Raw genomic sequence first — 72,089 nt, forward strand, 5'->3', positions numbered from 1 at the left:
AAAGTTAATGGGAAAATGACAGCAAAAAAAGGAAAAAAAGTACAGAATGCTTGAGGACTTAGAATCTTAGGAGGGAGGGTTTAGGCCCTTCTATCAGGTAAAGAACCTGGAGCAGTGATTCCCAAAGTGGGCGCTACCGCTCCCCGGTGGGCGCTGCAGTAATCCAGGGGGGGCGGTGATGGCCACAGGTGCATTTGGGGGTGATGAGTAACTGCTATTAAAATAAAAAAAAATTAATTTCCATGGGCTGAGTAATATTTTTTCTGGAAAGGGGGCGGTAGGCCAAATAAGTTTGGGAACCACTGACCTAGAGTATATGAGCCTATCACTGAGGGTGAAGTGGAAATAATGGAATGGGTTATTGAAGAAGAAAGCCTTAGATAGCAACTATGATCTCACATCCTATTATAGAGATGAGGCCTCTAATAGCTTTGCAGGTTTTCTCTTTCTCTTGTTATATATGTTTATCTGTATATACTAACCACATTTTTTTTCTTTCTCATCATTTTTACTTCATATGCAAGTTGTTGGAAGTTAACTTAACAATTTATTCATTTTTTTTAAAATATATTTTATTGATTTTTTACAGAGAGGAAGGGAGAGAGATAGAGAGTTAGAAACATCGATGAGAGAGAAACATCGATCAGCTGCCTCCTGCACATCTCCTACTGGGGATGTGCCCGCAACCCAGGTACATGCCCTTGACCGGAATCGAACCTGGGACCTTTCAGTCTGCAGGCCGACGCTCTATCCACTGAGCCAAACCGGTTTCGGCAACAATTTATTCTTTAGGTAGCAGAATATTCAGTGGGACTGTATAAGAGTTCTTTGGGGGGAGAGGACAAAATGGAGGCAGAATAGTTGGACGTGTCCTGAGCTTTGTCCCAGAGCAGACAGAACAAGCAACTAAATTGAATAACATCCACCTTGAATTGGAGAAGTAGACACAGCTGGTGAGATAATTCACAGCCAGGACAGTCAGAGGATGCCTGGAGAATGGTAAAATTAGGGATCTGGCTGGAGAGAACTGAGAGACCTCCAAGCCCAGAGGGTCAGAAGGAAGCTGCATGGCACCAAGGCCCCATCTTTTAGGATGGGTGTAGTGCCTGACTGTGGATAGAAGGTCCGCAGGACTGCTGGCAGCAGGGTATTCTAGATCTAAGTCCACAGCCACGAGAGACTGAGCCCAGACAGGGCAGTCTTTGCTTTTATTTGCTAAGCCTAATTCATAGGACCTTTCAAATACACTCACTGGTGGCTGAGGTGCAGGTGGAGGTGCGGACTTGTGGAGGTTGGGGAGAGGAAAAGGTCAGGGAGAGGTGGCCGTGAGTCTGGCGCTGAGTCATACCTGATATGAGGGACCTAGGCAGCCATTTTCTCCTGAAGGGATAGTCCCTCCCTGCAGTCTCCAGGCACCAAAACAGCCACACCGAGACTACACCTGAGTGATACAAAGGATACAAAAAAAATCTGAATAGTCCCTGAGAGACCCTCTGTGGGCTCTTCCACAGAGGCCACACCTTTTTGAAGGGGAGAGCTGCTGTAACTGGAAGCCTAGCCTCACCTCCACCCAGGGTGCCCTCAGACTCTACTCCCACCCCCGCTAGGGACCTGCTGCCCAGGCTGCTGTTCCATGGTCACTGAGACTCCAGCCATCCCAGGCGCAGTCTCCTGTGAGTTCCAAAGCATGCTCCCCTCTGGCCGGCCCAATGCTTTAGCCTAGGGCACTGCGACCACTTGAGCAGCAGCCACATGGCAGCCTGCCCCCATCCAAGGAGCAGCAGCCCTGTGAGCAGCCTGCCCATGTCCAAGGAGCCGCAGCCACATGAGCAGCCCACCTTCATCCGAGGAGTGGCAGCCCCGCGCATCCTGCCCCCGTCCAAGGAGCAGCAGCTGCACGCAGCCCACACCCATCTGAGCAGCAGCCCCATGAGCAGCCCACCCCCATCGAAGAAGTAGCAGCCCTGCGAGCAGCCCGTCCCTGTCTGAGAAACAGCAGCTGCACAAGCAGCCCACCGCAGTCCGAGGAGCAGCAGCTGCACAAACTGCCTGTCCCCATATGAGGAGCAGTAGCCCTGCAAGCAACCTGCCCCTGTAAGAGGAGCAGCAGCCATGCGAGCAGCCATCCCCCGTCCAAGAAGCAGCAGCTGCACACAGTCTACACCCATCCAAGGGGCAGCAGCCTCGTAAGCAGCCTGCCCCCATCGGAGGAGCAGCAGCCGCGCAAGCAGCCTGTCCCCATCGGAGAAGCAACAGTCATGTCAGAAGCCCGCCCCCATACAAGGAGCAGCAGACCTGCGAGCAACCTGACCTTGTCCGAGGAGCAGCAGCTACATGAGCAGCTCAACACCACCTGAGGAGCAGCAGCCACACAAGAAGCCCACACCTGTACGAGAAGGAGCAGCCATGTAGACCAATGGAATAAAACAGAGAACCCAGAAATCAACCCAAACCACTATGCTCAATTAATATTTGACAAAGGAGGCAAGAAAATACAATGAAGTCAAGAGAGTCTCTTCAATAAATGGTGTTGGGAAAACTGGACAGATGCAAACAAAAAAATGAAACCAGAACACCAACTTACACCATACACAAAAATAAACTCGAAATGGTAAAGAACTTAAATGTAAGACAGGATACCATAAAAATATTAGAGGAATCCACAGGCAGCAAAATCTCAGACATATGCTGAAGCAATATCTTCACCGATACAGCTACTAGGGCAGCGGTTCTCAACCTGTGGGTCGCGACCCCTTTGGGGGAGTCGAACGACCCTTTCACAAGGGTCGCCTAAGACCAACGGAACACACATATATAATTACATATTGTTTTTGTGATAAATCACTATGCTTTAATTATGTTCAATTTGTAACAATAAAAATACATCCTGCATATCAGATATTTACATTATGATTCATAACAGTAGCAAAATTACAGTTATAAAGTAGCAATGAAAATAATTTTATGGTTGGGGGTCACCACTGCTGGGGTCCAATCCCAGCGGGTCCAGGGGTCCCCAAGGGTGTGGACGGAGTCGGCGAAGAAGGAATGACACGGAGACAGCCTTCAGTTGATCAGCAGCCTAGTCAGGACCTCTAGCCAGGATCTCCAGCCAAAGTTCTGGTTAGGAACTCCAGCCAAGCTCTGGTTAGGATCTGATCAGGATCTGATGACGATCTGATGTTTATTGTCTTGTTACATCCGTATTTATATGCCGGGAGCCTGTCCATCCTTGCTGCTTGACACAGTCACTGCAGAGAAGAAACATCTGCACAGCATATGTTTCAAGGTACCTGACGTATATGGCATACTGTTCTTAATATGCTTGCTCACCTTCTTGGCTCTATGTGTTTTAACCAAGGTCACCTCTCCGAGAAAGGTTGTCTCCCCAGGTAGGAATTTTTCCCTAAAGTTAGGGAGGGAATAAAACCCCTTAACTAAGTGCCAGGTGGGTAGTTAATCACTTTAACTAAGAACAATCACACTTAAGCTACATAATCTTTACTCCCTGGAATAAGAACTGTCCTACCTTTGGAATAGAAATTGACAGGATTAAAATCAACTGGTATAAATACAGATGTAAGAAGACAGAACCTAGTCTCAGAACCTAGAGAGAGAACCTAGGGAGAGAACATGGCAAAAGATCCTGGACAGAACCTGGCTACAGAACTTGGCTGGAGAACCTGGATAGAACCTGGCTAGAGAACCTGGCTGGAGAACCTAGCGAGAGAACATGGCACCAGAACTTGGCTGGAGCTCCTGGCTAGAGGTCCTGACTAGGCTGCTGATCAACTGAAGGCTGTCTCCGTGTCATTCCTTCTTCGCCGACTCTGTCCACACCTTTGGGGACCCCTGGATCTGCTGGGGTTGGACCCCAGCATTTATACCAGCCAATTTTAATCCTGTCGATTTCTATTACAAAGGTTAGGGCTTTTCTTATCTCCATTCCAGGGAGTAAAGATTATATAGCTTAACTACCCTCCTGGCACTTAATTAAGGGGTTGTATCTCCTCCCTAACCTCAGGGAAAAATCCCCACCTGGGGAAACAACCTTTCTCGGAGAGGTGACCTTGGTTAAAACACATGGCGCTAAAGGAGAGCAAGCATATTAAGAACAATATGCTATATATGCCAGGTCCCTTGAAACATATGCTGTGCAGATGTTTCTTTCCTGCAGCAACTGTGTCAAGCAGCAAGGATGGACCGGCTTCCGGCACACCACAACATGAGGAACTGTATTAAAGGGTCGCAGCATTAGGAAGGTTGAGAACCACTGTCTTAGGGCAATGGAAACTAAAGGGAAAATAAACAAATGGGACTACATCAAAATAAAAAACTTCTGTACAGCAAAGGAAACCATCAACAAAACAACAAGAAAGCCCACTGCATGGGAGAACATATTTGCCAATGTTATCTCTGATAAGGGTTTAATCTCCAACATTTATAGGGAACTCATACAACTTAACAAAAGAAAGATAAACAACCCAATCAAAAAATGGGCAATGATCCTAAATAGGTACTTTTCGAAAGAGGACATAAGGAAGGCCAAGAGACATATAAAAACATGCTCAAAGTCACTAATCATCTGAGAGATGCAAATCAAAACAACAATGAGGTACCATCTCACACCTGTCAGACTGGCTATCATCAACAAATCAACAAAAGACAAGTGCTGGAGAGGATGTGGAGAAAAAGGAACACTCGTGCACTGCTGGTGGGAATGCAGACTGGTGTAGCCACTGTGGAGAACAGTATGGAGTTTCCTAAAAAAACTGAAAATGGAACTCCCATTTGATCCAGTGACCCCACTTCTAGGAACATATCCCAAGAAACTAGAAACACCAATCAGAAAGGATATATGCACCCCTATGCTCATAGAGGCACAATTCACCATAGCTAAGATTTGGAAACAGCCTAAGTGCCCATCAGCAGATGAGTGGTTTAAAAAACTGTGGTACATCTACACAATGGAATACTATGCTGCGGTAAAAAAGAAGGAATCCTTACCATTTGTAACAGCATGGATGGAACTGGAGAGCATTATGCTAAGTGAAATAAGCCTGTCAGAGAAAGATAAATACCACATAATCTCACTCATTTCTGGAATATAATGAACAACATAAACTTATGAACAAAAATAGATCCAGAGACAGAGAAGCATCAATCAGACTGTCAAACCTCAGAGGGAAGGTAGGGGAGGGGAGGGGTAAGGGGGAGAAAGCAACCAAAGGACTTGTATGCATGCATATAAGCCCAACCAATGGACACAGACAACAGGGGGTGAGGGCATGAGTGGAGGTTTGAGGGGGCAATGGGGCAATAAGGACACATATGTAATACCTTAATTAATAAAGAAAAATAAATAAAGACCTTAAAAAGAGTTCTTTGTACTATTCTTTTAATGCCTCTGAAGATTTAAAATTTTTCAAAATAAACAATTAAAGAAAATTTGCCTATTAGGTAACTGTATTATATGGAAGAAATAAATATGGGAAGGCACTGAGCTGCCTGAGGATGTACCAAAAGATCCCACTGGAACAGAAGAACTAGGGAGCTAGAAATAGTTTCTCAATTTGTTTCTATAAGAAAATTTTGCAGAGGGAGGAATACAGAATATCTTGGTTGGGGTGGGGGGAACCAGTATTTCAGGAAGTAAGGCAGCAGAACTAACTTATTAAGAACATGACTTTCTGATGAATGACAGGTCATTCCATTCTCTTCCTGCTCTGAGGGAAGATTTCCTCCTCCAGAGATTGGGGTCAGAAGTCTGAAATGCCTCTTATGGGTTAAAATCAAGGCATTGGCAGAAGTGCGTTCCTTCTGGAGGCTCTAGGGTAGAATCTATTTCCTTACTTTTTCCAGCTTCTAGAACAGTGATGGCGAAACTTTTGAGCTCAGCATGTCAAAATTTTGAAAAACCCTAACTTAACTCTGGTGCCATGTCACATATAGAAATATTCATAATTTTTTTTTGATATTTGCAACCATAGTAAAAAAAAAAGATTTATATTTTTGACATTTATTTTGGTATATTTAAATGCCATTTAACAAAGAAAAATCAACCAAAAATATGTATAAAATAAACAAAAACAGAAAAACAATGTACATTTAGGAAAAAAAATAATAAAAACAATGATAATCAAATGGCACAAAAACTAGAAATTAGTGACTTTTTTGGTGCTGAAGTTTGTCTGATAATTTTTCGATTGCAGGTTCATACTTGGTGCACTTCAAGGCTAAGCAAGCGCCACTAACTTCATCTGTTAGCTGGTTTCTTTTGTTCATTTTCATATTATTTAATGCTGAGAACAAAGTCTCACAAAAATATGTTGATGAAAAAATTGTTAGCAAAGCCATCGCTAGATTTTTTATGTTGCTAAAAGTGTCAGGTACTCTGTCCAAGAACTCAAAATTTCTTGTTCATAGTTGCACTCTTCTTCATTATTCAAACGATTTCGTTCCAGATTTTCAAGTCTCGACCTTAAGTCGACAAACACATGAGTTCAAATGCTACCTTGAAAATCTGCAAGTTGTATCTCTAAATCGTCAATTTGCATCCATTGGAAATCCTTTAATTCCAAAGTACTGTAAACAACTACATCCGGATAATTAATTATTTTAATGTTCTGTTCTAGGCTTCTAAATTGGTTGAATCTTTCGCTGAACTGTTCAAATAACGAGTTTACTATATTATACTAAATTATACGGGCGAAAAGCTATTCACCAGAGGACGAAAAGTAATTTTAAGAAAATTACTTAAAATACCTATAAGTTTTAGTTTCAATATCTCGCTTAAAAATTTTAAGTTTACTTTCAAAAGATTTGATGTATCCAAACATAATGTCAATACTTTTGCCAAAACCTTGTAATTTTAAGTTCAGTTCATTCATATGAACAGAAAGATCTGTATAAAACATTAAATTGCTGACCCACTTATGATCATTGATCTGAGGAAAGTTTGACAGATTCTTATTCTCAATAAATACCATAATTTCTTCAAAGCACTCCACAAATCACTCAAGTACTTTACCCCGACTCAGCCATCTCACATTATTGAACATCAGTAGTCCACTGCAGCTAAAATCAACCTCCTGTAAAAGTGCAGAAAATTCTCGCTTGTGAAGGGGTTGAGAAGCTATAAAATTCACAATTTTTGTTACGACTGACATTAAATCATTCAATTCTGAGAATCTTGATTTGGCACACAACACCTCCTGATGGATAATGCAATGAAAAGGTACAAGTGGATGTCTAATAGCTTCCAGAAACAATTTCAGGAATCCCACATTTTTTCCCACCATATTTGGTGCCCCATCTGTCATGACTGACACAATTTAAGAGATAGCAATGTTTAGGTCACTGAATGTTTTTATAACAACCTTACATATTTCATTTCCTGATGTACTTATTGGCACTGATTCTAACTTTATCAACTCTTCTTTCATTGTGAGACCATCAGAATATCTAGCAATAATGGCCAACTGAGCATTTGATGTGACATCAGTAGTTTCATCAAAAGAAATCAAAAAATATTTACAACTATTTAAGTCTTTTTTAAATTGATGTTGTACGTTTTTGTTAAATCTATTATTCTGTCTTTGATAGTATTTCTACTGAGTGGTAACTCAGAAATTCTTTTAATAACATCATCTTCATTTTTCATATCGTGAAATAGAGCTGGTGCACATCTTAGAATTGTTTCCTTAATAAATTCTCCGTCACTAGGGCTTTTCCATGCTGAGCTATGGAGTGAGCAATACAGTAACTTGCTGATGTTAAATTTGTAGAGTATCTTACAAATTTAATGATGGAATTTGATTGACTTTTATAGAGGTGTAGCTGCCTAGAAATGTATTCCTTCCTTTCATCGATACTTTTTTTCAAGAGCTGACAATGATTAGTTTCAAAATGTCTCTTTAATTCCACATTCTGCTTACTACCGTCTCATTACACAGTATGCACAATGACCTGTTGTTTCTGTCGACCATCCCGTACATCTTGGTCCATATGTCTTGAAAGGGTCAGCTTCTGCTACTTCCACTTCCTTTATCATTCAATCTTGCCTTTTTTTCTTGATTCTCCATCACAAGGCTGCAAAAATAAATAAATATAAATCGCAGCGTTTTTTATAAAAGGTTGATAGGTTTCTTACCTATTAACTTTTTGCAGTGTTGTTGCACTGACTCCTGGTGCAAAACAATTCAAAGATAGTATGTATAACCAACAAATATATGGTGCTGTAATCAATTATCTGACAAGCAGAATGTCTCGTCGAACACTGTTGCACTGTATATCCTTTTCTTCTAACCCTCCCACTCCTGTCTCCTAATGAACATGGCAATCAAGTGCGTCCGCTTGCCGAATGCACCCGAACGCACAGGAAGCTTACCAGAGGCACATGTTGACAATAATGAGGCCATTTCCAGAATTGGGCATTTTGTCACTCGAGTAAAAATAAAATGTCATGAGTAAAGATTAATCTCTTTATAGTGCAATTCTTAACCTTTTTATATTAATGTCAATATTGGAACAATGTATCTTGGATGTTTTCACTATGTATTTTTGCTACGCAACACCATGTACATGTTTACATCCAGTTTTAGAATTGCATTATTGATCATGAGTAACGTGAGTAATATTATACTCAAGTGATGCTCAACTCTGGCCGTTGCGAGAGACAAATATTTGAATTATGCAATTTTTTGTCTCTTTCAATGTGTGTCACCCAAAATGAGTTCGCATGTCACCACCTCGCACTACCCAGACCTGTAGATTCGCCATCACTGTTCTAGAAGCTACTTACATTCCTTGGCTCATGGCATCTTATTCCATCTTTAAAGCCCAACCTCTCTGCCTCTGATGCTCCTACCTTTCTCTTATAAGGACCTTTGTGATTACATTAGGCCATTCAGATATTCCAGGATAATCTTCTCATCTCTAATGCGCCTTAATTTAATGCATGCTCCTGCAAAGTCTCTTTCTGTCATGTAAAATAACATAGTCATTTACAGGTTCTTGGGATTAGGACTTGGACATCTTGAAGTGTTCTATCTACCACATTATTATTCTATATACCACATTATTCTATCTACCACATTATCTTATTGGCATCATTTAATATATATATTTCTTTTTCTTTAATTTGTTCGTACAATGCATTTTGTCACTGGATTGCTTACGGTTCTTCCAATGTTATGAAATATTTTTATGAAATCCATTCTACAAATTTTAAACTACATTGTTGAAGTCAGCCTCTTATTTGGAATTTTTGCATCAGTAATTAATTACAAATGTTAAAGTTATTAAACAAGGACATCATTAGATTTAGGTAGCTATGCTGCCTTCAGTCCCTACATAAACAAACAAAAAACTAATCCAGAGTGAATGACTCAATTTGGAGAAAATAAAATTTAAAAACAACCAATCACAAACACCCAATTTAGCTTTCCAAAATAAGGCAAATTCTTAAGCTGTCCCAACCAAATAATTTCCTTGTTTTGCTTCTGGGTCTTCTCTATAAAAATCTCCTCACTAGCTCCTGTTGGTGGAGCACTCTGCCTGATTCAAATCTATTTATGCTCAGATAAACTCTTGAAAATTGTAACATGCTTCAGTTTATCTTTTAATACAAGATGGGTAATACTTTTCTTTTAGCCTGCCTTTATCAGATTTTATATTAGTTAGACAAAATTAATTATTAGAGGACATTCCATCATTTTCTAAGATCTGAATAAATTGCATAATCATTATGAGTTCAAAAATTAGCTAAAACTCAGCTATAATCATCTGGATACTTTTCATTAGTACATATTTTAAGACATTTAAGTTTTATTATGGTTATTGTTCCATTCAGGTTTTCTACTTCTTACTAAAATTAATAACTTAAATTTTACTAGAAAATCTACAATTACCTCTACTGTGGTTATAGAGTTTCACATAATACCTAACAGCCTCAAATTTCTGTGAAATGCTGTGTGGTTTAACCTTTCTAATGTTTTTGTTTTTATTTAATTTTTTGTTTTGCTATTGTTTATCAATATTTCTTTTAATTGACCTCTTAGAACCAAATTGTGAATTTTAAAAATCTGGTCCACTTTTTTGTTTTCTAGTACATCGGTTTCGGGTGTATACTTACTCATTTTATATTTAACTAAATTTAATAAGCAATGTTTCATAAGAAGGACATGATAATGCCCCAAATATGAGCATACTCTTAAAGTAAAAAGAATAAATATCACAATTACACGTCCTAGAAATAAACTGTTAACAAATGTTAGTGTAACTTTCCAGAGAGCTTATTAAGTGCCTTTCTATGTGTATTTATGTATTTATAAAACATAAAAGTAGTAGTTTTGTATTGGTACTCCATTATTTCCACTATGGACCCAGGGTTGTCCTCCCAGTCCCTTCTCAGATTCCCTCACCCAGAGCTCAAGACTGCCCGCCTTCAGTCTGGGCACATCCCCAAATCCCAAGACCCGAACTACATTTCCCGGATGCCTCCAGGGTGGACCCAGCCACTATCCCGCGGCTCAAATTGTGCTGAAAAGCCTGGGCTGCAGTGTTATGGCGTTCCGGACTGAAGACTACACTTCCCAGCGGCGCCCAGGTTCAGGGAAAAAATTCTCAGCTGAAAGTTGAGCACCCAGCGCGACCAGGATTGTGGGTCTCTGAGGGCTGAACCGCCCAGGTCTGGACGACTCCTAGTTTGTGGCGTGGTGGAGAGTAGTCCTTTGCTAGCCCTGCGCTCAGAGCCCTGCTCCTTGTGGAGAGAACTCTGGACAGTCGGTTTCCCGGCTTTTAACTACAGCTTTTAGAGATCTCTGGGCATCTCCAAGTTTGGGGTGAAGACTGTTGGAGACGGTTTAACTTCTGGGTCATCCTGGTGGAGGACCGCTCCGCCCTTTCCCAAGCTGTGGGCTACATATCTGAGAAGCCTTGAGGGTCCACCACCTGTTCTTAATCCTCAGCAGCCACCTCGCGCTTCCCAGACCTGTCGGGTCGCCCAGATCCTCGGAGGATGCTCAGGTGTACTGGGTGATCAGCACTGAGCTTCACTAAGGCTTGGGCTGCGAGTCGGCGGAGAAGCCTGAGCCGGCCGGACCCTCGCTGGATTTCCCTCCGGTGGACTACATTTCCCTACGGCTCCGCGGCATATCCATTTACAGCCAGAGTTGGCTGGCCTGTGGTAAGTTTGAGGAAGCGCTTCACAAACTAGTTCACTATTTAGTGGCGTTTTCGCTTAACCGGAGTACAAGGCACCGGGTGAGTGGACATGAAGCACCCCCGGGCGGGGCTGGGTGTCTCTGGGGCGTGTCCAGGCTGCATGCCCTCGCTGGTAAAAGAAAGGACGTCCGGGAGACCTGGGGCGCCGTGGCCGCGTGTCCTCCCGCCGGATGGGGAGGTAGCGGTCGCGCGTGCACGGGGTGGACGTGGTTTCAGCTGGCGGTGTCAGGAGGTCGGGTGTTGCCTCGGCGGCAAGTACGTGCGACCCTTTCCCTACCGGTATCGTGCGCCGACTCCCGGCGCAGGGCTAGCAGTGCCTGTGGTAACACGCGGAGTGCACTATCTGAGCGGAGCTCTCTGTGGCCCTGGTGTGAGAATCCCATGTGGCCACGACTCCGTCTCTGCCTTTGGGCCTAGAACTGGGAAAGGCGCCCTCTTTGTCCATTCTTGGTCAACGTTGGGAGTGTCGGGCGGTGGATGGGTTCTGGGCGTCTACCCCAGACCCCGCCTGCATTTCCAGCCTTTGTATCTCCAATTACACTCTCCAGCCCTGCCACTGCTGACAAACCGCCGCCATTTGCTCTCCAGCCCGGTGAATAGCTTTCGCCCGGAGGTTGTTTCTGCTGTCCAGCCGGTTTGTAGAGCTTGGGCCTGGGAGCTCCTCCTACTTGTACTTTTTGTTCTTTCACCCTGGTCGCCAGGGATCTCGCCCCATAGAGGTGCCCCCAGCCTAGAGGTGTGGTGACTCTGGCAGATGGATCCACTTACCCTGTGTCTTGGAGCTACAGATCTGGGCTCAGTATAATCTACGGGGCTTGGAAGAACCCCAAGTCAGGCTTAATGGAGGAAGGCAGCCACAGTCTAGGATTCTCTCACAGGACTCCCATCTGGACCCCTAAGGCCACTGTGCTTCTGTGATATGATGGAGAGGATGGTGGAAGTTGCAGGCTTCTTTGGCTTTGGACCTCTTAGTGCCTGGGGTGGGGCAGGGATTTGTTTTAACTGGGCCTCCTTCCGGAACCTGGGAGAGCCTGTTGTCTCCTAGTGTTCTAATCTCTTTCCACCTTTTTTCTTCTCTTAGAATCCAGAACAGGAGGAAAGAAGAGCCGCTGTGCATCAAAAGCCATGGCAGAGGTAAGTTGTATGTGGTACTTTCTTCTTGGAAAGGGTTTCTTGGTTTTCAGAACACTATCATATTTCAGGATTCTATCTAAGAGATTTACTCTAGTGCTTTAGAGAAAAGGGAAGAGAGAAGGAAACCACATTTATGGAGAATTTTCCTGAACCAGACAGAAGCCTAAACCAGAGCTTTGTTCTAGAATTTTCACTTCCCTGGATTTTGTTCATTCCCATAGTCCAGGCGTGGGGAACCTTGTTTCTGCCAAGGGCCATATGGATATTTATAGCATCTTTTACAGGCCATAAAAAATTACCAGTTTAGAAATTAGCCTGCTATATTTGGTCAAACATTTAATTAATTCACCCCTAATGCCTTGGCAGAGCCAGACCAAATGATTTCATGGGCCTTATATGGCCAGGGGCCCGAAATTCCCCACCCCTGCAACCGTCCAAATGTGCCTCAGTGATTTGGCAGGGAAGTTGACCAACAGAATAAGGTTACTCACTGCCATCTCCCTAATTTCTTTGTTGTCCCTTCCAGGGTCACATACACTAGCCTATTTGCTCCCAAAATTTACTTCTTTTTAATCCTCACCAAGGATATTTTCTCCATTGATTTTTAGGCAGAGTGAAAAGAAGGGAGGAAGGAGAGATAAAGAGACAGACAGACAGACATCAACCCATTTTTTTGGCTTGAACCCTGACTGGGGTGGGGGATCGAACTAGCAACTGAGGTACATGCCCTTGACCAGGAATGGAACTCGCAACACTTTGGTCTGATGCCCTAACCACTGAGAAAAACTGTCCAGGACTGCTTCCAAATTTGTAATAGCCTGGGATGCCTGCCTGCACTTTTCATTCTAGACACTTTTTCCCCCAAGATAGAAATAACCTAATTGTTATCTTTCTAATGATTGAGATAATATAGGATTCTTGCAAATATTTCAAAACTTATTAAGACAAGTTTGTCATCCATGGTCCCACCATTTAGTGATAGTCACTGTTAATATTTTCAAAATATATTTTTATTGATTTCAAAGAGAAAGGGAGAGTGAGAAACACCAATGATGAGAGAGAATCATTGATTGGCTGCCTCCTGCATGCCCCACACTGGAATTGAGCCTGCAACCTAGGCTTGTGCCCTGACTGGGAATTGAACCATGACCTCCTGGTTCATAGGTTGACACTCAACAACTGAGTCACACCAGCTGGGTTCAAATTATCCTTATTATATTTTGTCCTCACCAGAGAATATTTTTTCCTTTTTTTTTTCTTGTGGGTTTTTTGGTTGTTGTTTTTTGGTTTTTTTAGAGAGAGAGTGGAAAGGAGGCAGGAGGAGGAAAGAAAGAAAGAGACATTGATTGACTACTACCCGCCGGGGCCCTGACCTGGAATGGAACCTGCAACCTTTCGGTGTGCCTGCCTGTGCTCTAACAACTGAGCCACACTGGCCAGGGCTATTTTCAAATTATTTTGTCTGCACATGTTTAGGTATGTAAATTTGTTTTCAGAATGGGATCATGTTACTGCTAGAAGCAACTAACTTATTGTGTTTGCTTTAAGCCACTTTTAGTTTGAAATTCTTCACATGTGTTATCTTGTTGAATCCACATAACAACCCATAAGACAGGTCTGACTATATTTCATTAATTCTATGATACACTTTATTTTCACATTGTGATAGGTTTTACAATTTTTGGCAAGTCATAGTTTCATTGATGGCATTTGTTTTTCCTGATGTATAAATCAATAGCATCTCAGAATTGATGAAATATGCTAATATTTTAAGTTGAGAAGTGAGGAAATAGATTCTGTTAAGTCACTTGTTCCAAAATTACATATTAAATGATATAACTGGGATTTCTAAATTGTCTACTCATTTCCTTTCCCCACTTGTTAGAGTATTATCTTTCTTGGTTTATTTTAAATAAGTTCATATGTCAAGCATATTTCACTTTATCACTTATAAGTTGTTTTAGAAATGTTTTTTCATAGTCGATCTATTTTTTGTTTGTGTTTCAAATTCAGAGTTTTTAAAAAATGTTTTCTTCCCTTTATGTTATGTCAAAAGTTCTTCCCTACTATAAAAATAGAAAAGTTATTCTTATTTTCCTAAAGTACTTTTTTTTTGTTCATACATTTTAATCGTTAAAGTATCTGGTGTGAGATATGATAAAAAATGTGGGCTGTCACATTCCTAATTTAGGGTTTTTAGGCTTTTTTCTATGATTAAACTATTTTAAAGAATGGCATACTATTTGTAGTATGTTCAGGTGTATTTTTTTTTCCCTAGATGTGTCTGAGTGTGGCTCTTCATTAATGTTGGCCAGTCAGTTCTCAAGAATTCCTTTCTCTCTAAAGACTAAGAAATAATATTTGTTTTCTAGATACATCTGTTTCTTCCTTTCTCTTTGACTTTTCTTCTGTCTTCTGTGAGAACTTGCTGAATTTATCTTCCCATTGCCATCCTGGCTAGAACTTTCCTACGATTCTTAGAAAAGGACTACATCCTCCCCATTCATTCTCAGTACATTTTGGTAAGGAAGGAACTCCAGCTCCCCTTGACCTTCAACCTTTGATTGTCCATTTCTCCCTCTTTCCTTCTCCCCTCAGAGTGGTTATTGTTCTTTCTCTGTATTAATGTGAGGCTATCTACACTAATAAAGAGAAACATGCAAATTGGTGTCACTCTGCTACACCCACAAGCCACGCCCACCAGCCAATCAAGAGCACGTATGCAAATTAACCCAACCAAGATGGCGGTGGCCACGGAGCTGGAGCGAGCAGGAGGCTTGGGTTGCTCCCAGCGATGGAGGAAGCCAAGCTTCCTGCCCTCCCTGGCCATCCCTGGCCTCTACTCAAGGCTAGAAAGTTTCAATTATAGAAGATAAATAAATCCCAGATACCTGCTTCCTTCTACTCAAGGAGGCGCTGAAAAAAAAAAGAAAGAAAAAAGGAGGGTCTGGGAGCTTGGGTCGCAGGGGGCCGTGGCCAGCCTGCAAACAGCCATTAGCCCCTCACCCAGGCTGGCCAGGCACCCCAGTGGGACCCCCCACCTTGAAGGGGGTGTGGCCAGCTTGAAAACAGCCCTCAGCCCCTCACACAGGCTGGCCAGACCCCCTCCAGCGGGGACCCTCACCCTGTGGGAAGAGCTCAGGAGATTTATCTCAGTGCTGCGGCAGATGCAATGGCGTGAGCACACTCCGCCTATACAGGCTTCCTCGGCACACCAGGAAGTGGCATCGCCCGCCTGAGAAGACCCCCTGGAGCCCCCACATAGTACCCTGGTCTTTCCTACTATTGGTTGCCCTATGGATGTTGTAAACTTCTGATTGGTCTGGAATGTTATATATACTGCTGCACTCACACAATAAAGTTGGATTTGCGTCACTGAACCGTCCCCGGAGTCGGGCATGCTTCGTTAGGACTCCGTTCGGCCTCACCCCCGCGGACCCCCCTGTCTCAACTGGCGCCACGAACAGGGATTCCCGGATCAAAAGGAAAGTCGGCAGGCAAGCCTAAGGTCGGGTGAGTGCACCTCTGTAACAATGGGTAACCTTCCCCCCTCAGTCCGAGCCCCTCAGGCTCGGGCACTCCATGCGCTGTTACAGAGTAGACGAGTAAAAGTTACGGAAAAAGAATTACAGAAATTATGGGAAATTCTTTTAGAATTTAACCCTTGGCTTCTAGAAGCCCATATCTGGGATCCAGCCACTTGGGAGAGAATATTAAAGAGAATACGGTCGGCTGAGGTCCATGAAGGAAAAACTTTCCCTCTCTCCCTAACACCGGCGGTTCTAGCTATCTTAGCTTGCCTAACCCGAGCCCCACCCGAGCAGCCGAAACCAGTGCCTGAGGCGCTTTCTGCCTCGGTGGAGGTGGTGGAGGTTAGGGGGGCGTGTAGTAAGTCCCTACCCCCATATACGCCGCCAACCCCCACGGCCCCAGTGGACCCGTGGACCGCATTTACTGAAAAAAGATTAGAGCAGAAAGCGGCAGAAGATGAAAGTAAACCATCAGAGCCGACAGGGGGCGAAATAGCGCCCGCGCAGTTAAACAAAGGAACAATAGAGAAAACCCAGAGTCAGGAAAAACCCAGCAGAGTCACTACGAATTCCTCTGCAAGGAACACAGACAATAGCCCGTGGAAAGAGTTATATCAATCTCTATGCCAGCAAAGGGACCAAGCAAGAACTTCCCTGGGGTTAGAGCCGCCTCAATTATTCCCCGTCAATGCAAATCCTACTGCGGCACAGCCTCAGGAGTGGCTGCCGCCTGATCAAAAAACCCTCCTGGCCATTAGAAAGGCAGTACAGGAAGACGGGCTCTCAGCCCCGTATACTCAGCAGTTGTTAGAAAACTTTGGCTTACAATTAAATTGCCCATATGATTGGAAAAGTCTCGCTCGTACTATCCTCCAGCCTGGGGATATGATACAATGGAAAGCTCTATATTACGAACAATGCGAGCAGCAGGCAGAGAGGAATAGGGTAGTAGGGCTTAACCTTACGGCAGACGCCCTCAAGGGAGAGGGACTGTATGCAGCGCCTTCCGATCAAGCCCAAGGGCCAGCCCAATATTTCGATCAGGTCCGCTCTTGTGCGATGAAAGCCTTCGCTCAAATTAATCCTAAAGGCAAACCAGCACAGCTGTCTAAGTTAATACAAGGCTCAAATGAAGGATTCTCAGAATTTTTATACAGGGTCAGCGAGGCAGTTGACCGTAAAGTCACCCATGCCCAGGCAGCAGAAGCTCTCACAAGAGAGCTTGTGTGGGAAGGAGCTAATACAGAGTGCCGGCAAGCCATTGGGCCGGTCAAAACCGGTTCTATCGATGACTGGGTATTAGCTTGCCGAGACGTGGGAAGTAATTCAGCGTCCGCTTTAGCTATCGCCCTAGCAGCACAGCTTAACCTTGCAGGGCAAACAATGCCCCAAAAAGGTGCCTGCTACGAATGCAAAGGAATAGGACATTTTGCAAAAGTATGCCCCAATAAAACAAGGAGACAGGGGAGCAATTAAACCCCCCCCCCCCCCGACGATATGTCCCCGCTGCCGTAAAGGCTTTCACTGGAAAAGGGAATGCCGATCTACAACAAAGAGGGAAATGCTCTACCGTATTTAAACGAGATGGGGGGCAGCTCTCAGCCCCGCCAGTAAGAGAGCAACAGCAGGGAGTTTATTGGGCGCTACCGCTAACCCAGAATAAGGCTTTTCTCACGTTAACTATAGAGGGACAGGACATAGAGGGGTTAGTAGATACTGGAGCAGATGTTTCAGTGATACAAGAACAAAGGAGGAGCGCCAAATGGCCGACCACAGCCGGCCCCCTGGTTCAGGGGGTGAGCGGTTTTAAAATGACCACTCAGGCAGCACGTGACCTAGAGTGGCGGGATCCGGACGGCAACAAAGGAACTTTCAGGCCATTATTTATGACCGGAGTTCCACACACCCTATGGGGACGAGACATTTTACAAGCAGTTAAAGCAACTATATCCACGCAGCCCCCCCAATTCTAGGGGCCACTGTCCACCCGTCATTGTCGGAGCCTATTAAGCTAAAATGGGATACTCAGGATCCCATTTGGGTGGAGCAGTGGCCTCTTCCACAGAAAAAGATAGCAGCTTTAAAACAGCTGGTGCAGGAACAATTAACAGCAGGACATATAGAACCCTCTTTAAGCCCTCACAATACCCCAGTATTTGTTATACAAAAGAAAGATAAAAAAAGGTGGAGATTTTTACAGGACCTTAGAGCTGTTAACAAACACATGAAGAAACTGGGACCCCTGCCACCTGGGCTCCCTCACCCATCAGCTATAGCTAAAGGAGCATATATAAAAATAATAGATATTAAAGACTGTTTCTTTTCTATTCCCCTGCACCCAGAGGACCGGCAATATTTTGCCTTTACGGTACCATCCACCAACCACCAATTACCAGCAGAAAGATATCAGTGGAAGGTCCTCCCACAGGGAATGAAAAATAGCCCAGCAATCTGTCAGGCCTTTGTGGGGGTAGCCACTAGACCCCTAGCAGACCAATGTTTTATCACCCATTACATGGATGATATCTTGATAGCCCACCGGGATCCGGTATGGCTTGAAGCCTGTCAGGAAACTTTGATAAAGAACCTTCAGGCTCTTAACCTGACCATAGCACCAGAGAAAATACAGACTGTCCCACCATATTCCTTTTTAGGATATAAAATTGAAGAACATATTAGGCCAATAGCCCCTCAACTAGAAATACCCAAACAATTAACCCTCCACGAGCTCCAGGAAATCTGTGGACAAATTAATTGGGTCAGATCTAGCTTATCAATAACCACTCGAACGTTAAACCCCCTTTTCAGTCTTTTAGAAGGAGATTCAAATCCCCTGAGTATAAGGAAGCTCACCTTACAAGCAAAAGAGGCACTGAAAGCAGTTAACACAGCCCTCCGAGAGCAAAACTTAGAAAGACTTGACCCTCTATTGCCTATACAAGCGATAGTCCTGGCCACCATAGGCACCCCTACAGGGGTGTTATTCCAAAATGGCCCCCTCTACTGGGTGCACCTGGCATACAGCCAACTGCCAAAAATAACACCCCCCACCACTGCCTACTCCCTTATAGGAAGGAAACTGCGAAAAGCTTGTATTACTTTGTATGGCAGAGAACCAGACACCCTTGTTCTGCCATACACCCTCGAGCAGTTAGAGCAGCTATTAGCTGATGATATTGATACGCAGCTATTGCTATTACATTTTCCAGGGCAGGTTGACAATCACTTACCTCAGGACAAAATCTTACATGCTTTACAGAAAATCCCGTTGGAAACCTACGGCCTTAGCAGACCTAGTTCTAGGCCTATTCCCCATGCACCCTTAGTTTTTACTGACGCTAGCAAAAATTATTGCGGGGCAGTAATAAAAAGTCATCAGCCACACTGGAAACCTTGTTACTTAAAATACACTTATACAGGATCAGTACAAGTGGGAGAACTGTTAGCCATTGCATATGCCCTAACCTATTGTCAAGACATGCCTGTCAACTTATTTTCAGATAGTGCTTATGCTGTTCAGACGGTTAAGGCACTAGGCTATTCCACCTTTAGAGCCCGAGAAACACCAATAGATAAGGCATTGGAACAAGTAAAAAATGTATTAGAAAATAGACGACATCCTTGGTATATCCAGCATATTCGAGCCCATACTGGTTTGCCTGGTCCTCTAGCAGAAGGAAATCAACAGGTGGATAGACTAGTACTAACCCTAACCCCAGTAGAGGAAGCCAGACTCTTACACACTAAATTCCACATGTCGGCCGCCAGCCTACACCAATTATTCCCCAAACTCACGCTTGCGGCCTGTAAACACCTTGTAAGAGCATGCCGCAGCTGCGGGCCATTACTACCCTTAGGCCCACTACAACCACAGGGAACTAACCCCCGTGGGCTGCGACCCAATGCGCTGTGGCAGGTGGATGTTACTCATATTCCCTCTTTTGGGAGACTAAAATATGTCCATGTCATTATAGATACCCACTCAGGAGCAGTGTATGCTCACGCTGCAGCCGGTGAACGCTCCTCACATGCTATCACTGCACTGAGGAATGCGTTCCTTATGTTAGGTTTCCCGTGGGAAATAAAGACTGACAACGGCCCCTGCTACACCAGTCAGCAATTTCAGCAATTCCTCAAGAAACATAACATCAAGCATGTTACTGGCATACCATACAACCCGCAGGGACAGAATAAAGAATTAAAAACCCAGATTCAATAAGAAAAGAAGGGGGAGATGTGGGAAGAGCTCAGGAGATTTATCTCAGTGCTGCGGCAGATGCAATGGCGTGAGCACACTCCGCCTATACAGGCTTCCTCGGCACACCAGGAAGTGGCATCGCCCGCCTGAGAAGACCCCCTGGAGCCCCCACATAGTACCCTGGTCTTTCCTACTATTGGTTGCCCTATGGATGTTGTAAACTTCTGATTGGTCTGGAATGTTATATATACTGCTGCACTCACACAATAAAGTTGGATTTGCGTCACTGAACCGTCCCCGGAGTCGGGCATGCTTCGTTAGGACTCCGTTCGGCCTCACCCCCGCGGACTCCCCTGTCTCATCACCCCATGGGGGCGTGGCTGGCCTGCAAACCACTACAGGCCCCTTGCCCAGGCCGCCCCACACCCCAAGGAAACCCCCATCCTGATCTAGGACACCCTTCAGGGCCAACCAGCCAGCCCCCACCTATGCACCAGGCCTTTATCTATACTAATAAAAGGGAATATGCTAATTAGACTGGGAGACCTTCCAGATGTTCTGGACAAATCCATGGTGGCGGGGCTGAGGTAGAGGCAATTAGAGGCCAAGAGGGGAAGGCAGTTGTGGGTGATCAGGCTGGTGGGGGGCGGGGCTGTTGGGGATAAGCAGACCATCAGGGTGGCCAGTTGGGGGCAAACAGGCCATCAGTGGGGGTCAGTTGGAGGTGATCAGGACATCAGGGGGCAGTTTTGAGTGAGCAGGCCAGCAGGAGGCAGTTGGGGGCGAGCAGGCCAGTAGGGAATGAAGGTGGGGGCGAGTAGGCCAGCACGGGGTCAGTTGGGGTGAGCAGGCTGGCAGGGGAGGCAGTTGGGGGCGAGCAGGCTGACAGGCAGAGTGGTTAGGGGCAATCAGGCAGGCAGGTAGGTGAGTGGTTAGGAGCCAGCAGTCCCGGATTGCAAGAGGGATGTCCGACTGCCGGTTTAGGCCTGATCCCTGTAAACTGGCGGTAGGACATCCTTCGAGGGGTCCCAGATTGGAGAGGGTGCAGGCCAGGCTGAGGAGCACCCCCCCCACCCATGCATGAATTTCATGCACCAGGCCACTAGTCCTATATAATAAAAGCCCAGCAACTGAAACTGCAGAACTACCAGAGACCAGAACAACCACGGCCCCTAGCCCTGGCTGGCCCCGCCCCTCAGCAGGGACCACCCCATCCTGATTGAGGGCATGGCCGGCCTGCAAACCACCTGCAGTCCCTCGTCCCAGCCAGCCCTGCCCCCAAGTGGGGACCCCCCCACCCCAATCTGGGACCGCCATCAGGGCAGGCCAGCTGGCCACCACCCGTGCATTGGGCCTCTATCCTATATAATAAAAGGGTAATATGCAAATTGACCCTATTGGTGGAACTACCAGAACAACTGCTCAACCAATCACTATGAGGTGCACTTACCACCTCTTGATCCATCAGGCTCTGATCGCCTGATGGTGAACGGGAAACTGGGGGTGGGTGGTGGGGGATGTGGGTGGTGCCAGGCCAAGGCCCCTTCCCCGCCAGTTGCCCCATACACAGAGGGTGACCCACGGCGGGGGTGGGGCCAGCTAGCGAGCGGGAATGGCCAACCTCTCAGTCCCTTCCCCTAGCCAGCAGGCTCTGATCACCCGATGGTGAATGGGAAACCAGGGGTAGGTGGCTGTGGGGGGCAGGGCCGGCTGTGAGCAGTTGGGGAAGATGGCCCTGATCACAGGCCAGGCCTAGGGACCGTACCCGTGCATGAATTTCTGTTATAAAAACAGCAGGCCTCTAGTACTGTTATAAAAGGGTAGAGTCTTACCCCATTTCTACTACTTATTAGTTATGTGACATGAGCTTCCCCATAACTTCCTCTGCATAATGGTATGCTACAAGGTTTGGGGAATATGATGGTAATGGACATTCACCTCAATGTGCACTTAAATTGGCAACCTGGAGATTCCCTAACTCCTACCTCCAACCTCCAGATCTTCCCAACATTCAATAGGTACCAAATGTCATCACTCTATCTCCTTTGTGCCCTATAACCTTTCTCCATTGTCTGTGTGCCAGATCAGACCTTTGTGGAAGTGGATAGTGCATTGACCTTATACTGGCTTTGCTTTTACTTCTCACCAATAAAATAGTCTAGTCCAGGGGTGGGCAAACTTTTTGACTCGAGGGCCACAATGGGTTCTTAAACTGGACCGGAGGGCCGGAACAAAAGCATGGATGGAGTGTTTGTGTGAACTAATATAAATTCAAAGTAAACATCATTACATGAAAGGGTATGGTCTTTTTTTTTTTTTAGTTTTATTCATTTCAAACAGGCCGGATCTGGCCCACAGGCCGTAGTTTGCCCACGGCTGGTCTAGTCACATGACTTCTTTTATTCAGTGAATCCCTATAACTTTCAGGATAATGTGCCAACTATTTCACATTCATTATATACTAGAGGCCTGGTGCACAAAATTTGTGCATGGCAGGGGGAGGTGTGCCTCAACTCGGCCTGCACCCTCTCCAATCTGGGACCCCTCAGGAGATGTCCGACTGCTGGTTTAGGCCCGATCCCTGTGGGATTGAGCCTAAATCGGCAGTCGGACATCCCTCTCACAATCCGGAACCATTGGCTCCTAACCGCTTGCCTGCCTGATAGCCCCTAACCATTTCTGCCTGCCAGCCTGATCACTCCCTAACCACTCCTATGCCTGATTGATGCCTAACTACTCCCCTGCTGGCCTGATCACCCCCAACTGCTCTCCCTGTCGGCCTGTTTGCCCCCAGCTGCCCTCCCCTGCTGGCCTGATCACCCACAACTGCCCTCCCTTGCCAGGGCCTGATTGCCCCCAACATCCCTCCCCTGCTAGAGCCTGATGGTTCCTAACTTCCCTCCCCTGCTGGAGCTTGATGGTCCCCAACTGCCCTCCCCTCCTGGCCACATCACCCACAACTGCCCTTCCCTGCCAGCCTGATCGCCCACAACTGCCCTCCCCTGCTGCAACCAACCTCCTCCACCAGGACCCACCTCCTCTGCATGAGGCGGCAGAGACACTGGGACCAGCCTCCTCCAGGCCACACAGAGCCAAGGGACCCCCAGACCTCTCTGCGCGGAGTGACCACCAGGCCCCACCTCTGCTGTGCATGCAGCCATCTTGTGGCAGCCAACTTGTGACAACATCACGCAAGAGCATCACGCAAGAGCATCACGCAAGGGTGTCACACAAGGGCGTGATGCCACCTAGGTTTTTATTATATAGGATTGCTTTGCATATTTATTTGTATTTATTATATACTAGAGGCCCGGTGCACAAAAATTTGTGCACTGGCAGGGACGGGGGGGGGGGGGGGGGTGTCCCTCAGCCCCACTTGTGCCCTCTCACAGTCTGGGACCCTTCAGGAGATAACGACCTGCTGGCTTAGGCCCGCTCCCAGGTGGCAGAGGGCAGGCCCAATCCCTAGGTGCAGCCCCTGGTCGGGCTCAGAGCAGGGCTGATTGGGGAGTTGGGGTGCCGCCCCCTGTCATGCACAGAGCAGGGCGGATCAGGAGGTTGCGATGCCACCCCCAGTCACACTCAGGGTAGGGCTGATGGGGGTTGGGGCGCCGCCCCATGTCATGCACAGAGCAGGGCCAATCAGGGGGTTGGGGCGCTGCCCCCTGTCACGCACAGAGCACGGCCCATCAAGAGGGTTGGGGCTCCATACCCTGTCACGCACAGAGCAGGGCCGATCAGGGGGTTGGGGAGCTCCCCCCATCACGCACAGAGTAGGGCCGATAGGGGAGTTGGGGCACCGCCCCATGTCACACACAGATCAGGGCAGATCAGGGGGTTGGGGCGCTGCCCCCTTTCACCCACAGAGCAGGGCCGATCAGGGGGTTGGGGTACTCCCCCCGTCACACTCAGGGCAGGGCTGATGGAGAGGTTGCGGCTCCACCCCATCACACACAGAGCAGGGCCGATCAGGGGGTTGGGGAACCTTCCCCTGTCACGAACAGAGCAGGGTGGATAGGGAGGTTGTGGCCCCGCCCCCTGTCACACACAGAGCTGCAGGGCAATCAGGGGATTTGGGCGCTGCCCCCTGTCATGCTGCTCAAGGGGCCAGGAGGCCTCGTGGCTCTGCTGATCCCAGTGCTGGGAGGCCTCGCGGCTCCGCTTGACATCGGGGCAGTGAGGCCTCACTGCTCAGCTGATCCCTGTGCTAGGAGGCCTCGCTGCTCCGCTGATCCCAGTGGTGGGAGGCCTTGCTGCTCCGCTGATTCTGGTGCTGAGAGGCTCCGCTGATCCCAGTGTCAGGAGGCTTCACGGCTCCGCTGATCCCAGTGCTGGGAGGCCTCGCGGCTCTGCTGATCCTGGGGCGTGAGGCCTCGCAGCTCCGCTGATCCCGGGTTTGGGAGGCCTCGCGGCTCTGCTGATCCTGGTGCTGGGAGGCATATTACCCTTTTACTATATAGGATAGAGGCATGGTGCACGGGTGGGGGCCACTGGTTTGCCCTGAAGGGTGTCCTGGATCAGGGTGGGGGTCTCGCTTGGGTACCTGGCCAGCCTGGATGAGGGGATGATGGCTGTTTGCAGCTAGTCACACCCCCTTCAGGGTGGGGGTCCCCACTGGGGTGCCCGGCCAGCCTGGATGAGGGGATGATGGCTGTTTGCAGCTGGTCACACCCCCTTCAGGGTGGGGGTCCCCACTGGGGTGCCTGGCCAGTCTGGGTGAGGGGCTGAGGGCCATTTTCAGGCTGGCAGGTGACTGAAGCTCCCAACCTCTCCTTTTGTTCTTTTTTTTTTATTCCGGGATTTATTTACCTTCTATGGCTGTCACTGGAGCTGAGAGCTGGCTTTAGCTCTAAGGCTCGGCTCCAGCTCTGAGACTTCGGCTGCTGAAAGCAGGTTTCTGGACTTTGTTTACCTTCTGTATTTAAAACTTTGTTGCGACTCCAGCTCTGAGATTCCAGCTGGCTGAAAGCAGGTTTCTGGGTTTTGTTTAGCTTCTATATTTGCAACATTGTTTCTTAGAGAGCAAGCTCAGAGCTGGGCTGCGGCAGGCGTGGAACGTTGGCTTCCTCCATCACTGGAGCAAGCAAGCCTCATGTTCACTTCAGTTGCCTGGCTGCCGGCAGCCATCTTGGCTTGGCAGTTAATTTGCATATCTCGCTGACTAGCCAGTGGGAAGGGTAGCAAAGTTACAGCTAATTACCATGTTTCTCTATTATTAGATAGGATTAGAGGCCCAGTGCATGAATTTGTGCACAGGTGGGGACCCTCAGCCTGGCTGGTGATTGGGTCTGGCAACTGGGGGAGAGACCGCAGGAGATTGGCTTTGGTAGTGCACTGACCACCAGGGGGCAGCTCCTGTGTTGAGTGTCTGCCCCCTTGTGGTCAGTGCACATCATAGCGACCAGTTGTTCAGTCGCTTAGGTTCTTATATGTATAGACTAGAGGCCCAGTGCACGAATTCGTGCACGGGTGGGGTCCATAGGCCTGGCCGGTGATTAGGGCCTATCAGGGCCAGGCCGATTGGGGCCTGCTGGCCAGTGGGGAAGGACAGGGAGCAGGAGGTTGGCCGCCAGCTCTAAAGAGGGAGCCAGCCTTTGGCCCCCCTGGGAAAGGGGCTGCATCTGCTGTCACCCATTTCCGGTTACCTGTCCCAGCCCGGGCCCTGAAGGCCCTGGCGGGGCAGAAGAGGAAATGACAGTCACCAGGCACAGAAGGAAAAGACGCTGGAAACCGAAGCTGACGCCAGCACCCACCACTGCGCAGTTCCCCACCTAGCCCCTCCCTCCTTCCCTCACTGCAGCAGACGGCTGGCTGGGGTGAGGGATGGGGCACAGGAGGTTGGCTGTTGGCCCTGAGGAGGGAGCTGGCCCTTGCCCCCCCGCCCCCCCCCCGGGAAAGAGGCTGTGTCCACTGCCACACACCTCTGGTTCCCCATCCCAGCCCAGGGCCAAAGGCCCCAGCAGGGTTGGGAGAGAAGGCTACAGTCACTGGGCCAGGCACAGAAGGAATGGACGCTGGACGCCAACCCCACCGGCTGGCCACGGGAGGTTGGCTGTGGAAGTGCACTAACCAACAGGGGGCAGCTCCTGCATTAAGCGTCTGCCCCCTGGTGGTCAGTGCACATCATAGCGACTGGTTGACTGGTTGTTCTGTTCATTCAATTGTAATGGTTGCTTAGGCTTTTATATATATATAGATGTATACTAAAAAGCACAGTAAATGTTTACTAGAGCACCAATCCTAGTATTGGAGTAAAGTGGCGAATGAGAGTGTTTTTATTCCTGTCAGGGATGACCTGTCATCTAAGACATATCTATCCTGGCCCCTTTGGATTTCTCCAGCATCACTTCTAGACAGATTCCTTTCCCAGAATCTCTCACCAGTTACACCAGTTAATTTCCTGCTTCTCAGACACACAGGATGCAATTAGTCTCCCTCTCTACCTTCAGCTTACTCTGTTTACTGTACTTTGGAATGCTGTTGAAAGTATTTTTGTTTATTGGGATCCTATTCCTTTTCTGGACCCCAATTAATCATCTGCATGCTACATGAAACTTTTACATACCCTTAAACTAATTAAGTCACTCATTTCCCATAGCAAGATTCTTCTCTTTGTAATAGGAGCTAATTTAACCTGCTTAAAACCCTTCACCTGTGAAAGTAAATCTAACCATCTAAGGATGTGATCCTTCTTTTCAGCCTCATCTCTCTCTGCTCCCTCTCATTTGCCTCTAGTAGTTTCCAGAATACACAGTGCTATCTCTTGTCTTTGTTGCACAAGAAATACAAGAGAGGTGCTTATACCATACCACCATTATCTCTGGGTTCTATGAAGCCTGCTTGAGTCTCCTAATTATCCTCGGTGACTCTGATCACATTCCCTTATTCTGCATCTGTCGTAGTTCTTATCACACTGTATTGTAACTGTTTTTTAAAACTGCTTTTATTAAATACTAGAGGCCCAGTGCACAAAATTCATGCACTTGAGGGGTCCCTCAGCCCAGCCTGTGCCCTCTCGCAGTCCAGGAGCCCTCGGGAGATGTCTGACTGATAGCAGTTGGACATCCTTAGCACTGCCGTGGAGGTGGGAGAGGCTCGCCAGCCATCAGTCTGGCTTCTGGCTGAGCAGTGCTCCCCCTGTGGGAGCGCACTGACCACCAGTGGGCAGCTTCTACATCGAGCATCTGCCCCCTGGTTATCAGTGCACATCATAGCAATTGGTTGTTCCATCATCTGGCCGAAACCAGCTCTTTGACATCCCCTGAGGGGTCCGGGATTGTGAGAGGGCACAGGCCAGGCCGAGGGACCCCACCGGTGCACGATCCGGGCCAAGGAGGGACACAGGAGGTTGGCCAGCTGGGGAGGTACCGCAGGAGGGCTCCAGTGCGTGTCTGGCCTGTATCGCTGAGTCCCGATCGGCTGGACCCCAGGAGCAAGCTAACCTACTGGTCGGAGTGTCTGCTCCCTGGTGGTCAGTGCACATCATAGAGGGCAGTTGAGAGGCCTTAGCATATCATTAGCATATTATGCTTTGATTGGTTGAAGAGCCGACTGGACTGGACACTTAGCATATTGGGTTTTTATTATATAGGACTAGAGATCCGGTGCACAAAATTCATGCACGGGGGAGGGGGGTCGGGTCCCTCAGCCCAGCCTACACCCTCTCCAATCCGGGACATCCCTGTCGCAATCCAGGACCACTGGCTCTTAACTGCTCGCCTGCCTGCCTGATCACCCCTAACCACTTCTGCCTGCTGGCCAGATGCCCCTAACTGCTCCCCTGCAAACCTGATTGCTCTCCTGCTGGCCTGATTGCCTCTGAACTGCTCCCCTGCTGGCCTGATTACCCCCTAACTGCTCTCCCCTGCTGGCCTAATTGCGCCCTAACTGCCCTCCCCTGCCAGCCTGATCGCCCCTAACTGCCTCTGCCTCGGCCCCTGCCACTGTGGCTTTGTCCGAAAGGACATCCGGAAGATATCTGTTCTAATTAGTATATTACCCTTTTATTAGTATAGATTGAATAGTAGAAAATGTATAAGGTATGATGAATGACTGAGCACCCATTTTAAGAAGTAGAATGTTAATTATTGTTCAAAACACAAATAAAAAAAAATCCAGTGCCTTTCTCCACCCTTCAGAGGTAACTTCTGAGTTTCATGTTTTCATTCCCTTGATTTTGTTTACAGTCTTAACTATATGTGTTTATTTTGTTTAAAATTTGATGTAAATAAAATCATACTGTTTGAAATCTTCTGCAACTTTATTACTTGTCTCTCAGTATACGTTGAGGAAATGCATTCACGTTGTGAATTTATCCTACTATATAGCCATTTATTGTATGAATATACTTTTTTCTTTCATATTCATGTGGACATTCTTGGACTTGTTTCTTGGTATCATATGTAAGGATTTTCTCTAGGTATATTACTAGAAATAGAGTTGTTGGGTCATAGGGTATATGCATCTTCAACCTTCCTGACACTGCCCGGTTGCTTTCCAATGTTTATTTATACCCATTTACAAATCCTGTTACTTCATATCCTTATTAACACTTAGTATTGTCAGACTTTTACATTTTCAGCCAGTTGGTGGGTATGAATTGATATATTATTCTGATTTTAAATTTGCATATTTTTGGTACTAAATGAGGTTGAGCCCTGTTTCATGCTTTTGTCATGATTGAAGGGGTTCTTGCCTCTATTCAACAGAAGTCAAGAGAGGAGGCGAAACAGGTTCAAAAGAAGTGGTTTACTGAAAACAAGATGGAGGGAAAAGAGCCAGGGAGGATGCTTGATGCATCAAGAGAAAGCACACTAATGAAGAGTATGGCTCCACAAACTGCACCTGCATGAAGAATCCAGCCCTATATAAGCCAGACCCTGCAAAATGAATACCTAAACATTTGTTGGAGAACAGAGGGATGCAGGACAGCAGCCTTTGGTAGCATCAATTTTGATGACATGGAAAAGTGATTAGGATTTAATTTTCTGGCATATTAATGAGCTTGAGTTTTGAAGATATGATTAAGTCACTAAGTTATATTTAAATTCAATTTCAGAAATAGAAGTTTCATAAGACATTTTTGAATGATTCCAACTTTTAAAAAATTTATTGGGAGAATGGGAAGGATATGTTCACAAGTCTTATGTGCTGAAGATAGATTGTGCTGTGTACTTCAGTGTACAGTTTTACTTAGTTGGGAAACACCAATTATCTGGCCTTTGTTTATTCCCAGACCTGAGTGGCTAATGGAAGAGGATAATGCCAAGAGGTAACATTTATAGTTGCAGGCATGTTTAAGAATGATATATGCACCAAGAATAATGTGTGCTCTGATCACTCTTGTTTCCACACTGACCCATTCATGCTGAAGGGTCAAGCATAGCCTATTTTCCCAAGCAATTTCCTTACTGAATTGCTTTCTCCATTTTCTTTTATTCTATTATAAAGATTTTGTCCATTAATTTCCCAAATAGTATATTTATCTCTGGTTTCAGGGCTTGAAGTTCGAAGATGTGGCCATTTTCTTCTCTCAAAAGGAGTGGGAATGCTTGCACTCTACCCAAAAGGATTTGTACCAAGATATAATGTTGGAAAATTATAACAACCTGATCTCACTGGGTAAGTTTATCTGCCTCTCAAAATTCAGAATTGACCTGGAATTTTTATGTTCTTTGTTATCAATTTCTTGTGAGTACTTTTTCAAGTGCCTGGCTGAATTAATGATTCTTGCTTACCAAAGAATAGTTGTTTCTTGTGAAGTTAAAACTTGGCTGCTCCATTTTACTTTATCTTTTTAATTTCTCTGACCTTCACCCTTAAACTACTTACTCTTCTTTCTTGATAATCATGGATTGATTTTAATTCTGGAACACCCACAACAACCTTTGTTTTTTTTTTAACTTGAGCAGGACTTTGTGATTCTAAGCCAGATGTGATCTCCTTATTGGAACAGGGGAAAGAGCCGTGGATTGTTAAAAGGAAGGAGGCAAAAGAATGGTGCCCAGGTGAGTGATGTTGACTCGTATGGAGAAGGCCAAGGCAGGTGGGACTATGAGAAGGCAGCACTTCTGTGATGTTGGGAGGAAAGCTCCCTGAAAAGGCTTGAGATCTGGAACACAAAGTAAGGATGTATCAAAATCAGGCCTCTAATTTTTACTTCACTTAATACTCTCTTGCTAAGCTTCCTCATATTTCCCTCTGATTTCATGAAGGAAGTGCCTTCCTCCTTCCCAGGAGACAATCATTTTCCCTATACTTTGGGTCCAGTTTTATCCTGACTTATTTTATTTTATTATGTTTTTTAATCATCACCTGAGGATTTTTTTAAAAATTAATTTTAGAGAGAAAGGAAAGGGAGAGGGAGAGAGACAGAAACATCAATGTGAGAGAGAAACTTTGCCTCCCCTACACACCCTGACCAGGAACTGAGCCTACAACCTTTCAGTGTCCGGGATGACACACGAACCAACTGAGCCACATCAGCCAGGACTAGCCTGACTTTTTAAATTTTTATTATGTTTTTATTGATTTTAGACAGAGGAAGGGAGAGGGGAGATAAGAGAGAATCATTAATCAGCTGCCTCCTGCTCACCCTCCACTGGGGATTGAGCCTGCAAGCCAGTCATGTGCCCTGACTGGGAATTGAACTGTGACCTCCTGGTTCATGGGTTCATGTTCAACCATTGAGCCACACCAGGTGGTCCATCCTGGCTTTTTAAAAACAGTTCTATTGGGATATAATGCTATTGGGATACTGTAAAATTCACTTGTTTAAAGTACATTCATCAATTTTCAGTATATTCACAGAGTTTTGCAATTGGCACAATAATCTAACTGTAGAACATTTTCATCACCCCAAATTAAACCCTATACCTGTTAGTAGTCACTGTCCACACACAGACCTATGCAACCACTAATCAACTTATAATCCTTTTTATTTCTGTAAGGTTGGTAGTGATATCTCCTCTTCTATTCCTGATATTAATATGAGTCTTCTCTCTTTTTTCTTGGTCAAGCTAGCTAAAGGTTTGTCAGTTTTGATGATCTATTCAAAGAATCAACTTACAATTACATTGATTTTCTCTATTTTTCTTTATTTTGTTCATTTTCCCTCTAATCTTTATTATTTCCTTTCTTCTAGTATCTGGATTTAGTTTGCTCTCATTTATCTAGTTCCTTAAGGTGAATAATTAGTTTATTGATTTGAGATCTTGTGTGTGTGTGTTTTTTAATATAGAAATTTTAAGCTGTTAATTTCCCTTTAAGATCTGTTTTAATTGTATTCCATATGTTTTGGTATGTTCAGTTTTCCTTTCATCCAACTCAAAAGTATTTTCCAAATTCTCTTGCAATTTCTTCTTAGACCCATTAGTTATTTAAGAGTATGTTGTTTTCCATCTCTTTGTTGATCTTCTGACTAGTTGATCTATACATTATTGAAAGTAGATCATTGAATTGTTGAATTGTCTGTTTTTCTCTTCATTTCTGTTAGTGTTTGCTTCATCTATTTTGGGGCTCTGGAATTAGGTTCTTATATACTTAGGACTTATAGTTTCCTGAAATTGACCCCCTTATTATAAAACTAGAGGCCCGGTGCACAAAATTTGTGCTGGGGCGGGGGGGGGGTTCCCCTCAGCCCAGCCTGCACCCTCTCCAATCTGGGACCCCTCGGGGGATGCCTGACTGCCGGTTTAGGCCCAATCCCAGGGATTGGGCCTAAACCGGCAGTCAGACATCCCTCTCACAATCCTGGACCACTGGCTCCTAATTACTCATCTGCCTGCCTGCCTGCCTGCCTGGTCACCCCTAACTGCCCCCTCCTCCCTACTGGCCTGATCGCCCCTTACTGCCTCTGTGTGCTGGCCTGATTGTCCCTAACTCTCCCCCCTGGTGGCCTGGTCACCCCTAACAGCCCCCCACTGCTGGCCAGGTCACCCCCAACTGCCCCCTCCCTGCTGGCCTGCTCGATCCTAAGTGTCCCCGCTACCCCCCGCCGGCCTGGTCACCTCTTATTGCCTCCTCTGCCAGTCTGGTCGCCCCCAACTGCCCTCCCCCCGCCAGCCTGGTTGCACCATGTAGCCTGCTTGTTCAATCATTTGGTCATCCCTCATTAACCCCCCTGCCAGTATGGTCATAGGCAGCCACCTTGTGAGGGTGTGAGGGTCAATTTGCATGTTACCTCTATTATATAGGATAGGATAGGAGGTCCTTCTTTGTCTCTATTACAATTTTGTCTTAGTTTATTTTGTCTGATAAAAGTATAACTATTGAAACTCACTTTTGCTTAATCTTTTTCCATTCTTTTAATCTTTCTGTGTCCTTAAATTTATTTTGTCTATTGTAGACAGCATATACTCAGTTCATGTTTTTTAATACATCCTGCCTATATCTGCTATCTGTTTGACTATTTAATATGTTTATACTTAATGTAATTATCAATAAAGTAGGATTTATGTCTGACATTATGGTATTTGTTTTCTACATTTGTTATTTTTGTTTTATACTTCATTCTTATATTACTATAATTTATGTTAAATAGCCATATTCTAGAGTCCCATTTAGTTTTATGATTGTTTCTTTACTACAGTTTTTAGTTCTTTTTCCAGTGGTTGCTCTGAGAATTTCAGTTATAGTTTAGCTTAAAATAATTTAGTTTGGATTAACACTAATTTAACTTTAATCTCATTAAAAAACTATGCCCTAATATAGCCTGGTCCCTCCTTTTTTTCTTTGTACTATTATCATCATACAAATTATACCTTAATACATTATAAGTAGACTAGAGGCCCGGTGCACAAAAATTTGTCCACTCAGGGGTGTGGGGAGGGGGGTCCCCCAGCCCGGCCTGTGCCCTCTCGCAGTCTGGGACCCCTCAGGAGATAACGACCTGCTGGCTTAGGCCTGCTTCCCAGTGGCAGAGGGCAGGCCCAATCCCTAAGTGCAGCCCCTGGTCAGGCTCAGAGCAGGGCCGATTGGGGAGTTGGGGTGCCACCCCCTGTCATGCACAGAGCAGGGCGGATCAGGGGGTTGGGGTGCTGCCCCCTGTCACTCACAGAGCAGGGCCCATTAGGGGGGTTGTGGCTCCATACCCTGTCACACACAGAGCAGGGCCGATCAGGGGGTTGGGGAGCTCCCCCCTGTCACGCACAGAGCAGGGCCGATCAGGGGGTTGGGGAGCTCCCCCCTGTCACACACAGAGCAGGGCGGATCAGGGGGTTGGGGCACTGCACCCTGTCACACTCAGGGCAGGGCCAATGGGGAGGTTGTGGCTCTACCCTGTCACACACAGAGCAAGGCCCATGGAGGGGGGTTGAGGAGCCACCCTCTATCATCCACAGAGCAGGGCCAATCAGGGGGTTGGGGCGCCACCACTGTCACACCTGGGGCAGGGCCGATGGAGAGTTCATGGCTCTACCCTGTCACACACAGAGCAGGGCCCGTGGGGGGGGAGGGGCGGGTTGGGGCGCCGCACCCTGTTACACACAGAGCAGGGCCGATCAGGGGGTTGGTGCGCTGCACCCTGTCAAACACAGAGCCACAGGGCAATCAGGGGATTGGGAAACTCCCCCCTATCAGGCACAGAGCAGGGCAGATAGGGAGGTTGTGGCCCCGCCCCCTGTCACACACAGAGCCGCAGGGCGATCAGAGGGTTTGGGCGCTGCCCCCTGGCACGCTGATCCCGGTGCTGGGAGGCATATTACCCTTTTACTATATAGGATAGAGGCCTGGTGCACGGGTGGGGGCCAGCTGGTTTGCCCTGAAGGGTGTCCTGGATCAGGGTGGGGGTCCCCACTGGGGTGCCTGGCCAGGCTGGGTGAGGGGCTGAGGGCTGTTTTCTGGAAGCGAGTGACTGAAGCTTCCAACCACTCCTTTTTTTCTTTTCTTTTTTTTATTCTGGGCCAGCTTTAGCTCTGAGGCCTTGCTGCTGAAAACATGGATACAATGTTGCTAAAGCCTGGCTGAATGAAAGCCGGTTTCTGGGGGTTGTTTAGCTTCTTATTTGCAACATAGTACATAGTTGCTTAGAGTTGCAGTTGAGAGGCGGGGAACGTTGGAGTCCGCAGTCACTGGAGAAAGCAAGCCTCATGTTCACTTCCAGCTGCCTGGCTGCCGGCCGCCATCTTGGCTGACAGTTAATTTGCATATACTCACTGATTAGCCAATGAAAAGGGTAGCGGTCGTACACTAATTACCATGTTTCTCTTTTATTAGTGTAGATATTGGTAAGCAGAATAATAACTCTCCCAAAGATGTCCACATCCTAATCCCTGGAACCTATGAATAAGGAATTAAGGTTGTGAGTCAGCTGGCCTTAAATTAGGGAGATTATCCTAGGTTATTCACATGGGCTCAATGCAATCACAAGAGTCTTTGAAAGAATAAGAGATGTGACAGCATAAGAAATGTACAGAGAGGAAGGGGGCCATGATACTCTAAGGAATGAGCAGTCTTTAGGAGTTAGAAAAGATAAGAAAATAGATTCTTCCTTAGAGCCTCCAGAAGGGAACACAGTCCTTATGCTCATTTATTTTGACCTATTAAAACCTCTTTCTGACTTCTGACATTCAGAACTATAAGATAATAAATTGGTTTGTTTTACTAGTAAGGCACTATGCTTATGTTAACATGTTATATCAGAAATAGGAAAATAATATACCATCAACATGTTTTTATAATTATTGTTTTATGTAGTTATCTTTTAAATCAAATAGAAGAAGCAAAGAGTTACAAACAAAAATGCTTTCATATAGTCTTATATTTACCTACATAGTTACCTTTACTGGTGCTTTTTATTTTTTTGCAGATTCATGTTATCTTTTGTCCTTTTATTTCAGTCTAAACAACCCCCTTTAGTATTTCTTATAGAGCAAATCTGCTAGTGATAAAATTTTTTTGTTTTAAAAATATTCTGAGAATATCTTAATTTCCCTTTTATTTATAAAGAATGGTTTTGCTGGATAGAAAATTCTTGACTGACAACCCTTTGTTCTAACACCAAATCAAATATGTCAATTGTTTTCTGTTCTCATGGTTTCTGATGGAAAAATATGTGGGATTAGTTACTTCTCTCTGGAGGTTTTTCATCAATTGACTCTGATGTGTCTAGGTTTTGATCAGGCTTATTCCAACTTTACAGCAAGTTTTTCAACTTGGAGTTTGTTGAACCTCTTAGATGTGTATATTAATCTTTTTAATCAAATTTGGGAAATCATTGGAAATTATTTCTTCAAATGTATTTTTACGCCTTTCTTGTTCTCATTCATGTACTCTCTTTGTGCATATATTTCAACGCTTGGGGATATTCCTCAGGTCTCTCAGGCTCTGTTTTTGTTTTGTTTTTCATTTTTTGTCCCTTTCTGTACCATAGACTAGATATTCTCTCTATTTACCTATCTTCATTTTCACAGATCCTCTCTTTTGCCAGTTCAAATCTGTTACTGAGCTCTACTGATGAAGTTGTTATTTCAGTTATTATACTTTTCAACTCAGATTTCTATTTGGTTGTTTTTTATAATTTCTACTGATATTTTTTATTTAATGAGATATTCTTATACTTCCTTCATTTTTAAATCTTCATTGTTGCAAGTATTACATATGCCCACTTTTTTATTTCCATAGACCCCCACCAGCCCACTGCCCACACCCTGTTGTCTGTGTCCATGGGTTATGCATATATGCATACAAGGTCTTTGGTTGAATACCTCCCAATGACCAACCTTCCCCTGCCATCCCTCCGAAATTCCACACTCTGTTCCATGCTTCCATGTCTCTGGATTCACTCCCTTCATCATAGATTCCACATATGAGTGAGATCATGTGATACTCGTCTATCTCTAACTGACTTATTTCACTTAGCATGATACTCTCCAGGTCCCTCCATGCTGTCTCAAAGGGTAAAAGATTCTCCTTTTTTACTGCTGCATACTATTCCAGGGTATAAATGTAACACAGCTTTTTGTATCCACTCATCTACTGATGGGCACTTGGGCTGTTTCCAGATTTTAGCTATTGTAAGTTGTCCTGCTACAAACATAGGGATGCAATCTTTCTGAATGGTGTTTTGGGATTCTTAGGGATATATTCCTAGAAGTGTAATTACTGGGTCAAATGGCAGTTCCATATTTAATTTTTTAAAGAAACTCCATATTATTTTTCATAATGGCTGTACCAGTCTTCATTCCCACCAGCAGTGTACTAGTGGTCCTTTTTCTCCACATCCTCACCAGCACTTGACATTTGTTGATTTGTTGATGGTAGCCATTCTGACAGGTATGAGGTGATACCTCATTGTCCTTTCACAGATTCCTTTCACATTTTCACAGATCTCTCTGATGATCAGTGACTTGAGCATTTTTTCATATGTCTCTTAGCCATCTATATGTCCACTTTGGAGACGTGTCTACTTAGGTCCTTCACCCATTTTTTAATTGATTTGTTTGTCTTCCTTCTATTAAGTTGTATGAGTTCCTTATATATTTTGGATTAACCCTTTATCAGATGTATCATTGCCAAATAAATTATCCCATACAGTGGGCTCTCTTTTCGTTTTGGTGATGGTTTCTTTTGCAGTGCAGAAGCCTTTTATTTTGATGTAGTCCCATTTGTTTATTTTCTCCTTAGTTTCCTTTGCCCTAGGACAGGGGTGGGCAACCTTTTTGTGAGTGAGTGCCAAAACCAACAAAATCTCTGACTCAAAATTCTTCTGCGTGCCAACCCTAATTTTTTGAGAACATGTTATGCCTACTTGATATCTCTTAAGGTGTACGTATGTGAAGAACCTTGAAGAAATAATAAAATTCATTCGAGCGACAAAAACACAGTATATGATGATGAAAAATACATTTATTTTTAATGTATACATGTACACTGATAGTCCAACAGAAAACTTTATGACTCTGTTTAATATTATCAGTTGGACTTTTGCTGCTGCATCACTGATGACAGAGATTTTACATCAGGTTTATATTTTGTGACCTTCAGAGATATGCACGAGCTACTATCATCCGTCAGGCTACTCCTATTACGAGACTTAACAAAATTCATCACTGAGAACAAAGATTCACAAGTGTATGTGGATGAAACCAAAACACTAGTCAGATCTAGGAAGGCAGGGAGAGTTAAAGCAAAGGCATAGAAATTGCTCTTCCCCTCTCTCGTCAATCCATGTCTATGGTCTTGAAGATAACTTGTTATGTAAAATTATTTATTTATCTAAGATGCACCTACCCTGAATTTATCTGAAAAATAAAAAAGTCGATATTAAGAAAAAAATTGTAAATGGATGATTATAAGAGAGGGTTTCGCGTGCCAGCAAAAGTTACTGGCATGCCATATTTGGCACACGTGCCAGGGGTTTCCCACCCCTGCCCTAGGAGATGTATCCGTAAACATATTGCTATGAGATATGTCTGAGATTTTGCTGCCTATGGTTTCTTCTAAGATTTTTATGGTTTGCCGATTTACATGTAGGTCTTTTATCCATTTTGAGTTTATTCTTGTGTATAGTGTAAGTTGGTAGTCATGTTTCATTTTTTTGCATGTATCTGTCCAATTTCCCCAACGCCATTTATTGAAGAGACTCTCTTGACTCCATTGTTTGGTCTTGTCTCCTTTGTCAAATATTAACAGAGCACAATGACTTGGGTTGATTTCTGGGGTCTCTGTCCTGTTCCATTGATCTATATGCCCGTTCTTGTACCAGTACCAGGCTGTTTTGATTACAGTGGCTTTGTAATATAACTTGATATCTGGTATGTGATCCTTCCAACTTTATTCTTCTTCCTCAAGATTGCTGCAGCTATTCGGGGTCTTTTTTGGTTCCATATAAATTTTTGTACTAGAACTGTGTAATAGGGATTACATTGAATCAATAGATTGCCTTGGGTAATATGGACATTTTAATGATGTTGATTCTACCAATCCATAAACACAGTATATTCTTCCACTTGTTTATACCTTCTATCTCTTTTTACAACCTCCTGAGTTTTCCAAGTATAGGTCTTTCACCTGCTTGGTTAAGTTTATTCCTAAGTATCTTAATTTTTTTGTTGTTGCAATGGTAAAAGGGATTGTTTGTTTAGTTTCTCTTTCTGAGAATTCATTACTGATGTATAAAAAAAAGCCATCTATTTTTGGGTGTTGATTTTGATCCTGCTACATTGCCAAATTCATTTATTAAATCTAGTAGTTTTTGCCAAAACCGGTTTGGCTCGGTGGATAGAGCGTCGGCCTGCAGACTGAAAGGTCCCAGGTTCAATTCCGGTCAAGGGCATGTACCTGGGTTGCGGGCCCATCCCCAGTAGGAGATGTGCAGGAGGCAGCTGATCGATGTTTCTCTCTCATTGATGTTTCTAACTCTCTATCTCTCTCCCTTCCTCTTTGTAAAAAATCAATAAAATATATTTAAAAAAATAAAATAAATCTAGTAGTTTTTTGATGGAATCTTTAGGGTTTTCTATGTACAATATCATGTCATCTGCAAATAATGAGAGTTTTACTTCCTCCTTTCCAATTTGAATGCCTTTTATTTCTTGTCTAATCCCTGTGGCTAGGATTTCTAATACTATGTTGAATGAGGATGGTGAGAATGGACATCCCTGTCTTGTTTCTGTTCTTAGAGGAAATGATTTTAGTTTTTGCCCATTGAGGATGATATTCTCTGTAGGTTTGTCATATACAGCTTTTATTATGTTGAGATATGCTTCTTCTATTCCCGCTTTGCTGACAGTTTTTACCAAAAGAGGGTGTTGGATTTTGTCGACTGCTTTTCCTGTGTCTATTGATATGATCATATAATTTTTATCTTTCAGTTTGTTTATGTGATATATCACATTTATTGATTTGCGAATATTGTACCAGCCTTGCCTCCCTGGAATAAATCCCATTTGGTCATGGTGTATGATCTTTTTAATATATTGCTGGATCCAACTTTCTAATATTTTCTTGAGGATTTTAGCATCTATGTTCATCAGGGATATTGGCCTGTAATTTTCTTTCTTTGTAGTGTCTTTATCTGGTTTTGGAATTAGGATCATGCTGGCCTCATAAAAAGCTTGGACGTGTTTCTTCCTCTTGGATTTCTTGGAATAGTTTGAGGAGTATAGGTGTTCTTCTTTGAATGCTTAATAAAACTCCCCTGTGAAGTCATCTGGACCCGGGATTTTGTTGGATGAGAGTTTTTTAATTACTACTTTTATTTCATCAGTTGTTATTGGCCTACTCAGGTTTTCTGATTCTTTGTGATTCAGTTTTGGAAGATTGTATTTTTCTAGGAATTTGTCCATTTCATCCACATTATCCAGCTTTTTGCCATATAGTTGTTCATAGTATTTTTTACAATCCTTTGTATTTCTGTGGTGTCAGTGGTTACTTCTCCACTTTCTTTTCTAGTTTTATTTATTTGGATGTTCTCTGTCTTTTGATGAGTCTGACTAACAGTTCATCAATTTTGTTTATTCTTTCATAGAACCAGCTCTTGGTTTCCTTGACTTTTGTATTAATTTTTTAGTCTATGTAGTTTATTTCTGCTCTAATCTATTATTTCCTTCTACTTTCTCTGGGCTTTTCTTGTTATTCTCTTTCTAATTCTTTTAGTTGTAGAGTTAGTTTATTGTTGGTTTTTCTTGTTTTCTTTTTGTTTTGTTTTAGTTTTTTGAAGTATTCCTGTAGTGCTATGAACTTCCCTCTCAGGACTGTTTTTGCTGTGTCTCAGAGATTTTGAGTGTGTGTTCATTTTCATTTGTTTCCAGGAAGTTTTTTTATTTCTTTCTTGATCTCTTTGGTAACCCATTTATTGTTTAATAACATGCTACTTAGCCTCCATGTGTTTGAATGTTTTGGGGTGCTTTTAATATAATTGATTTCTAATTTTATTCCACTGTGATCTGAGAAGATGTTTGATGTGATTTCAATCTTCTTGAATTTGAAGAGACTTGTTTTGTGACTTGACATGTGGTCTATCTTTGTGAATGATCTACTTGAGGAGAATGTATATTCTGGAGCTTTGGGGTGAAATATTCTATAAATGTCAATTAAACCATCTGTTCAGTGTGTCTTTTAGAATCACTATTTTTTTGTTATTTTTTTGTCTGGAAGATCTATCCAGTGAAGTCAGCAGGGTGTTAAAATCTCCTACTATGACTGTATTATTGTTGATCACAACCTTAAAGTCCTCTAGAATTTTTTCATATATTTAGGAGCTCCTATATTGGGTGCATATATGTTTACCATGGTTATATCCTCTTTTTAGGTCAATCCCCTTAATATTATGTAGTGACCTTTGTTATCTCATGATGACCTTCATTTTGAAGGTTATTTTGTCTTATATGAGTATTGCTACCCCAGGTTTCTTTTTTTTTGCCATTTGCATGAAAAAAATTTTTCCATCCCTTCACTCTTATCCTGTGTGAATCTTCTGTTCTGAGGTGGGTCCCTTGTAGACAGCTTATAATTGGGTCATGCTTTTGTATTCATTTAGCTACCCTGTGTCTTTTGATTAGAGCATTTAATCCATTTACATTTAAGGTTATTGACTAGAGGCCCAGTGCACAAATTCGTGCACCAGTGGGGTCCCTTGGTCTGGCCTGTGGGATCAGGCCGAAACCGGCTCTCTGACATCCCCCAAGGGGTCCCAGATTACGAGAGGGCGCAGACCAGGCTGAGGGTCCCCACCAGTGCACGATCAGGGCTGAGGAGGGATGCGGGAGGTTGGCCAGCCTGGAAGGGGCCATGGGAGGGCTCCAGGGCATGTCCGGCCCATCTTGCCCAGTCCCAATTGGCCTGACCCCAGCAGCAAGCTAACCTACCAATTGGAGCATCTGCCCCCTGGTGGTCAGTGCATGTCATAGGGATTGGTGACTGTCTGCCCCCTGTTGGTCAGTGCATTTCATAGTGAGCAATTGAGCGGCCTTATATCATTAGCATATTATGCTTTGATTGGTTGAACAGATGACCAGACACTTAGTATATTAGGCTTTTATTATATAAGATAGGTACTTATTTATTACCATTTTAATTCTGTATGCCTAGATTTCTCTATTTCTTCTTTTTTATACATATATATTTTATTGAATTTTTACAGAGAGGAAGGGAGAGGGATAGTTAGAAACATCGATGAGAGAGAAACATCGATCAGCTGCCTCCTGCACACCTCCTACTGGGGATGTGCCTGCAACCAAGGTACATGCCCTTGACCAAAATCAAACCTGGGACCTTTCAGTCCGCAGGCCGATGCTCTATCCACCGAGCCAAACCAGTTAGGGCTCTATTTCTTCTTGTTATTAGGCAGTCCCTTTAGCATTTCTTGTAATGCTGGCTTGGTGGTGATGAACTCCTTTAGCCTTTTATTGTGTGAGAAGCTCTTTATTTCATCATCTATTTTGAATGATAGCCTTGTTGGATATAGTAATATTGGTTTCAGATCTTTGCTTTCCGTTACCTTAAGTATTTCATGCCATTCCCTTCTGGCCTGTAGAGTTTCTGATGAGAAATCAGGTGTCAGCCTATGGAAGTTCTTTTGTACATAATAAATTGCTTTTCTCTTGCTGCCTTTAATATTCTCTCTTTTTCTTTAATTTTTGGCATTTTAATTATGATGTGTCTAAATGTGGGTTTGGGTTCTTCTTGTTTGGGACTCTGAGCCTCCTTAACTTGTGTGACTTTTTTCTTCACCAGGTTAGGGAAGTTTTCTGCCATTACTTCTTTAAACATGTTTTTTATCTCTTTATCCCTTCCTTCCCCTTCTGGGACACTGAAAATGTGAATATTGTTATGTTTCATATTGTTCCATAGCACCTTTACTCCTTTAATTGTGTTTTCTCTTTGGTTCTGTGATTGAGTGATTTTTTTTAATCCTGTCTTCTAACTCACTGATCCAATCCTTAGCTTCCCCTAATCTGCTGCGAATTCCTTCCAATGTGTTCTTTATTAGTGCTATGTCATTTTTCATTTCCAACTGTTCTTTTTTTATAGTTCCTATATTTTTTCTAATACTGTTGAGCATCTTCACCATCATTATTCTGAACCCTAAGATAAATTTATTATCTCAATTTCATTTATCTCTTCTTCTGGAGTAATCACTTGCTCTTTCCTTTGGAGGTTATTTTCACTCTTCCTGAGAAAGAAATTCAGTGGAGGTTTTTGAGCAAAAGAATGACATGATCTAATTTATTTTAATAAGGATACGCTAGTTATTGTATTGGGTATGGAATATTAGGAAGGCAACAGTGGAAGTAGGGAGACCCATTATGATAGCATGTTAATCTTAGTATGGTTGGATAGGTGGTAAAGATACTGGTAGAAGTAGACATAATCTGAATATATTTTGAGGCTAGAAATGGGAGGACTTGCTGTTAGTTGTAATGTCCTACTCCTTTAGATTCTTATTTAGTTGATCTTAGATGGTTCCTTGACATTGTAGTTTACAAGTTCCTCAGCTAATTCAGCTTCTCACCAGAGGTGAAGAACCACTTTTTTAAATAATAAAAAAAAATTATTGTTGAAAGTATTACAGATGTCCCCTTTTTACCCCCATTGACACCCTCCACCCTGTCCCCACTCTACCCGCAGGTCTTCCACACTCTATGTCCATGGGTTATGCATATACTTTCTTTGGTTAATCTGTATGTCATCTTTGGAGAATATTTGACAAAGGAAGCAAGAACATACAATGGAGTAAAGACAGTCTCTTCAATATATGTGTTAGGAGAAATGGAAAGGTACATGCAAAAAAAAAAAAAATGAAACTAGACCATCAACTTACACCATACACAAGAATAAACTAAAAATGGATAAAAGATTTAAATGTAAGTCTGAAACCATAAAAATCCTAGAGAAAACCATAGGTAGCAAAATTTCAGACATCTCTTATAGCAATTGTTTGCTGATACATCTCCTAGGGCAGTGGTCGGCAAACTGCGGTCCCTTGAGTGTGGCTCTTCCGCAAAATACCACGTGCGGGTGCGCACGTACAGTGCGATTGAAACTTCGTGGCCACACTCAAGGGGCCAAAGAGCCGCATGTGGCTTGTGAGCTGCAGTTTGCTGACCACTGTCCTAGGGCAAGGGAAACAAAGGAAAATTTAAACAAATGGGACTACATCAAAATAAAAAGCTTCTGCACAGTAAAAGAAACCAACAACAAAATGAAAAGGGATCCCACTGTATGAGAGAACATATATATCAATGATACATCTGACAAGAGGTTAATTTCCAAAATATATAAAGAACTCATACAACTTAACAAAAGGAAGACAGGCAAATTCAATTTAAAAATGGGCGAAGGACCTAAATAGACACTTCTCCAAAGAACTACTTCTATAAGTTCACCTTATTTTCTCTATTCTCATTTTCCTCTGCCCCCTGTTTTTTTTGTTTGTTTGTTTGTTTTTGCAAAGCAATCTTAAGAGCTATTTATTTGCTAGTTTTAGTTTGTAATTTCTACCTTAGAAAAGCTTTCCTTTTTCCTGCAATAAAAAATACCTCCTGTTTTCTTGTTATCTTACAGATTGGGAGTCCAGAAGAGAAACCAAGAATTTATCTCCAAAGGAGGGTAGTTATGAAATTAAATCATTGCAACTAAAGATAACAAAAAGACCTATAAGTTCTAACCTTGTGTGTACTAGGGTCAAAGATAATAGTGAAATCAAATGCTACTTGGAGAAACAACAGGATGGACATTTCAAATCAGTGGTAATGACCTCTGAAGAAAGGTCTGCTTCTATTCAGTGTACAGTCAATAGACTACCTCAGATAATTCATAATGGAGTGAAATGTGAATGCAAGGAATGTAAGGAAGCTTTCAGTTACCAAGCATACCACCTCCAACATGAACGCAGTCATAATAAGGAAAAGAGCTCTAAATATGGAGACTATGATAAAGCCTTTAATAGTAGATCAGACTTGATTAAGCATCAGAGAATTCATAAAAGAAAGAAAAGTAATGAACATGAGAAATGTGCCTTTATTCAGGACTCTGAAATTACTAAACCTCAGAGCATTAATACTGGTGAGAAAGCTCATAAATGTAAGGAATGTGGGAAAGCCTTTCATTCTAGCTCACAACTTACAAAACATCAAAGGATTCATATTGGTGAGAAACCCTATAAATGTAAGGAGTGTGAGAAGGCATTTCCATCTACCTCACAACTTAATTTACATCAGAGAATTCATACAGATGAGAAATACTATGAATGTAAGGAATGTGGAAAAGCCTTCACCCGTCCCTCACACCTTTTTCGACATCAGAGAATCCATACAGGTGAGAAACCCCATAAATGTAAGGAATGTGGTAAAGCTTTTCGTTATGATACACAACTTAGTCTTCATCAAATAAGTCATACTGGTGAAAGACACTATGAATGTAAGGAATGTGGAAAGGCATATAGTTGTGCCTCTCAACTGAATCTGCATCAAAGAATTCATACTGGTGAGAAACCTCATAAATGTAAGGAGTGTGGGAAAGCTTTTATCTCTGATTCACATCTTATTCGACATCAGAGTGTTCATACTGGTGAGAAACCATATAAATGTAAGGAATGTGGGAAGTCCTTTCGCCGTGGCTCAGAACTTATTCGACATCAGAGAGCTCACAGTGGTGAGAAACCCTATAAATGTAAGGAATGTGGAATGGCTTTTACTTGTAGCACAGAACTTATTCGACATAGAAAAATTCACACTGGTGAGAGACCCCATAAATGTAAGGAATGTGAGAAGGCTTTTATACGAAGGTCAGAACTTACTCATCACCAGAGAAGTCATACTGGTGAAAAACCATATGAGTGTAAGGAATGTGGGAAGGCCTTTGGTCGTGGCTCAGAACTTAATCGACACCAGAAAATTCACACTGGTGAGAAACCTTATGAATGTAAGCAATGTGGAAAAGCCTTTATTCGTGGCTCACACCTTAGTCAACATCAAAAAATTCATGCAGCATAGAGGAATGAATGAAGACATGAGGGACAGTTCAGAATTTAATTGTAATCTGAAGTTCATACTAGTAAAATAGAAACAAACAAAAACCCCTGTGATTATAAGGAATGTGGGAAAGCATTTGAGGATAATTTAATATCAGAGTCTTTATTTAAGGGCCAGAATTTATTGAGCATTCGTTACTGATGAGAAACCTTATAAATGTTAGGAATTGGAAGCATTTATTTGTGTTTCAAATTAATTTGATATCAGTTCAATTGGTGCAAAAGCAAAAACCTTCATGAATGTAAGGAAAGTGTGAAGGCAGCAAATGTGTTAGAGACATTAATCATTTATTTTTTTTAAATATATTTTATTGATTTTTTATAGAGAGGAAGGGAGGGAGATAGAGAGTTAGAAACATCGATGAGAGAGAAATATCTATCAGCTGCCTCCTGCACATCTACTGGGGATGTGCCTGCAACCAAGGTACATGCCCTTGACCGGAATCAAACCCGGGACCCTTCAGTCCGCAGGCCTACGCTTCATCCACTGAGCCAAACCGGTTTCGGCGACATTAATCATTTAAACCTTTCTCAACATCAGGGTCATTAACCTTTAAGGGAAATAAAAGGATTCATAATATAATTGGCATATATGTGGGACACCAATTTGCTTTAGCTAACAAGTTATTTATCTGATAGTCATGAAGGCTATATTAATATTAAAATTGTAGAAAATTAGTTTACCCTGCCCAAGTCTTGTTCAGATTTGCAAACTTATTTTCTAAAATTAACTTGAACTAAATCAGAGTGGGAAAGGATTTAACCAATATTTAGTCTTTATTTGCCTTCACCACTATAACTCATTTTTTATAGGGCAAATTACTTAACTATGTCTAAATTTTCTCATTTATAAATTGGTAATATTAGCACCATATTTTTAGTAGCATTGTGAAAATTAAGTAATTACATTATATCCCATAGAACAGTCTGTATTGTATTGAAAGTCTGCTAGATAAGAGCTGCCTTTATTATTAATAAGTGTTTTTATTTTCATAAGTGTGTATTATTAGAGATTATACAAGAGGAAAGCCTTTGGGGTTCAGTGACTACATGAACATCTTAATTCATGTCTTTCTTTATTGAATGGTAAGTAATTCCTTCTGGAGAAAAATTAAAAACAAACTTTTATCATAGCTTATATTTTTGTCCCATCAGAAGATTCATAATGTAAAGAACCCCAGTAGAATAAAAGTGGGTAGCTATGAGGTCAGGGTGAAGACCTGGATGATATATTAAGACCTTAAAAAAATGACATAGGGCACACTCTATGGCTTCTGTTCTGGATAATTAGAAAATAACAAAGCCTTAGTCTAAATCCATTTTTTTCTATGTGGAAATTTAAAAGATAACTGTATAAATATTTTTATATTAAAAGGCAAATTATCATTAATAATGAATGACAAAAAGAAGACTACATGTTGAAATTTGCAGGATATAGCAATGCAAATCTTGAGGAAAATTTACTTCTTTCAATTTGTGTAGGAAACAGAAAAAATTAAGGCCAGGATACTTTCCCACTTAACTATACTTGGTACACTGCCCATTCTCTGTTCCTGGTAGGTTCCCAGTAAACATTGATGATTGAAGGAATAAGAGAATGAATGAATAAGCATTTGACCCTCATATGTTGAAAAGTTCTAACAAAATAATTGTAGGGCCAAAAATGAAAGAAAACTTGAAAACATTTTTTGAAATGAAAAACACTGTATCCTATAAAGAAAAAAAATCTCATGAATAAGAGGATATATAACTACAAAAGTGGAGGATATTTAAAGGAATAAGACAATATTATTGTGGCTGATACAGTTGGTTGCCTATTCATTGGTATTAACTATTCTTCCTTTGCCAGGGTTACCTGCCACCCACTTAAGTCTAAATGCAAGATGCTTGCTCACCTAGTTTGCTTTGCATCTTGGCATATGTATACCAGTCCTGGCCATAGGAGAATTGACAAAAGTCTGCAAATGATCTTCAGTTAAGTTTTCTTTCCTAACAAAATAGGAGGAAATAGTCCTCTTTTATACAGAATGCATGTCTATATGTCTGTGATACCTGGAATTATGGCCATTTTGCAACCAGAGGGGTAAGAGACAGATTGGCCTGGGATAGGTTGGAATTACCTTTGTCCTTAACATTGTTGAGCTGATGAAACAATTCAGAACTGCCCTGTTCTTGGACTTGGTGTGAAATAAGAAACTCCATCATATCTGTTATAAGTTTATACTCAACTTTTCATAATATATTTGAGTCTCAGGAAAAAATATTTTTATGAATATACACATTTATTCAACTTTATTTAGTAAGATGGGACATTGTTTATCATATTTTTACAGTATAACAAATTGTGGAAAAGCATTACTTTCTTCAACATATATTAATACCTTGGACATATTTCAGGTATGGTTTAAGAGCACTACAATATATTGAGTATGGCATTAAAGTGAGTCATGATCCTTTTGCTTTTGGAGAGTCTTGCCTTCAATTTGTAAAAACAAAAAAAATGTAACATCTGTGACATGCAATAAAGCAAACTACAATATGCCTATATGTGTATATGCACATTCAACTGTGATTTGGTAATTCATAGGAAATATGTGTTTAGAGTATTTTGCAGTGTGCCTATTTATATTCAGCTTTTTACAGTTGTCTGAAATCCTAGAAAAGTATTATTTTCCTGAATCAAGTAAGAATCAAGAAAAAACTAATTAAAGAACTACACCATGTTATTCCTCTATTACCAGAGTATCTTACAGATAAAATCTTCTAAGTGTTCAATATAAAAGAATCATAGTTATAAGGTTAGCATAACCCGTTGACCAAATTTGGGTAAGGAAAGTATCCAAATCAGCTATAAAAAACAGTACATTGTATTTATCAAATTTGAATATTCAAATTAAAATGCCAAGTTAAATCTAGCAGTCTAATAGAAAAGTAATAGAAATTTTTTATCCTGAATAAAGTGACCTGACCTGTCCAATTGTTTGAAAATGTAATGTGTAAAGAGAACCAAGATGGCGAGTAGGTGTCAGTACACACTGCTCCTATAACCACATCAAAATTCCAACTAAAATATAGAACAACCATTATTCAGGACCACCTGAAAGCTAGCTGAATGGAAGTCCTACAACTAGAGAAGTAAAGAAGTAAGCACATTTGAGACTGGTAGGAGGGGCACAGGCATGGAATGGGCTAGTCCAACACCCACGTGTGCCCTTGTTTTTTAGCTGGGAGGGGGATCGTTGCTGAGGAGGCTGCCCGTCAGGAGCAAGGGGTCCTAGCCCAGGATTCCAGAGTTGGGAAGAAAAGTCCTGGTAACTACAGACTATAAAGACCAGTGGGGATTGGAGATGCATGATACAGAGGTTGCTAGAGACCCAAGTGTTCCTTTTAAAGGGCCAGTGCACAAACTTACTTAGACTTAATCCTTCTAAGCTCCAGTACTGGGCAGCTTTAAGGGACCCAGAAACATATTGGAACTGAATTGTCTGGCATCAGGGCAGGAACTTGGGAGCAGCTTAATCCCAGATGGGGATACTTGCAGGGGTCATTGCCCCTGTTGCAGAGCTGGCTGGCAGGATCTAAATCTGTGTCTCCATCAGCCTGGCTTAACCCTTTGAGTGCCAACCAATATTCTAGGAACTATGCTAAAATTGCCAAGGCATTTTTGCTGATTTTACAGCAGTTTAGGAAAAAAAATTATGAATTGCAAGTAAATGAAGTTACATATTCAGAAACTTAAGGAAACCTTTACTACATTGACATATTTAGCAATATCATCATCACTAATCAAAGCAGACTTAGAACTGGACGCCATTTCGAAGCTTTGATAGCGCTCCTGGCACTTTTGGTGAAAGACAGGAGGAGCACAATCTCGCTCCCTGGCACTCTAGGGGTTAAACTGTTTGCCCTGGCGATTCCCTGAGATCCCATCCAAATTGCAGCCCCACCCAAGCTGTTTGCAGCAGTTTTTCAATATGAATGTCCTGTCCTAGTTCAGGCTTCAGACTGCTAAAATCTCTCAAAAAGCTGCAGATGGTATCAGCATGCCCCAAACCTATTAATAAAAGCCAAGACCTGGCACTAGGACCAGCTGGCCTTGCTTCACAGCTGGGCGTCACCTGGGCACTTCTAAGCCCAATACAAATAGCATCCATTTGCAGATCTCATCCTGCTAAGTGGCCCAAGGCAGTGGCTGACTTTGCACCTCCCTGAAGACCTTAGAGCCAGTACACCAGGTGGACAGCTTCAGACCACACCAGAATACAACTCTACATATCCATAAGTGACATACTCAAGGAGCAGATACAGTGAGCACCAAAGCCCCACTGAAGCAAGTCCTATGTCAGTGATGGCGAACCTATGACACGCGTGTCAGAGGTGACAGGCAAACTCATTTTTTTGGTTGATTTTTCTTTGTTAAATGGCATTTAAATATATAAAATAAATATCAAAAATATGTCTTTGTTTTACTATGGTTGCAAATATCAAAAAAATTTCTATATGTGACATGGCACCAGAGTTAAGTTAGGGTTTTTCAAAATGCTGACATGCCGAGCTCAAAAGGTTTGCCATCACTGTCCTATGTCATAGAGGTATTTCCTGCACAGCAGCTTTTTCATTGTAGTCACAACTGGTCCTCACAGCCAACTGGCCGGAGATCAACTTCTCCCAGTGATGCCAATAGCAGTCAAGGCTTAACTAAAAGACTATGCACAGCCCACTCATGGGTGTACCTAGAGTGCCAAGCTCAGGTGACTGGGGAGGCTGAGCCACTGGACACCTAATACACAAGGCCACTCTACCAATTCCTGGAGACATAGCAGCTCTACTTAATAAATAGAAACAAACACAGGGAAGCTGCCAAAATGTGGAGACATATCACAAATGAAAGAAATGGAATCAAGCAATTTACTGGATACAGAGTTCAAAACCATGATTATAAGGTTACTCAAAGATATTCATGAGAGCTTCCAGGATCTTAGTGAGACTTTTAAAGATCTTAGTGAGAACGTCAAAGACATGAAAAAGGACCAGAAAGAAATTAAGCATACACTAACTGAAATAATGGACAGAGATTCAGCAATAGAGTAGAGGACTCCGAGAATCAAATCAACTATTTGGAATACGAGGAAGCAAAAAACACCCAATTAGAAGAGCAAAACGAAAAAAAATTCCAAAAATATGAAGACAGTGTAAGAAGCCTCTGGGACAACTTCAAGTGTACCAACATTCAAATCATGAGGGTGCCAGAAGGAGGTGAGGGAGAGCAAGATATTGAAAACATATTTGAAGAAATAATGACAGAAAACTCCCCCTACCTGGTAAAAGAAATAGACTTACAAATCCAGGAAGTGCAGAGGAACCCAAAGAGGCTCATACCAAGACACATCATAATTAAAATGCCAAAGGTTAAAGACAAAGAGAGAATCTTAAAAGCATCAAGACATTCTCAACGTTTGGAATAATCATACCATGGATTACACTTTTGCACCACACCTTAGTACATATTTTGAGTAAACTTAATGTAAACATGCATTATGTGGTAAATTAAATGAGTCATAGCTAAATGTCAAGCTTATTAGTGAACAATTTAACAAAATTTCAATATTTTTTTAAAGGGGAGAAATGATTACTAAATTATATCTCCACTGGTATAGTTACTTCATAAGGCTGTTCTTAAAAGTTGTACATATCATCTTAATACGTGTGCCCTGTAGAAGAATTGAAGTATTACTAGGCATGACCACATAATAGTCAAAGAGCATGGTACTGGCATAGAAACAGATATATAGATTAATGAGACAAAATAAATAGCCCAGAAATAAATGCACGCCTATATGGTCAATTAAAATTTAATAAAGGAGCCAAGGACATAAAATGGGGTAAAGACAGTCTATTCAATAAATATTGTTGGAAAAATGGGCAGATACATGCAAAGAATATATATGAAACTAGACCACCTTCTTACATAATATACAAGAATAAGCTCAAAGTGTATAAAAGACAAAAGTAAGACTCAAAACTAAAATTCCTAGAAGAAAACATAGGTAGGAAACTCTGACATTTCTCTTAGCAGAATTTTTGTGATCTATCTCCTCGGGCAAGGAAAACAAAGGAAAAAAAAACAACAACAAATTGGACTGCATCAAACTAAAAACCTTCTGCACAGCAAAAGAAACCATCAAAATGAAAAGAAAACCTACTGAATGGAAGAATATATTTTCCAATGATACATCTGATAAGGAGTTTATATCCAAAATTTATGAAGAACTCAACACCAAAATAAACCTCCAAACAATTCAATTAAGAAATGGGCAGAGGATCTGAATAGATACTTCAACAAAGAGAACATACAAATGGCCAACAGACATGAAAAATGTCAACATCACTAATCAAAGAAATGCAAATTAAAACCACAATGAGATACCACCTCACATCTATCAGAGTGGCTATCATGAATAAGCAACTAGTGCTGGCAAGAATGTGGAGGAAAGGAAACTCTCATGCACTGTTGGCGGGAATGCGGATTGGTGCAGCCACTATGAAAAACAGTATGGAGGTCCCTCAAATATTTTAAAAGGACTGGTTTATGACCCAGCAATTATACTTCTGGGTATATATTCAAAGAAATACAAAATATAAATTTGAAAGAATATATGCACCCCTATGTTTATTGCAGCAATATTTATAATAGCCAAGATATGGAAGCAACCCAAGTGCCATCAATAAATGAGTGGATAAAAAAGCTGTGATACATATATACAATGGAATATTACTAGGCCATAAATAATCTTACTATTTGCGACAGCATGGATGGTCCTAGTGGGTATTATGCTAAGTGAAGTAAGTCAGGGAAAGACAACTACAATATGATTTCACTTATGAGTGGAATCTAAAGAACAAAATATATGGATAAACAAAATTGAAACAAACTCACAGACACAGAAAACAGACTGATGGTCGCCAGAGAGGAGGAGGCTTGGGGAATGGCTGAAAAAGGTGAAGGGATTAAGAACAACAATTGGGCCCTAGCCAGTTTGGTTCAATGACTGGAGCTTTGGCCCTCAGACTGAAGGATCCCAGGTTTCATTATGGTCAAGGGCATCTCCCTCGGTTGCAGGTTTGATCCTGGCAAGAAGAGGACGTTTCAGCCCCTTTTCAGGAACTTTGTAGCAGAGAAAAAGAGCCAGTTGGAGATGCTGTGAGTCTGGAACAGAAAAAAGCCTCAGTTGGATGTGACAAGGGCCACCAGTAAGCAGATGAGGGAGGAGGACCAGGAGGAAGCGGCCAAGAGGAGAAAAAATGAGCCAAAAGGGCAAAAGAAAGGGGGGCCAGCAGGGTCCTGGGGGGCAAGAGGAAAGGAGGGCCGCTCAGCCAGGGAGATAAGAGGAAAAAAGACTTGGGAGGCAAGATGATTTCTGGGCCGCCCGACTTGGGTGGCAAGAGGAAAGGAGGGCAACACCAAGGATTATAGAAGAGGAAGTGAAGTTCACCCTCCCACCTGCGTACCTGTAAACCAATAACTATTCTAAATGTTAAGGTCTAAGTCCTTTAGGGGGATGCAGAAGAAGGTGACCACTGCCTTCATTGAGCTTGAGGTTGAAGGAATAGGATTGCCCTTCCCTCAAGATGCTATGTAAATGTTGGACTTGACAAATTAATGTTTTTTCAACAACCATGTCTTTGGCTGGAGATTTAAAGGTATTTTTTTTTAACTTTGGGTGTGGTATGAGGGACAGTTCATATTTTAGAGACTTAAAATAGGTTGACTTCAGTATTATTTTAATAACAAGTTTGTGTATTTATCAAAGCTGGTGGAGGCACACAGAAAGATTACATTTTCAGAACTGCCCTTAAAAGTAATTGTTGTGAAGTTATTTAATAGAAGTGTATCTGTATCTAATGTTGTTTTTAACTGTTTAGCTATCTATAACAATAAAAGCATAATATGCTAATTAGACCAGACAATCTTCTGGACGAAGCTGGAGCTGCGAGGGAAGCCAGTGCTGGCAGCCGGGGGAAGGAAGGCCTACTCTTGCACGAATTTTGTGCATTGAGCTTCTAGTTGTTAAGGAAAGCCAGTGACCTAGATATTTGTATATATTTATTTTCCTTTACTTTCTAAAAAAGGAAGCAGCTAAGTTGTGATAATTTCAGCAACACCTCTGTAAAAAAATACTTTTTTAAATATCAGATATAATATTGAAGGTTTAGTATAATTGGTGTTTCTGAAAAAAGGTTTCCTGCTTTGCAACATTGAAAATATTGATTTGCTTGCTGTAAATGATAAATGTTGATGTAACTGAATGATGGTAATAATTGTCATTAATCCAGAAAATACTTAAATCTCTCTCAACATTTATGTCCCAAAATTTTTTAAAGCTTCAAGTAGGATCTGTTTTGGGAAGACAGAAAGCATACAAAATTCTTAATTGGAACATTATCTTTAGATTCATTTGTCAAATTGACCTGGAGCTGGTTTGTTTAGGTGATGGAATTTTTATTGCCATTCTGGTCCTCTCTCCCTAACAAATATCTCGTGAAAAGTTAAAATACAATAAATATAGTAGTTGATGCCTTATTATTTTCTGAAACTCACCATTAATCTTTACAGAAATGTATTCTATTCCCAACAGTTTTAACTAGGATGAACCTTTTTTTTAAAAGGATGAAGAAAAAAAGTGTGCCTTTGATTTGCATTTTTTAACTGCCAGTGTCATTTGGATTTTGTTTCTGTGAATTGCTTGTTTTTACCTATTTCCTTTTTAAAACTTGGAGTTGTTTTTAAGCAATCTGTAGAAACTTTATAGAGATTGTTTTGTCATATACTTTGCAGTTTGTTTTCTGGTCTTGGTATGTATCTTGTGCCTTTCTTATGGCAAAAGGAGTCAACAAACTTTTTCTGTGAAGGGCCAGATGGTAAACATTTTAGGCTTTGTGGTCATACAGTCTCTATTCAGCCTTTGTAGTATGAATACCCATAATACATAAATCAGTGGTTCTCAACCAGGGGTAATTTTGCTTTCTCTTCCCCCAACCACAAGAGGCATTCATCAATGCCCCAAGACATATTTGGCTATCACTGTGAAGGGAGATCCTGCTAAACATCTTAGGATGCATAGTGCACCCCTCCTCTTCATAAAATTATCTGGTTCTGAATGTCAGTAATACTGAATTTGAGAAATCCTGACCTGTAAATAAATAAACATGGCTATGTTCTAATAAAACTATAAAAACAAGCAAGAGGCCACATTTGACCAGGAGGCTGTAGTTTGCTGACCCGTTTGCAGAAATTTTTTTGCTATATAATATCTATTTTCTGGTTTTGTTCCTGAATTATCTATTTCAACTCATTTTTTCAAATTTTATTTTATTTTAAATTTCTTTGACTAAAAATGCAGAAAAATAGCACCTTAGTAATTAGGTATTTTATTGTTTTTAATTAAAATTTTTAAAAGAAGTAAATCATTTCAAAAGTAGGTGAAGTTTCTTTTCCCTTCTTCAGTCTACTTTTCTTCCTGTATCTGCTGAAAAAATAAATTGATGCACTTCATATCTATAAAATAATATTTATAAATGTTGACTCTATATTGTACAACTCAAACATGATATTGTATGTCAACTATGATTTAAAATAAATTTTAAAAAACACTTAGATGTACATGAAAGGGTTAAAGAGAATAAAATGGGGCAGAGAAAAACTTATTGTGCTTAGCAGATATCTTGCAGAAAGCTTGCAGCCTTGAGCACAGCATAGCTCAGATAACCAGCAGACACCTGCCATGGGAGGAACCAAGAACGGACCAGACCCTTACGTCAGCAGCATGGCTTGCAGCCAGCAAAAATCAATAAAAACCTATTTCTCCCTGCTCTCTTCGCTGATGCCTTTCTCGGTCTCAGCCCACCTGCACTCAGGTGCCTGGAATAAAATCTCTTTTGATACATTATGGCCGCATGTCATAGGTGTGCAACCCTGGCCTGCTTCAAACCTTTCATTTGGTGCCAAACACCAGGGAAGGTCTAGTGAGGGATCTGGTAAGAGCCATTGCAGGATTCCAGCAACCAGGCACTTGGCACTCAGAGAGACCGTGATCATCTGGCTCCTGAGCTCTCCTTGTGTCTGGGGAAGCCTCCCCCTCTCGCTCCCCGCAGCCACGCTCCTACACAGCTGAGCTTTTGCTGAACTCGTGACACTTAATTGGGCTCCCCTCGCCTTCCTCCGCATTGGTCTGGGTTGTTCCCATTACTGGATAGTGGACCTCTCCTTGCCTTGCCTCCTCCTGCATCAACACCAGACATACATTCATAGGTTAGTGGCTTTAGTCTGTTTTTCTCCGTCTGGACTGTCCTATCATTTTGGGTTTGGAGCCAGGCTCCAGGCTGATACTGTTCAGCCAGCCCCACGGAAATCCAGCGCTGGTCAGGACAAGTCCTTGGGGGAATCAGGTTCCCTCGCCCACTCTCCTGACAGGGACGCCTGTCACGGAGGGAGGGCTGCTTCCGTTTCTGGTGAACATTAGGGGGAGACAAGGACGCCTTTCTCAGCCTTAACTTCACGGAAAGCAGACCTTAAGCCAGTCGCCATGGGGAATTCTCAGTCGAGCAGCACCACACCCCTGGGCTGTCTACTTAAAAGCCTTCAGACCCTAGAATTCATGCAGGACTTCTGGCCTCAGTAAAACAGCAACTGACCTAACTAACTGACCTAACTAACTGACAGTGACCCTGGCAGGCAGGGACACTGGTATGAGGTCCCATATATCCAGGCTTTTTTACACTCAAGGACACATCCTTCTCTCTGTAACAACTGCTCTCCCTCACAGATTTTTCATTCTTTACTCTAAGCCCCCAAAGAATATCAAATCCTCCTCTTCCTTCACTACTTTTGATCTCACCAACCATTCCCCCATCCCCCAGCCTATGGCTCCTCAGTCTCAGCAGCCTGAAAGTCCGCCACCCTACCCAGCCGATCCCACCACCACCATTCCATCTCACACCTGCTCTGGAGCAGTTTTTGGCTCTCTTCCTCCCCCCACTCCAGCACTAGCCTTAAAGTGCCCCCTTTGAGAGATTGCTGGCCCCAAATATGGCTCATGCCCAGGGCCACGCTGATACCCTCTACCAGCAGGCCCTTGCCCTCCCAGTCGGAGCAGATGCTGTCCCTGACAGAGACCCACTGTAAATCTATCAGGAAGGACAGGCAGGTCACAGGTCTCAAGACCACACAGTTCTCTGCCTAGGAGGACTGAAAAACGCAGCCCACAAAGCAGGTAATTATAAAAAATTAGCAAAGGTCACCCAGGAAAGACATGAAAATCTGGCAGTATTCCTCTCATCTTACACAGGCCATGAGAAAATACACCAATCTTGACCCTATAAGCTGAGAAGGAAAAAACCCCTCAACGAGACCTTTTAAACATGACCTTTAAGGTCTCTAATAGTAGAGACAAGGAGACCCAAATCCAAAAACAAAAGATGAGCTCAGGCCAAGAAAGGCCTTTCATCTCCTAGCCACCACACTCACGAACCCCAAATGAATTGCAGGTCCTCCAAGCAAGAGTAAGCCAGGGGCTAAGTCTCCTCCAGGCCCATGCTTCAAATGCAACAAGAGAGGACACTGGGCCAAGTCCTGCCAAAACCTGAGACCCCTGCCTGGGCCCTGCCCAAGGTGAGGAAAGGAAGGCCACTGGAAATCAGAATGCAGTCTGGCCCCTCCAGGTCTGACCTCAGCAAGGCCACCCTCTGGATCTGCTTTGGAGCTCCCAGACCTCCTGGGACTGGCCACTGAAGAAGCTCCCCAGGCCCTGACAAGGCCCCACAGACTTACATCACCAGGGCAGAGCCTCGGGTAAGATTGTGGTGGCAGGTAAGCAAATATCCTTTTTAATTGACACTGGGGCTACTTATTCTGCCCTCTCCGAATTCGCTGGGACCCTTATCCTTCTTTAGTCTCTATTATAGCGGTTGACAGATTAGTCTCACAGTCATTAGCCACCTTACCTCTACACTGCATCTTACTAAATACCCCCTTATCTACTCTTCTTGCCTGACCAAAACAGTACAGACATTCCCTCATAAAGCCCAGCTGTCCCCAAAACAGTCACCTACTTCAGTTTCACTCACCCCCACAAAGCCATGCCATTCCTTAGACTGTAAACTCCTTATCTTCTTCATTACTGTCCCCTCCTCTAAACAAGAAATACTTTTCTTTCTCGGGCTCACTAGGTACTTTCGCCTCTGAGTTCCCAACTTCAATTTTCTTACAAAGCTCCTCTATGATGTAACATGGCAAAGGGACTCCTCACTGAGCCTTTAGATCCCAAGGCCAGCATTCTCACCCCTTTAATGCTCTGAAAACTTCTCTGACCTCAGCGCCTTCTCACACACACACACCCCTTCCCAAAGAACAACTTTCTTTACTGCAAAACTACGAACTTCCCAAAGAACAACTTTCTTTACTACAAAACTACAAACACTTAACACTTCCGGCTATTAGCAGAAGTTGAACTCATTATTGCCCAAACCTTAGCATATTATCTCTAAGGAAAAATATGGTAGTTTTAAATCCAAGCAGCTAGATGCCTGGGAACAGACTACTAGGCCTGCTCTCTCTTCCCCCACCTTTTCTGCAGTCTCATATGCCTATACATAATTTTTCAAAGTCTTTGGCAAATTAAAGCTTTAAAAAATTACTATATTAAATGATAAACATCTAAATATTTCAATGAGTTTTAAGTTCACCTAATTTTAGCTTTTATTACAAAAAATATATAAAGTAAATTTAAAACTGTTAATATAATGTCATGCTTTGTTAAAAATATATTTCTTAAAAGTGAAAATGTTCATCAATGTCAATCTAAGAAATGCTGGATGTTTACTTTTTAATCATCATTGGAAAATTAAGGTTTGGATATTGTAAATGACACAGGCCAGTAAGCCAGAACAAGCATAATAGAAAAACTGAAATAATAAAACAGCAGTCTGCAGCCATCTAGTAAATCCTACCTTCCCTAAACCAAGGACACTTAAAAATAAATAATTTAAGAATAAACCTCATTTTAATATATTAGACTACAGCCCTCCAAACTTGCAGGTGTTCTACAGGTGAACGATGACACAGAGATAAGCTCGGTAAGCAGGATTGAGTTTAGAGAAGCAGAGGGCTACTGCTCATTCAGGCAAGTAGCAAAGCCTCCAAAGTTCTCATGGCTTTTATTGGGGAGTACAGCAAGTAACAATGAAAAACAGGCATGCCTATGAGATCATATGAGCTAAGTTATACATTAAACTATTAATTTCCTATATTGTTCAAAGACCTTTTCAACCTGTAGCTGTGTACCCTTCCTTGTACTTTCCATGCCCTCATGGACTATTTATCACCCAAGGAAATTCTGCCTCTGAACAATAAATCTTGTGTGCAAGACTTTGTTCTGATGTAGCCCGCTTGCAGGCCCCCATCTGTTCTTGGCAGAACGTCCTCTTTTAGTTAACTTCTCTTTTCACTTGACCGGCTACATTTCCCCCCTTTAGTTTTGCTGCAGGTTATGAATCATGACAGAGAAGATAGCAAAGCTGTTTCATTATAAGGTACAGGGATGACCTAATAAAACTACTGATTATTCAAGATAATCTTTATGCCACTCTTGAACAAACGTAGCCGTTTGGACTGGTCGCTGTAATGCCACCCCAGCTGCTGCAGCTGTCGCTGTTATAGCAATTAACCCAAGAATTACAGCGATTAGCATGCCAATAAACCTTTTTGACCTCTTCAATATTCCTTCCGCAATGGCTTGGAGAGCTCCAGCTAGAGAAGTTGCCTGCCATCGTCGATCCATCTGTACAGGTAACCATACTCCTGTTCTGGCTCGCAATAGATACAAGCTCTCTCTACTGTGATTAAAAGGTACAGAGTGATTTACACAAGTTAATAAGGTACAATTAAAACAAGCTATTTCCCCAGTAGTTTGATTCCATTGGACTGGTCCTTTTAATAATAGATATGGAAGACGTATACATGCCTGTAGGCCTCGGGTACCATTAAGGTACCAAGTCAAATTATATGTTCATGACATATTTTCTAACTTTCCTGTCCAGAATTTTATTGGTTTTAATGCAGCCCCAAGTTTCCAGAAGTGATTTTGTAATGGAGCTCCCTCCATATGAGGAGAAGGGGGTGCAAAGCCACCTCCATGCCAACGGATGGTTTCATTGGCAGTTGTTGACATACTGAAATTTCTTACATGCCATTGAAGATCTTTACCATTAGTTTGGGTGCGTGCAGAGCCAAAAGGGCTCCAATCAATGACTCTCCCATATAGAATATTAACAAGAACACGCGCCTTTTCCCCTCTACACCGAGTCCATTGGACCCAATCCACTAAGATTCTATGAATAGGCATTTGACACACAGGTAAAGGTGGAGGCATATCTGTTCTGTCACTTTCATTTCCTTTAATTCCTTGCGCCGCAAGTATGAATAAATTATGGCGTTTCCTAGGATTAGTGGTGTTTTTAGCCACACTTAACCAGGCTTAATAACCCAATTGCAGACAATGATCACCTAGTCCCAGACACACAGGCATTCCGGTAACTCCTGTTGAATAGTTGTTCATTCTTGTTCCTTCTTCATCTGGTTTCAAAGGCCCACGATCATCAAAAGGTCCAGGCAAGCAAGTAGAGTCATTAATATATATAGGTACAGTTAAATCTGTCCAAGATACACCTCTCATTAATGGAGGATTCAGAATGTAGGCCCAGTAAGTATAGTTCAACCCTTTTACCTGGGTAGTGAGAATAGCCAGCATAGCCACAAATAATGTAGAGGGAGTACAGGGCCTTCTATGGGCAGTCACAAGACATCCCCTTCCTGGCATAGGCGCTTCACCTGTCCCCATGTAGGTGGAGGGGTGTTTCGGGTGCGAAGCAATGGCACACGAATTGTTTGTCCTCTCTGGGTGGTTAACTGCGCAAACCGGTCTTCCAGTCCCACTTCATCACACTTCCTCTTGCTCGCCATGCCTTAACTTGATTATTTTATCAGGAATCCAGAACTTCTTAGTCCCTGTGGAAACATAAGCATAGCCTCGACCCCACCTTAAAACGGTAGCCAGGCACCATTGATTAGTGGTAACATCTTGGTACATGATAGGTTGTTCTACCGGGACCTTCTTTTTATGTCCCCAATGTATCTCAGCAGCTGACACTGCATCTGTATTCAAATTTAAAAATTTTAAAGTAAATAGAGCTCTTAATAATCTTCATCGGGGAGTCTGGCCTAATACCAGCTCCTCTCCCCCTTTCTGTTTTTGCAGCATTTCCTTAAGGGTGCGGTTCTGCCGTTCAATAATTGCTTGACCTGTACTGTTTCTAGGAATTCCTGTAATATGTTTAATATCAAACTGTTGGAAAAAATGCTGACACTTACCTGATAAATATGCTGAGCCATTGTCAGTTTTAATGGTTCTGGGTTTGCCCAATATAGCAAAGGCTTCCCGTAAATGGGTTATAATAGCATCGGCTTTCTCAGAGGACATCATCGATGCCCACAAGAAATGAGAATAAGTATCAATAGAATGGTGAACAAATTTAAGCTTGCCAAATTCTGGCACCTGAGTAACATCCATTTGCCAAAGGGCATTAACATTTTCTCCTCGGGGATTAACTCCCATAGGTAGGCGAGCAGTGTGGAATGGCTGACAGTGAGGGCATGTTTCTAAAATATTTTTATTAGGTTTTACGCCGCCGCAAGGAAAAACCGTGAGTCCAATCAGAGACCAGATTAAACAGGCTTTATTGGGAACACACGGGCGGGTTCACCAGCTCAGAGAGGGGAGCAGGAGAAGCCGCGCCAGACTGGAGCAGGGGCAAGTTTTTATGCTGGCAGAGACTGGTGGCAGTGGGGGTTGTCCGGGGTCAGGTGAAACCTGCGGTCTGTCCTGCGGTTTTGGCCATTTCCAGGAGCTGTTTGTCCGGCAGGGACTTTCCACCAGGGTGGGGCAGTTTCTGGACGTCAGTGTGGTGAGGTCAGTTTTTCACCGGCCCAAGAGAGGGAGGGGGTCTTTTTGCCCCCGGGGCAGGGTGCCAGCGAATACCGGACAATTTTTAGCCTGTCTCCAAGTGATATGATGCTTTTCTTTTAAGGCTCTAGCATTGGAATGATACATATCATGCTCTCTTTGAGCGGAGGTTACTGTACCAACCAATTGATCAATGTTAGTATTCCCAGCAGGTAAAGGTCCAGGTAGTAAAGACTGAGCGATTATGCCGGAGCTGTAAAAACATTAAAAGCTGTAGAAATAGTTCATGCAAGTCAGACCCATCCTCAAAGATAGTAGCTGTTTCAATCTGTTGTACAGTAAATTCCGTATATTGAGAGTCAGTGATAATGTTAAGAGACATAGAGTCTTTATCTTGTAGTAACATAATAACAGCAAATAATTCTGCCTTTTGTACTGATTGGTAAGGAGATTGCACTACTTTATTTTCTTTAAAATTACTGTATCCAGCTATTCCTTGTTTGTTTGCATCAGTAAAATAAATTTCTGCTCCTGATAGGGGGGTAGGAGAAATTATTTTCGGTAAAATCCATTGAGTCCTTTTTAAAAACTAAATTCTTTTGTCTTTAGGATAAATATTATAAATTTTTCCAAAAAAATCACTAAAGGCTCTCTGCCAATTATCTGATAATTGCCAATGGATATCTTGTTGTTGTTTACTAAAGGGAATTATAATTTCATCTGGATCTTGTCCACATAACTGTCGCAAACGGATCCTTGCCTTTTCTATTAAGATACAAATTTTCTGTAAATATGTAGATGATTTTTTACTGGATTTATGAGGTAAAAATACCTATTCAATTATGTTAGTATCCTGCATAAGAATTTCTGTTGGAGAATGTGTGGTATGAATAATTAAAACCTTAAGATTTTGTAATGATTGTATATGATCTAACTGTCCTGCTTGAATTTGTTGTTCAATTAATTGTAATTCGGCTTCTGCCTCAGGAGTCAATTGCCTAGGACTATTGAGATCTGAAGATCCTTCTGTTAAGTTAGGTGGCTCAGGAGGCGGCGCAAGAAATAGAGTCCAGTGAATCAGAAAAGAAAGGAAAGGAAAAGGTTTATTTCTGCGTCCCTGGGAGACCCACGTACCCCCAAAGACAGGGCACGTGGATTCACGCCAACATGGAGGGAGGCGCTTTTTTTATACTGCGGTTGGGTGAGGGGCGGGGACATGAGCTGAGGTATTCAGTTGAGGAAGCTTCAGCTGCAGGGGGGTCAGCAAGGTATTCAGGAATGAGTCAGCATCTGTGTGGGGGTATGTGGATTCAGGGAGAAGAAGCCGGTATCTGTGTCTGGCACGTTGATCTGTGAGAAATTCCAGGGGGAGTCCATTGTCTCATCACATGTCTGCATGTATCCGATCCTGGGCTCTCTCCGACCTAACACCTTCTAATGTTTGGAATAGATTAAGTTAACTGATAGGTAGGGATGCCAATAGATGGTTGAAGCCAATTTATATCCCCTAACAGTTTCTGAAAATCATTCAAGGTGTTAAGACTACCCCGTCTAATCTGAACTTTTTGAGGTTGAATAATGCTTGCTGAAATTTTCTGTCCTAGATATAACCAGGGCTCTGTTTGCTGAATTATTTCCTCTGCTATTTGGAGTCCATACTCCTTAAACAATTTTCTAGCCTCCTGTAACATATTATAGACCTCAGGTTTTTCTTTATGTGCTAATAAGATATCATCCATGTAATGGTGACAAATGCCTGTAGCAAACATCTGCCTTAGTATTTGTAAAGGTTAATGAACATAAGCTTGACACATAGTAGGACTATTTAACATACCCTGGGGGAGGACTCGCCGTTGATATCTCTGATTAGGTTGGCTGTTATTTAATGAAGGGACCGTAAAAGCAAAATTGTCACAATCCTGAGGTTGTAAAGGGATTGTATAAAAATAGTCTTTTAAATCAATAATTATCAGATGCCAATTTTTAGGAATTAATGCTGGATTTGGAATTCCAGGTTGTAAAGGTCCCATAGGCTCAATAATCTCATTAATCCGTCTTAAATCAGTAAGCATCCTCTATTTACCTGATTTTTTCTTTATAACAAAGACAGGGGAATTCCATGGATTAGAGCTAGTTTCCATATGCCTTAGTTGTATCTGTTCTTTAATAATAAGTTGAAGCGCTTCTAACTTTTCTCTTGTTAGGGGCCACTGCTCTACCCATACTGGTTTAGTTGTTTTCCATTTTAATGGTAGGGCGAAGTGCTCTGGAGTGGCCCCTTTTATAAATTTTGGTCCTTAACATTGGTGCCAGCACCAGCTTGAAAAATCACTTGTCTATGGCCTTTCTGTAAAGAAGGTATAGTAATTGTAGCCCCCCATTGTTGTAAAAGATCTCGTCCCCACAAAGATAGTGACATATGGCTGTATTTGGCCCTTTTGTCCTTCAGGCCCCTGACATTCAAGTACATTAGAGCTTTGTAAAATCTCAGTGAGGGTCCCTAAACCTGTAAAGGTTGCATTTACCTTGTGTACTGGCCAAGATTGAGGCAGTGCAAAGTAGAAATTATAGTCACATCAGCCCCAGAATCAACCAGGCTGATAATTTTTATTCCCTCTGGGAACATTACTGTAAGTTGAGGTCTTTGGTCTTGTTAACGTAAAAAAAACCATTGAAACCTGTAAAGAATTTTTGTGAGTTTATTTGAGCCAAACTGTCGACATATGCTGGGAAGCAGAACCTCAACGAATTGAGATAATGCTCTAGAGAATGGCGGGGTTACATTTGTATTTATACATTTCAATCAAAGGAGAAACATAGGTGGGTTACAAGAAATTCATTGGTGACAGATTAAGGAGGAGGGATAAAGCAAAGCAGGGAAACCCCTGGGATTGGATAAAAAGTAAAATGATGGACACATACTTAGGTGGGTGCAGGAACAATTAACATGATGATGAAGGAATTTGTGGTATCTGTCCTGGCACCCAGCACATTAGGTTGTGCCCCAAGGGGTCCAAATAAAAGGAAGTCACAAGTTACCCAGACATTTCAAGGGTATGTTATCATAGTTACAAAAAGACAGATAGGCTCAGTTAAGATAAAGGTTGGCCTTGTCAGTGAAGATACTGGCCTAGGATGTAACTGCCCACCATAACTGCTTTTAGTTAAAGTTTAATTTCAGACCATCCTTTGTGGTTACTTTAGGTCTCCGAGTTTGCAAGAATGCCATGCAGGCCTCCCCTGAGCTTGTCAGGTCAGCATGTGGCCCCTTTCGTCCACAGTCTCCTAGGACTGTATGCCAAAAAACCTTTTTCCCGTGCTACCAAATCCGCCAGTTCACTTAACTGGGGCTGTATGCCCTATTTGTTTATAGGGAAGTAATAATAACTGTGCCATTTTTCTCCAGCCTTTATATGTATAATACCAGAAGCAGAAGTCATAACTAATATTTCTCCCTCGTAATCTGCATCAATAACTCCGGGATGAATTTGTAAACTTTTAGTCGTTAGACTACTTCTTCCTAGTAGCAATCCTACTGTTTCCTTAGGTAAAGGTCCATAAACCTCGGTGGGTATTTTCTGTACCCCATCTCCAGGAGAAATAGTAAAATCATTAAGAGCTGGAATGTCTACTGCGGCACTTTGGGCAGTAGCGTGAAATAAGTCAGAGACTTTCATTTTATTTTTCCATTCTTTCTGCTCGTATTGTTTTTCTTGGGGCCCCAAGCTAAGCCCCGAGTCTAGTTTCCCGACTGCATGGGTGTTAATGGGTTGCCGTCTTTATCTTTAACAGACCGGCATTCATTGGCCCAATGTTGCCCCTTTTTACATCTAGGGCATAATCCGGGAGCACGTTTAGCTTTCCCTTATGAGACTTTTGCCTTCCGACAATCCTTTTTCATATGTCCCACTTTCCCACATCCATAGCATTTAACAGGACGGGGAATTGCAGTTTTTAATGCATCAGCAAGAAGATTAGCATTATAACTGTTACAGCCAATTTCCCTACAACTTCGGATGTAGTCATCTAAAGTTCCTCCAGCAGCTTTAGCAGCTTACAAGGCCTTTTTACAATCTTCATTAGCATTTTCAAAAGCTAAGGATAAAAACAGTTGGGATTGGGCTTCCTCCCAATTTACAGTTCTTTGAATTGCCTTGTGTAATCTAGCAAGAAAATCAGTGTAGGGTTCATGAAGTTTTTGCATAACCTTAGAAAATGATTGGGCCTGGGTGCCGGCCTCCTCCATTTTTTACCAAGCCTTTTGAAAGGGCAAGGGCTAGGTCCTCCATCTTGCCCCAGGGTAGGGGCTATGTCCTACTCTGCTAGCCACACCCAGGCGGCAGAGCACAGTCCTTTCTCCTCCCCTTACTCCAACCCCCGCTATAAAATCCCCGTCTCTACACGGGGTTCGGTCTCTCAGCCACTTGGTTTGCCGTTGTGTCGGTGAGTCTGGTGGACGGGGAGCTCAAGCTAGCTTGAAATACAGATTCTTATGCTTTTGCATCGGATTGGCTGGCTCCCTGATGTGGTTTCTTGGAAATCTTGAAATCTGGGCATAACATTTGGGGGCTCGTCCGGGATTCCCAAGACCATGTAGGGATCCTCAATCCGTAGAATCTGCGTGGCCGCAGTAAGTGTCTGTGTGTTGTGTATTCTATACTGTGTGAGCTCACTTCTGAAATCTGTATTCACCCGCATTGATCTCTTACATGGATGCACAAGGATCAAGGGCGGGAGGAGTCGGGGGACGCCTCGGCCCTCCATCTGTAGGGGTGTAATTTTGCTTCTTCGGAGTCAGAAGGTCTGTAGAAACCTCAATCTGAGACGAGGTGGGTCGCTTCCGCCGGTTTGGCGTAATGCCATCGTCTAGTTGCTTCCATGGAGTTGGAAGGCTGTATTTTCGGGCCCATTTAGTTTTCTGTGTTTATATGTTTCTTTCTGTGAACTTACTGGACGGACATTATGGAATGGACTCAGACTGCTCCTTTGGGTATTGTGATTGATCATTTCAAGGAGATTGGGGGAGGCTTTAGAGCTCCCTCAGGAGTTGGGAAGTTGTTAAACTCTGAATGAATGTCTGGTGAAAATATGTGAGTGTAAAGGCAGGGATCACTATGCCTCGGGCCGCAGGAGCCGCTTGCTCTGCAGTCGGGGGCAGGTGTGCAGGAGCACGGTGTGTGGTGAGCGCAGCCCTCACCCCGGAGCCCGGCCGCGCTGCGGGCCCAAGTGGCTCGGCTGCGGCGGTGGCGGCGGCGGGCCGGCGTTGGCCCCCGGGGTTGTGGCAAGCGAGTGGAGCTGGGTGGAACGCGGGGGACGAGGCCAGCGCGTCGCTCTCAGGAGGCGGGTCCTGGGGGAGGTCCCCCGGGGAGCCCACGGGCCGGACACCCGGGGGGCCGGCGGCAGCGGTGGCGACTCTGGACAGGAGCCGGGCCCTTCCCGTGGAGATCGCCCCAGCTAGATCACAGAAGTTAAATGTAAAAGTTTTAAAATGCATCCAGGATTTTTGTGCATGTGTAAGGGGAAAGGGCCAGTTTAAAAACGAGTGTGCATAGTTTTAAACTGGACTTGACCTTTTGCTGTGTACAGAATAAAAACCCGAGACTGTTTTGGCCTTAAAAAGTGGCGGAGAAGAACCTGACAAAGAAATGCAGGCTGGTTTCCCAAGGCGATTTAAAATAGGTCTTTTGAATTTTCCCACCCTGAGACAAGTACCACCAGGAAGTTGATAGTCAAATTTACATGTGAATAGCTATGGGGTTTGCTACTTGATTTCCCCAGCAGAAAAATTGTGACCATTTTGAAATTTAGCAGCTATGCCAGGCTTATTGGCTGGAAACTTAAAACTTTTAAGTTCAAATCATCTATGAAGCAGGAAGTGTGCTTGCCTCTCGGATTTATTTTTAAGCTAATCTCTTTAAAAGGGACTGGTAGCAGTAATCCAATTTCTAAAGTAAAGTACAATTATTTCAGGTCGAAACTGGTTTCATACTGATCTTAGAAGGCTCCAGTTCAGTGTTCTGGAGACCCAGGGTTTGTTTGTTTGTGATGAATACCGTTTCTATCTAGATAAGATATAGGTCAAGAATCCTGTCCTGGAATATGGGAAAGGGAAGACCCCCACATCTGTTCCTGTCAGGCCCCCATCAGGGGACTTGGGCGGTGTCTCTGTTATCTGCTCAAGAGCCCAAGACTGTAAAAATACTTGTTCACTGAAAAGGTGTAAATGTAAATGTTTATTTGATGTTTGTAAGCATCTCTGTTTGTTTGCTGGGAACTTTGATTTGCTATGTGATAGTCTGTGCTGGGTTGGGATTTTGGAATTCTAGGGTAAACTAAAAAGGTATTTGTGGCTTTTCTAGTCTGATTGGGACATTTAAGGATGGAGCTCACAGTTCCTCAAGGCAAAGATTTAATGGGCCCTTCCCCCTGCCTGTGCTGAATTAGATAATACAGGCCAGTACTAATTAAGGAAGACAATGGGCCTTGGAATCTGTAAAGATAGGCGGGAATGAAGCTGGTCTAATGTACTGAAAGGGTTGGGTACCTGTTACTGCTAGCAAAGGAGGGGCTGATACTCCCTCCTAGCGCACTCCCTTGAAAGAGGCCTGGTTGCTGCTCTGCCACAAAGGGAACTGGTAGAAACAAACCATGGAACCTGGTGGGGGCCATGGAGTGAGACCCTCGCGAGGTCTGAGAGTCACTGGAGCAGCCGGCCACCATGGGGCCCTGGGGAGAACCAGAGCTCCTGGTGTGGCGCCCAGAGGCAGTAGCCTCGGCTCCCCCACTGCCTGTGGGCCTGGAGGTGAAGTTGGGGACCCTGGTGCTCCTGCTGGTGCTCACACTCATCTGCAGTCTGGTGCCCTTCTGTGTGCTATGCTGCCCGGGAGCCAGCCCCAAAGCCTCAGCTTTCCGCCAGAAAGTCCTGAACCTGGTAAGCTGCTTTGCCGGGGGTGTGTTTCTGGCCACCTGTCTCCTGGACCTGCTGCCTGACTACCTGTCTGCCATAGACGAGGCCCTGGCAGCCCTGCACGTGCGACCTGGGTCCATCACACCCACGTCCGGTCAGCGGACCCATCCATGATCCGGAAAGACTTCGTCACCAAATGGAGTGTCGATCGAGATCAACGCAACCTGCTACCTGCCTGATGCTGGTAACATTGCTTGTGACTCAGATGATGCCTGCATCTTCATGAACATGGCTCCAAAGAGACAAGGACAATTTATAGAAAGGCCAAGAATAGACTTTAGTAGGATTTGGCTGCCTGAAGCGGCCATGATGCCAATATCATGTTTCATTGTATTGATATGTTATATTGACCTTTAATTCTCTTGCAGGTTTGAATGTGTGCTGGCTGTCCTGGAAGGGAACTATGTGGGGTGACCCCCAAAAGTGAAGAATGGCTAGCTGCCAAGAGGACAGGTGCCCAAATGGGCAGGAACAGTGCCCATCAGGTTTTGGTCTCTGTTGAGAGACAGCTAACAGTTGGCAGCCTGTAATACTGTCTTGCAGGCCTTTGTGACCATGCCCATGTCAGGGGTAGTAAGCTGGAAAAAGCCTGTTTAAAATAGAAGGTCTGAGGCATGGTTATGCATAGAAAGAAAATTTAATGCCAACAATTACTATTTTATCAAAAGGAATTGGCAAGAAAAGTCAGAAAATCTTAGAGTAGATCAGTATATTTTTCTTCTTGTGTAATTCCTCCGAAATTTGGCAACGCTAAATAAGTCATGGCAATACATTTCTTTGCATAGATTCAATAAGACCGGTTCCTAATAGTGGTTTTATTAATGGAAAACTTTGACTGGAGTATCATGTTTTAAAGAGCCCTGTCTGAGCTCTAAAGACTTGAGGCCAGTAAAAATGCCACGAAGAAAGCCTGGTATCCTGCTTGGAAGTCCTGAAGATGGCTGGCGCTGGAGCGTCAGGCCCATGCCCTACCATCATTGGCGGTTGGTAAGAGTAGAAGGGGAGCAGTAGGGATGCCTCTGCGTTCCTGCAGAACCCCCACACACTCTGGGCCGCAACAAGTAGGAGGGCTACTGAGATGGGCTTAAAGCCTAGAGCGTGGGCTCAGGTGGAGTTGCTACATGTGAGGGATTCACCTAACTCAGCAGATACTGCAGGCAGGCTTGATGGCAGCTGGGTGGCGTGGCTTCCTGGCCCTATAGGGCACATTAAAATTCAACCATGAGATTCCAGCAAAGGTAGTCAGTTACCATTCTTGTTGTGTTTATGCAAACATCAGGACAGTAGATAAATTAATCTTGATTTGGCTTTTTGATAGCCATGGAGGAATTTTAAGAAGAAAAATCCTATTTCAATAGAAATTGTTAAAGCTAAAATGGTTTCTTTCCCTTCCACCAAACCATTTGTTAAGATATGCCCAGTACGGGCCTCTAGCAACGGTGGAATAGAAATTCAGTCCATCTCATGATTGAGCCAGAAGTTCCAAGACAAAGGGGGGAATGAAAGGGCGAGGGCTAGGTCCTCCATCTTGCCCCAGGGTAGGGGCTACGTCCTACTCTGCTAGCCACACCCAGGCGGCAGAGCACAGTCCTTTCTCCTCCCCTTACTCCAACCCCTGCTATAAAATCCCCGTCTCTACACGGGGTTCGGTCTCTCAGCCACTTGGTTTGCCGTTGTGTCAGTGAGTCTGGTGGACGGGGAGCTCAAGCTAGCTTGAAATACAGATTCTTATGCTTTTGCATCGGATTGGCTGGCTCCCTGATGTGGTTTCTTGGAAATCTTGAAATCTGGGCATAACACCTTTAAGCAACAAGCTTTAATCTGTGCCATAACAGCATCCTCTAACAGCAGTTGTTGATGTAAGCTAATGAAGTATGGTAGCAATCATTTCAGATTGAAACTGTAGTTTAACTCTAACCCCGTTGTTTGGCTTAACAATAGAAAAGTTATTTTGATTTTCTAAATTGTATAAGTCATCCCATTCGATTGAATGCCTTATTGATTGTAGCGTGACTATCCCATTGATTGTGATCTTACTGGTTATCGAAGCACATTCTTCTGTACCTGGGAAACAGGAGTGCACAATTATCCTAAATTGTTTTAGTGGCCACAGATAATGCGTTCCAGTTGACTCTAAGACCAGGACAGTGCAATTACTCTAAATTGCCTCGATGGCTCTAGATCAGCCGTGGGCAAACTACGGCCCGCGGGCCAGATCCGGCCCCTTTGAAATGAATAAAACTAAAAAAAAAAAAAAAAAAAAAAAAAAGACCCTACCCTTTTATGTAATGATGTTTACTTTGAATTTATATTAGTTCATGTTATGGGGTAGGGGACTGAGTCATGAAAAAGTTACAGAATGTTACAATGTTATAGAGTAAAGGGTAACGGAATGTGTTGAGGGGGAGAAATGAGACATGAGAAATGGAATGTGCTCGGAGGGAGAGGGGGGATGTATAAGTAAGAAGTGTGTCAGGGTCAGTGGAAGAAGGATTGTTAGATTGTCTTAGAAAAACAATGTGTTATGATATGCTCCAGCCAGGTGTGACTCTGTTTAACCTTAATGGAATGCTTTGTAGTTAATTTTTCTTAACACTGTCTTGCTATAAAGGATCATACTGCACCCTTGGTCTCTCTACCACATGCCACGAGGCTTCCCAGAGGGGGAAGGTACGGGCTGTGGTCAGCTGGCCAGCTTAATAAAAGCTATTAAATTTAAATTCTGAGTCGGTGGTCTATCTCGTTGAGCCAACCCATAACATTTGGAGGCCCGCAGCGAGATACCCGGCAGGGAGGAGAGGAACCCCTTATTTAGGACTGGAGGTTCTCCCCTGGTAGGGAGGAGAGGGACCCCCTATTCAAGGCAGGAGGCTCTCCCCGACTTGTCGCCGGGCACTCAGCGAGATACCCCACACCTGTGGAGAACGACTACCAAGGAGGCCTCCAGTCCATCCAAAACTTTCAATTCGGAAACCGAGCCACCTGGACTCTCGAGAGAGGTAAGGACCGGTCGTTAAACAGGAATTGGGGACGTCCCACGGAAGGACCTATATGGAGGGCTGGACGCAGCAGTACTCCTGGTCCTGACCCGCGGCCACGACGGTGGCCGGGGTCCCTAGTTCATGCGGCTGTAGGCTGCACCAGGTTTGTCTGTCTGGTATTTGTTTGTCTTGCTGTTTATTGTTAAAAAGTTGTCTGCTTCTGTGTACACCCTGCTGCAATGTTTTTTTTGAAAAATTTCAGGACTTCAAGGAGCAAGCTGCAGGTTCCGGGCAATCTTAGGTTGCATTTGGCTGATTTATTTTGTCTCTGTTTTTTTTTTTTTTTTTAATCGTTATTGTTCAGATTACATTTGTTCCTCTTTTTTCCCCCCCATAACTCCCCTCCTCCCAGTTCCCGCCCCACCCTCCGCCCTCACTCCCCATCCACTGTCCTCATCCATAGGTGTACGATTTTTGTCCAGTCTCTTCCCGCATCTCCCATTCCCCTTTCCCCCCCAAGAATAGTCTGTCCATTCCCTTTCTATGTCCCTGATTCATTATAATCACCAGTTCATTCTGTACATCAGATTATTTATTCACTTGATTCTTAGATTCACTTGTTGATAGATGCATGCTTGTTGTTCACAATTTGTATCTTTACCTTTTTCTTCTTCCTCTTCTTAAAGGATACCTTTCAGCATTTCGTATAATACTGGTTTAGTGGTGATGAAGTCCTTTAGCTTTTCCTTATCTGTGAAGCTCTTTATCTGACCTTCAATTCTGAATGATAGCTTTGCTGGATAAAGTAATCTTGGTTGTAGGTTCTTGGTATTCATCACTTTGAATATTTCTTGCCATTCCCTTCTGGCCTGCAAAGTTTCTGTTGAGAAATCAGCTGACAGTTGTATGGGTATTCCCTTGTAGGTAACTGAGTTTCTTTCTCTTGCTGCTTGTAAGATTCTCTCTTTGTCTTTTGCTCTTGGCATTTTAATTATGATGTGTCTTGGTGTGGTCCTCTTTGGATTCCTTTTGTTTGGGATTCTCTGTGCTTCCTGGACTTGTAA

At 43.2% G+C, this 72,089-nt stretch overlaps 1 protein-coding gene across 1 annotated transcript; it reads left to right on the forward strand.

Moving 5' to 3' along the window:
* The first annotated feature begins 11,464 nt into the window (after positions 1-11,464).
* Positions 11,465-47,606, forward strand: LOC138997042 (zinc finger protein 568-like). The gene is made up of 5 exons (XM_070398433.1): positions 11,465-11,481; positions 12,308-12,360; positions 29,586-29,709; positions 30,000-30,095; positions 43,594-47,606. Exons 2-5 carry the CDS (start codon positions 12,352-12,354, stop codon positions 45,021-45,023), a joined length of 1,659 nt encoding a protein of 552 aa, XP_070254534.1. The 5' UTR covers positions 11,465-11,481; positions 12,308-12,351; the 3' UTR covers positions 45,024-47,606.
* The last annotated feature ends 24,483 nt before the right edge of the window (positions 47,607-72,089 follow it).

This window comes from Myotis yumanensis, unplaced genomic scaffold, assembly GCF_028538775.1.
Source record: "Myotis yumanensis isolate MYYU_CA2020_CCGP unplaced genomic scaffold, mMyoYum1.0.hap1 SCAF_18, whole genome shotgun sequence".
Taxonomy (NCBI): Eukaryota; Metazoa; Chordata; class Mammalia; order Chiroptera; family Vespertilionidae; genus Myotis; species Myotis yumanensis.

What these genes read in the sequence shown, in the direction of transcription:
- LOC138997042 (XM_070398433.1), top strand. An exon ending in TAACAACCTGATCTCACTGG is followed by an intron (nt 29,710 to 29,999) that starts GTAAGTTTATCT and finishes TAACTTGAGCAG; the next exon opens with GACTTTGTGATTCTAAGCCA. An exon ending in GGCAAAAGAATGGTGCCCAG is followed by an intron (nt 30,096 to 43,593) that starts GTGAGTGATGTT and finishes GTTATCTTACAG; the next exon opens with ATTGGGAGTCCAGAAGAGAA.